This window comes from Humulus lupulus, chromosome 6 (genome assembly GCF_963169125.1).
Source record: "Humulus lupulus chromosome 6, drHumLupu1.1, whole genome shotgun sequence".
NCBI classification, from domain to species: Eukaryota; Viridiplantae; Streptophyta; class Magnoliopsida; order Rosales; family Cannabaceae; genus Humulus; species Humulus lupulus.
In genome coordinates this window covers 10,921,928-10,994,016 of record NC_084798.1, presented here as the reverse complement: position 1 = coordinate 10,994,016, position 72,089 = coordinate 10,921,928, and the positions used below count along the sequence as shown (strand labels likewise).

General features: G+C 38.5%; 1 protein-coding gene and 1 pseudogene across 1 annotated transcript; both read left to right on the top strand.

Annotated features, from left to right (window-relative positions):
- Nucleotides 1–19,020: 19,020 nt before the first annotated feature.
- Nucleotides 19,021–21,259, top strand: LOC133781641 (probable polyamine transporter At3g13620). The gene is made up of 2 exons (XM_062220693.1): nt 19,021–20,547; nt 21,023–21,259. The coding sequence occupies exons 1-2, from the start codon at nt 19,088–19,090 to the stop codon at nt 21,048–21,050; spliced, it is 1,488 nt and encodes a 495-aa protein (XP_062076677.1). The 5' UTR covers nt 19,021–19,087; the 3' UTR covers nt 21,051–21,259.
- Nucleotides 21,260–25,064: 3,805 nt separating this feature from the next.
- Nucleotides 25,065–65,733, top strand: LOC133784690 (uncharacterized; annotated as a pseudogene).
- Nucleotides 65,734–72,089: the final 6,356 nt, after the last annotated feature.

The following is a 72,089-nucleotide window of genomic DNA, read 5'->3' as shown; positions in this document are numbered from 1 at the left end:
CCAACTCATGGTTGATTCAGCCTACCCTTGCCTTTTCCTGCACCACGTAGCACCCGTGAGCCGAGGCCCAGCAAGAAAGCACGATAACATAGCAAGATCAACAACACTTATCAAATATTTCACAATGCTCAACCAGGAATTCAACATTTCATAACATTTATCCAATCAGTATTAACTCACAACAGAATAACAGTTTGTCATCCAAACAGCCAACAAATCACGTTCACAACACAATATTCACGCTCATAATCAACAGTTTATCACATCATCAAATGATACTCAGGGTCAGCGCCCTTAGTCGCACCCTCTATTTAATACACTGTCTTCGGCTCTCTCGGGCCGCCCCCAGTGTAATACTCACTGACTCCGGCCAGCTTAACCGAGCTCAGTGATAAATAAGCTGCCTCAGCTACCAGTGGCCGAGCCGCGCCCTGTGCGCAAATATTGATTTCGACACTCTTAGGCCTGTTATCGCATGTCCCATGGCATAATAATACCATCTCATGACATGATATACAAATGTAGGGAGCTCTTAGTCCCATCGTGTCCACATGGTTAATCACATTCACATAACAATGCATACAAACATAGGGAACACTTAGTCCCAACCTAGCCACATAATCAGGTGCAACTTTCTTACCTGTATCCTAAGCTTCCGATGCCCCAAAGCCGCGAGCACAGTCCTCTATCCCGAGCCTCACAAAAGACCTCAATCAAACTCAGCTTGAACTCCTCCCAATTTCAGCTCCCAACCTTTTTCCTCTTGATTATCCTTTGAGCAATCCTAGCTTAAATCTGGTTTTGGTTGCCTCAAACTCCTTTGAATCTCCTCCTAGGTCACAAGTTTAGCCCCTTCTTCATTTCCCCTTTCTTTCTAGCTCTTTCTTCCAAATTCAGCATAAACCAAAATATAACCAAGTGTAATACGTATTCCCTTCTCCTTCAGCTGATGTAATCCAAATCCTTGCCTAATGACCATTTTACCCTTCCATCTATTTCCCATTCCAACTAAACCTCAAGGCCCTTTTTGTCATTCCTACTTCCTTACAATTCTACCATTTCTCCATCTAAACCTGTTACTCTCTATGGTTACTAACAGTTACACAGGTTACCAAATTACTAGTTACCATTATCTCACAAGAACTAAATTACAAAATCCCCAAAATACCCCTAGACTCCTCCCGAGCCGGGTATAAAATCCCGTTGTGACTTTTGAGTTATCTAGCTCTCTAGGACCGTCTTGGCACGTGCATCACATCGACATCACCACACCCACGTGGTACAAATCACATAACATAATTATAACGTTTATGCCCTCAACGGGCTAAAATTATCACATAACATAATACACATAGTCACGCATCTCAAATACTCAAATAGTCATATAACATGCTTTAAATCATAATTATATCTTAATCATTAAATTCACACATACTTCCCATTATGCCCTCCAGGCACACTAATCAAGGCCCTTAAGCCTTATTAGCAAATTTGGGTTGTTACAGGATTGGTCCTGAGGCTAGGTTGTGGACTTGAGGGTTGGTGATGACTTTGGTCTATGATTGTGACTAGGTACGCGCTAGGGCTTTGGGAGGATCGTTCTTGAGGATTTCATTGAACAAAGCTAGCAAATTCAAAGGTAAGAAAACTGCACCCGGTTATATGTTTGTGATGGGACTAAGAGCTCCTGATATCTGTATAATGCCAATGATGGTATTATGCCATGGGACATGTGATAGCGGCCTAAGGGTGTCGTACACAATATTTGCGCACAGGTAGGCGAGGATAGCCTTATATTCACTGAGCTTAGTTTAAGCAGGCCGGAGTCAGTGGGATAACGGAGGGTGCGGCCCAAGGGTGCTAACCCTAGTTATCATCTGTGAATTGGTGTATGATATGAGTTAATATGTTTAGTATGTTGAATACTTGATTATTGTGAATGTTTATATGGATGAGGACATGCTTATGTGATATGAGATATTGGATTGTATGTTGGTTTTTTATGCACTGTTGTGTTTTCTTGTTGGGCCTTGGCTCACGGGTGCTTCGTGGTGCAGGTAAATGCAAAGGCAAGTTGGACCAATCCTGAGATGGAGAGCTGCGGGGTTGAATGTACATAGCCAGCTGTTCGGTCGCCATGGCCAAGGAGTGGATCAGGACAGGGATTGCCTAACCATCTATTTTGCCTTAATATGGCCTAGTATTGTATTTAGACCTTGTATCTTTTGTAAATGGTGTTAATTCTATTGTTTTTTGGATCCCGTGTAAACGAAAAATAGTTTATTTATAAGAAATGCAGTTTTTGAGACCAAAATCTTTTAACCCTAGTTCTGTTATAGTTCCAATAACACGATTTTAAATAAACGACTTGATTAGAAAGTCTAGCACTTTTATAAATACATAGTGTAACGGTCCTGGCTATCCAGGGCGTTACAAGCAAGATACAGAATATTCCCAGAGTATGCACAACATAAACCAAGATTAATAACATATATAAAATCTTTTTATGTTAGTAACATCAAAACAATTTATTTAGTAAATATTTATAAACAAATAATCTTTAATGTAAAAAAATAAAGTATAATACAAATATACAATATAATATAATAATCTAATCTATTTTTTTCATATACATATCAAGCATTAAAATTAAAAATATATATATACATACTCAAATCTGCTTTTTTTTTTTAATAAATACTAAAAACATATATTATAAAAATAACATAAAAATAAAAAATAAAAAATATATTTTACAGTGGGTCGGCAGTGGCTCGAGGTCGGCAACGGCTTGGGGTTGGCGGCAGCTCTAGGTCGGCAGCGGCTCAGGGTTGGCAGCGACTCTGGGAGACTCCACAGAAACAAAAAAAATATCAAAAAATATTCAATACATAACAAAAACTAAAAAAATCAAATACAAAGTTAAACTCAACTTACCTTAGGCAGAGGCTCGAGTTCGGGGGTGGGTCGGCCTTGGACAGTCGGGGTGGCCGATGGAGGCTCGGGGTGGGTGGCGATGGACGCTTGGGGGTAGTGGTGGGGAAGAAGAGAAGAGATTGGCACTACAACAAAAATGAGTTTTAGGGGCGACAATATCAGGGGCGACACTATGTCACCACTAATATAGGAAATATCAGGTGCGACAGGTTGGCAGTCGCCCCTGATATTTTTTTTATTTTTGACACATGTTCTAAATATTAGGGGCGACACATGTCGCCCCTAATATTCTGACACATCGCCCCTGATAAGCTCAATTTTGACACATATTCTAATATTAGGGGCGACACGTGTCGCCCCTAATATTGAAAAAATAACCTACTACTACCCCATTTCTGTCAAATTCCCAGCCGCGCCTCCACCTTCCCTCCTTTCTCCCTCAAAAATTTCAGCCTCCAAAAATCAACAAAAACCATCTCCCTCCTTCCATAGCTCTCTCTCCCTAAGCATCTCCATCTTGGCTCTCTCTCCCTAATGCTCGGACTCCATCTCGGCTCTCTCTCCCTGACGCCAACAGTCTACTCCCTCTCGGGTTTCTCTCCCTAACGCCGACGGTCCGCGACTCCCTCTCGGCTCTCTCTCCAAATGGTCGGCGACACCCTCTCGGGTCTCTCTCCCTCTTGGCTACGAGTTGCTCTCTCTGCCGAAACACAGGTAACCCGAAACCCACCCAAGTGTATATATATGTATATATAATATATAAATATGTTTAACCTAGATTACATATATGTGTATAATATATAAATATGTATAACCCAGAGTCTATTCTATATGTAGAACTCCCACAGTTGCTTCTCCAATCGCTGCTCATCTCCGACCACCACGAACCCCCCACAGTCGCTCCTCCACTCGCCGCTCATCACCGACCACCGCGAACTCTCCACAATCACTCCTCCAAAGAGAGCTCTGGTATATATTTTTGCCTTTGTTCTTTCGTGGTTCTCAGCATTCATAATATATAATATATAAATATGCCTCATGCTTATATATATATATATAATATATATAAATATGTAAACCTAGATGCCTATATATATAAATATGTATAACCTGTACTGTTTATATATATGTATAATATATAAATATGTGTGATGCTTTTCGGTAATATAATCTCTGGGTTTGAATATGTGGGGAGCAATGTTTTCAAAGTTTTTTAATGTGATTGATTGGAAATGTTATAGGATATATGTAGAGGAATTTGTTTGTTATAGTTTAGAATTGATTGTGTTTGATTAAATGCCCAGGAGAAATCCAATGGAGTGAATTTTCTCTGTTTCTTGTTTCTCTTCATATTTTTCATTCTCTTATTGTTTCTCCTCACTTTTTGCATCTGATAAATTATATATATATACACACATCCGGCTTGCTGGCTTTGGTCTAAAATGACAAACATATGATAGTTTCAAAGATTTTTTGGTGCCAAAATTATTGTTTCTATTGTATCTGATTGTGCTCCTGGAAGGTTTAGTCAATTTGATTTATTATTTCTTTGACATCTGGAGTGCTCTTTTCCAAATCATGCTATCTTGTATGTGTTTACTATCCTTGTAATATTGCTCTTGTTATGTATATGAAAGTCGATGTTGCATTTTAGCTTTAATTTGATTGATACTTTTACTCAGTCAAGATTTTGTGTATTTTATATTGAGCATAAATTACAGATGTCTATTAGTTTAATTTTGTACTTTTACTTAGTCAAGTTTTAATTTTGTTTAAATTTAATTTTTTGGGTTGATTTTGTGTAGGAATTGAAGGAGTATCTCTTGGAAATTTAGTCACTAGAGTATTTATAATTTTGTGGCATCAAGGTATTTATTTTTTAATTATGTTATTATTTTAATTAATATGTGAATGTGTGTACAAAGTAAGATGTGTTTAGTGATATATTTATATATGTGTATAAAATTGTAGCATGTGTTAGTATTTAAATTTGATTAATAATATGTATATTGTAAATGTTCTGGGAATTTTCTGAGTGTTTTTTGTAGGGTTTTAAACTTTTGGGATATGTTATAATAGAGATGTTATACTGCCGAAATTTTGGTAGAGTTAGAGGACTAAATAAATAATAATATAATAAATAAAACATTGAATACTTAGAATTAACAAAATAAATTAAAGAATAAATTAAAACATTAGATAAATAATTTAATTTAATATTAATAATTTAATAATTTTAAAATAAAGTGAAAAATTATAATTTAATATTAAAACATTTAGTAATTTAAAAATAAATTAAATAATTAGATAAATAATTTCAAAATAAATTAACAGTTAGATAAATAATTTCAAAATAAATTACAAAATTATAATTGAATTTAATATTAACAAATTTAGTAATTTAAAAATAAATTAAAAGTTAGATAAATAATTTCAAAATAAATTACAAAATTTTAATTTAATTTAACATTAACAAATTTAGTAATTAAAAAATTAGATAAATAATTTCAAAATAAATTAAAATTTTAGATAAATGAATTAAAAAATTATAATTTTATTTAATATTAACAAATTTGGTAATTTAAAATAATTTCGGTGAAGTTGAGTCAGTAAGAACTCTTAAATATGCTTCTCCGAATTATCCAGGACGGTATGTGTCCGCATGGATAGTTTGGATTTGTTGTATACCTATAATTTGATCTAGTACTCATTTTATTGTTTCGTTAATAGAGATTTCAATATGTGTCTCCTTATTTGTTCTCGTAAGTGGGCAAACTTAATTATAGTCTGCCCACTTATGAGAACTATAGGGAGGTGCTGCCAAAATTTTTACATAAACGAAACAATTTTAAGAGTGTAGATTAAATTATATGTATACTACAAATCTAAATGGGATAGGTTCTTTACACTTATAGAAGTGGAGTGAAAAGGTGGATTAGGGCACACACACACATAGTCAATAATTTGTAATTATTGTTTATTCTTGTATCGTAGATGCCGATCGATAAGAGTTGGACGACATTAAGGAATCGTAACTGTGTTGCTTATTGGAACGGTCTCCAAGCCTTCTTGAGAATGGCAAAAGAACACGTAGATTGTGACGGGAGAATTTTCTGCCTGTGTGTGAGGTGCCTGAATGTTAAACTACAAACTATAGATACAGTGGAGACTCATGTCTTTAACAAGGGTTTTCAACAGAATTATCAAAAGTGAGTTTACCACGGTGAGGTGGAAGTTAGTGTCGCCAATGAGGTAGTTGAGGAGAATGAAGATGTAGACGAGATGGTTGACGTAGTTGATGATTTCCTCTTACCGACAAATGCAAAGGAAGTAGATGGTGTGTCTGGCAATCGAATGGGACAATATTATAACGAGTTGTTCGACGAGATTGAAGCTGAGTTGTATCCGGGTTGTGATTGGATATCATCCTTAAACTTTTTGGCGAAGTTGATGCATTTGAAAGTTATGGGGAAATGGCCAAATAACTCTTTCGATGAATTGTTGAAGTTACTAAAATTTGCATTTCCGAAAGATAATAAAATTCCCCCAACACACTATGACGCGAAAAAGAAGCTGAGTAAGTTAGGGTTGGGATATCAATCAATCCATGTGTGTAAATATGATTGTTCCTTATTTTATAATGAGCATGCAAGCAAAGATTCATGTCATGTGTGTGGGAGTAGCCGATGGGTAAATGAAAAGAAGAATGGGAAAAAGGTTCCACACAATGTGATGCATTACTTTCCGTTGACTCCCAGATTAAAGCGAATGTACAGTTCAAGACATACAGCTAATGACATTTTATGGCATCATACTGGGAGATTAATAGAAGATGGGGTGATGCGTCATCCGGTTGACAGGTCTGCATGGAAAGACTTTGACGCCACCCATCCTAATTTTTCAAAAGATCCCAGAAATGTTGGTCTAGGCTTGGTTGCTGATGGGTTTAATCCTTTTGGAAACATGAGCTTATCATACAGCACGTGGCCTGTGATTTTGACGAATTACAATCTCCCCCCTTGGCTATGCATGAAGGAGGAGTATTTTATGCTAACTCTGCTTATTCTTGGGACAAAATCATCGGGTAAAGACATGGATGTATTTCTAAGACCCTTGGTTGATAAGTTAAAACAATTGTGGATTAAAGGGTTCGACACAAGAGATGGCACAAGGAATGAATTGTTCAAGATGCGTGCAACCCTTATGTGGACAATTAAAGATTTCCCTGCTCGTAGTAGCTTGTCTGGTTGGAGCGGGCAAGGGTATAAAGCATGTCCGACGTGCAATGAAGACACCACTTCCATTTGAGTGATTTTTAAGACATCGTATGTCGGTGATAGGCGATTCTTGAAGAGTAATCATAAGTATAGAAGGGACAAAGAATTTAATGGCAAAGTTGAGAAAATAAATCCTCCACAACAATTTACTTGTCAACAAGTTTTAGATCAAGTCAATGCTTTACCGCTACAAGTGTCTGGTAAACATGACAGATTTGGGGGTGAAGCGCAAGCGAGGTGTAGAGGAAAGTAATTGGAGGAAAAAAAGTATTATCTATGAACTTGATTACTGGAGTTCAAATCAATTAAAACAAAACCTTGATGTGATGCATGTTGAGAAGAATGTGTGCGACAGTCTCCTTGGGACTTTGTTAGATAATAATAAATCTAAGGACACCACTAACGCAAGACATGATTTAAAGAATATGGGGTTAGGAAATCGTTGTGGATTTACGAGGATGCCAATAAAAGGTTAATGAAACCGCATGCTCCATACGTGTTCACTTTTGAATAGAGGCGAGATTTTTGTCAATTTTTGAAAGGAGTGAAGTTGCCCGATGGTTTTTGTTCTAATCTAAAGAAAAAAGTCACAGACAATGACTCAAACATTGTTGGGTTGAAGTCCCATGATTATCATGTGATAATGCAACGATTACTTGCAGTAGGTGTTCGCAAGTTTTTACCAGAATCTATATCCACTATCATCACTGAATTGTGTAATTTCTTCAAACAATTGTGCTCTAGGACACTGAACATTTCTGATATGGATAGAGCTAAGGATGACTTGATTGTTATTTTATGCAAGATGGAGTTGATTTTCCCTCCAGCATTCTTTGACATAATGATCCATCTGGTTTTGCACTTGCCTGATGAAACAATATTGGGAGGACCTGTATTTATGAGGTGGATGTATCCTTTTAAAAGATACATGAAAAAATTAAAAAACTATGTCAGGAATAAAGCTCGTCCTGAAGGATCTATAGCAGAAGGATGTGTTGCAGATGAGGCTTTGACATTTTGTTCAATGTATTTCAAAGGTGTGGAAACAAAATTTAATCAGCTTGATCGTAATGAAGATGCACCGTATGTGAATCGACACCTCACGGTATTTGAATCTCAATGTTGTCCTCTTAGTAAGGGAATTCTCTTGTCCCTCGATGAAAATACTCGGAATAAAGCTGAGTGGTTCATATTTGATAATTCTCCAAAAACTGAAGTGTATTTAGAGTAAGTACAAAATTAATATTTATTTTATCCTTTGTTCAATCTACTCCTTAATTAACAATATTGACATTGTTAATTAATTAACAGGGAACACCTAACTGGGGTGCAACAAAGAGATCTAGCTACCAATCATAAATTGCACAACAAGAAAAAATGGCTTTTACTTCGGATTTTAAGCTGGATTTACTTCGGTTTTCGCTAAAATTCGCAACCGCAGTAGTTCGGAGCGAAGTAAAAAGTAGTTAAAAACCGAAGTGAAAAATAGGCTTTCTACTTCGGTTATTATGTAAAAACTGAAGTAGAAAGTGGGGTATGCTTCCTTGTTGGGCACTTTCTACTTCGGTTATTATGTAAAAAGCGAAGTAGAAAGTGGGGTTTCTACTTCGGTTTTTACATAATAACCGAAGTAGAATCCCCACTTTCTACTTCAGTTATTATGTAAAAACCGAAGTAGAAACCCCACTTTCTACTTCGCTTTTTACATAATAACCGAAGTAGAAACCCCCCACCCCATTTTTTTTAATAATTATTTCTAATTATTTTTAAATGACCCAATTCTATTTTTTCTTTTTTTTTGCCCTAATTATTTTAAATAGTCTAATTATATGAATTTATAGTTATATATATTTTTACAATTGGAATTGGTTTATTTTCATTTAATTTATAACAGAAATAAAAATCACAAAATTTATACACTTAGAATTAAAATTCTTATAAAATTAAATATTTATACATTCACATAATTGTTAAGTAGAATAACATAATCATTCATATATACATTCACATAATTGTAATTAAGTAAAATAACATAAACATTTATATACACATTCACATAAAACTAAAGGTATGTATAAACAAAATAGTCTTACTAATAAATTTAAGTCATCAATCGGCTTAACTATTCTTGTTGGATTTGCAAGATGTCCTCTCGATCCTTGGCGACAATTTGACTACTAGTAACTTTGTCATTTAGTTCATTCTACGAAACAAACCAATGATAGATTAAATTAGTAACTTGTAACAACACTTAAAAAAATTTCTTACTTTGCTTTAAAACACTTACATCTCTTTCTTCAATTTTTTTGTCCAAATTATCTTCGACAAGAGTCTTCTTCGTCTCTCGCGCTCTTATCCAAATTTCATATCCATCTACATCTTCCACTCCTAGTTCTTTTTTCTAGGACATCAAACATAATTGAAGTTTAATTATTAAATTTTCCTAAGTCTAACAAAATTTCGGCAGCATAACAACTGCATTTTAACATCTCCAAAAATTTTAAAATCTGTAAATAACACACAAAATATATCGACATAGTGTGCAAATTGAAAACGAAAAACAATTAATAAAATCTATAAAAAATTGGCAGAGTTTCCTTTGTTTTTGTAGCATATCCCAATTTTATAATTATATATAAATTCAACACAAACAAACACAAAATCAACATACATAATTCCATCCTTATATCACCACCAACAACAAATTTCTCAGAACCTACTTCACTAAAGTAAAGCATGCAAGATTTAACTCTAATTTTATAAATAAATATTGCAATAGTAATAAATAAAATTTAAAGATTACTCACCTCCAATATTACTCTTGAAGTCACCCAAAATCAATACCGAATTGGCAACTAAATCAACAACCCTACTAAAAAGCTTAAACAAAAATAAATAAAAATCAATTACATAATTAATTAAACTAGCTACATAATCATCAAACAACATATCAAGCTAGCTAGTTATAGAAAACAAAAAACAAATGTCACTAATAATCCAAACATTTCAAGTTCTAACATTGGCAACAACATTACTTATTGAAGCTATGTTTAGAAATTTAAATAGCAAGTCACAACAATTTTTAAATTTTACTAATATATATATAATTAATAACATTATATAAAATAAAATAATATATAACACAAATATACTAAAAAACAAGTATTAAATTCGGAATAATATAAAAAAATTAACACAAACAAAGTTTTAAGGTAACAAACATTCTTTGATGCTCAAAATAACCTCTAAATCAATATTAGCAACTCTAAAACCTATTTATAATAAACACATTATATCTATAAGAAAAAAATCTGAAAATATTATAGAAAATAAAAAAAAAATCATACAAACAAAGATTTAGTGATTCATACCTTTTTTGAAGCTCAAGAACTTATTTTAATGTAAGAAAACCAGCCAAAGTCCAATAACAATACCCATTTTCGAACCCTAAAAATACCCACACCCAAAGTCTTTATTTTCTTCCTCAAAAATAAAAATGGAACTAATATTTCTATTTTTAAGTAAGAAAAATGGTTTCAAATGGTAAAAAAAAACATAAAAAATGGTATATTTTGTGAAACCCTCGTGGGAGTACGACAACAATTGAGGTTTTCTGGGTTTGGCGTTTGGGATTTTTGCTTCAGAGAGACGAATGAGCCGTGGGAGCTATATATTAAGGGTATTAAAACTCTTTTACTTCGGTTCTTATACAAAAACCGAAGTAGAAAGGGTACTTTCTACTTCGGTTTTTGTATAAGAACCGAAGTAGAAAGTACCCTTTCTACTTCGGTTCTTATATAAGAACCGAAGTAAAAGCCTTTAGGGCCGCGTTTGGTTGCTCCACTTTTCACTTCGGTTTTTTCATAAAAACCGAAGTAAAAAGCCCCGATTTAGTGTGCAAACCAAACATGGCCCTTGTCTATTTTCTATTTTAACTTCGTTTTTTTAAGAAACCGAAGTAATAACTTTTTTTTTATGTACTACCATTCCCAAAAGCGAAGTAAAAATCCATTGAAAGGCTTTTACTTCAGTTTTTTTATATTCTATGTGTAAAAAACGAAGTAAAAGCCTATATTTCTAGTAGTGTTGATACATAAGAAAGAATTTCGTTCATGGTTTCATAAGAAGGTAACTTGTACTTAGCAAATTGCATACTACAAATTACATTCTCATTCTAATATATTTCTTTATTATTAGATATATGACTTGCACCAGCTTGGGTCATTAGAGCATGCTGATGAATTACTAGCTTTAGCATCTGGGTCAGATCTATTGGCTTACTCCTACCAAGCATGTATAGTGAACGGAGTTTGATTTGTTTCATACAATCGAGATCAGAATCGAATTACACAAAATAGTGGAGTGTGTGTTGCTGGAACAGAAGGTTTTAACTATTACGGGCAACTTGAAGAAATACTCCAGCTGTCTTTTAGTGGTTCTTATTCGGTGGTATTATTTCGATGTAAATGGTTCAATACAGATCCCGAAAAAAAAAAAAAAACCATCACTGTAAGTAATATTACTAGTATCAACGTTAGCGGTGAATGGTATAAAGATGAACCGTTCACACTAGCTAGTCAAGCAAAACAGGTATTCTACATCGATGATCTCGTTAGAGGACGAGATTGGAAAGTTGTCCAAGAAGTGAATCATCGGCAAGTTTGGGACTTTCCAAATGCTTCAAATATGATTGCTGATGTTGATGTTGTACATGATACCAACTCATCGAATTTTGTTTTGACTGTGGATCTCGGAGAGTTGGTTGTTCAACAATCTGATGTACCAGCAACTTAAGTCAACACGGCCCATCGACCTTCTTTAATTGTTCAAGAAGATGATGGATTTATTAATGACAATGAAGATGATATGACAGACAGCGTAGAAGAAGCAGAAGATGAGGATGAATTAATTGTCGACCTTAGTAATGATAATACTGATGATGTGTGCCCGATAGATGTTGATGTAATTAGTGAGGATAGTGACTATTCTACTTAGATTTGTATCTAGTGTTAAATGTATTATACATATTGAGAAATAAAAAGTTCGTTTACAAATAGGATGTTTCAAATTACCTAATCAATTGAAATAATACTCAATAAATTAATTATAAATAATAATTAAATATTAAAATAGATAGGTTAAATTACTATCGTGTTAGTAGATGTCAGCAGATGTAGCTAGAGCTCACAGTGGAGACGCTGGCGGTGATCCTCCAACGGATCCTACTAGGATCCCGACTACATGCGAATCAAGTAATTTTTTTGTTATTTTATTTACTCACATATGTTTATCATGTATATACTAATATTCTATGTACTATTAATAAAAAAAAATACAGGAATCCCAACTAAGAAAAAGGGTCGTGGCGCAGCTATTAGAAAAGATCTAGATGAGAGGCGGCGTAAAAATGGAAAACCACTAGAAGTAACGTTTTGCCCGCGAACATACAAGGTTGTTGGGGGCGAGCACGCTGCGTTTGTCCACCTCGTGGGAACCCAAATTAAAACGAAAGTTCCCGGATATTTCGATTCATGGGAATCAGTGCCTAAACAATACAAGGATGAGGTCCTTGGCATAATCCAGGTAAAAATAGTATTAAATATATTTTTTTAAAATTTGTCTTTAATATAGTACATATATTATTAATATGTTTAATTTTCAATTTAGTACTATTATCAAATAGCAGGCCGTGAGGATTTCTTAAAGTGTTTAGATGGTATCGATCGAGAGATAAAAAGACCGATACCGTAATAGGAAAACACTAAGACACGAACACTTTGAGAAACACTAAAATGGACCAGAGGATTGGGATAAGGTTATAAAAAACCCAACCAATGATGATAACAAAGAGGAGTGGAAGCAGATTTGTCAGTTATTTACAAGTCCACAATTTATTGCGCGCTCCGTAAAGAATAAGGAAAATCGGAAGAAACAAAAGTATTCTACAACGCAGGGTACAAAATCTCTGGCAGCCATCCGTTTCGAAAAAGTAAGTGAAAGATAAAATATTATCAAAATTATGTTCTTTTAAATTATATGTTCTCTAACATTTGGGTTATATTTTTTCGACGAGCCCGGACTTTATTGAGTAATGGAAGGAATATCATTGGAAGAAAGCAACAAATGATTTCGTGAACGATGATGCTCGCCAAGATTATGTAAGTTTGAATTATATTTTTTAATATTAATAGAGTTATATTTAATGTTAGTGTCCAACATTTTTTGAAAACAGAAAAAACTGAAGGCTGATTTTGAGTTACAAACTCAGCAAACATCCACTGATGCTTCTAATAATGATAGTCTGACATCATTTGATCAGGTGGAGGTACTACAAAAAGTATTAGGCCAAAGGCGTAGACATGAGCGAGGGGTGGGCCGCAAATTGAAGGGGTCGAGGTCGAGGTCGAGGTTGAGGTCATCATCTACCCAACACTCTCACTTCAGCGAGTCTCAAGTTCCTCCTCATCATTCAAGAGAATATATAGAAAAATTGGAGAATAATCTACAGAAATTGACTGATCAAGTTAATTTCTTATCTCAATGTCGCCTGTGCCTAATAGTGACAATATTTCTAAGGCTTCGTCTTCTCAACCTCCAGCTCCAACCCATCCTTCAATGTACTGGGCAACACCGTCTCAACATATGGTACCTCCATATATGTACGGAGCAACACCTTATCCGTGGCCGATTCCACCGTCCTCCCAACTATCGTATCCCTACATGTATATATGGAACTGGATCGTCCACATTACCTCCCCAATATCCTTGGCCGATACCGCCACCGCAGCAACCACAACTGCAGCCACTGCAACAACCACAACAAGAAGACAATAGGGAGGAGGAGGAGGCAGCTGATTTAGGAGACTAGGTTTATTTTATTATTAATTATTGTTAAATTATATGAACAATATGAATATTTATTATCTTAATGTATTATGAATATGTACAATTGTTATTTTAATAAACTAATTTGAATATTTAATATAATATTTTTATTTTTAATATATTTGTTTTCAATTATTTAAATTTTAAATAATAATTTTGATAAATAATTAATTAATAATTTTTTAATTATTTAATTTTTTTATAAATAAAATAGTATTACGGGCGACACTATCGCCCTTGATAATATGTCACGTGTAACATTTGGGGCGACATATCATAGTATCAGGGGCGACCATTCGAGTCGTCCCTAATGTTCCCTTTTAGAGACATTTTTTCAGGGGCGACTTTTTGGGTTATTAGGGGCGACGCTAAAACTCTTTTTTGTTGTTGTGTGGGTTGGTGGTGGCGTTGAAGGGAGGGTCGAGGTGGAGGGTTGGGGTGGTGGTGGTGCCGTTGAAGGGATTATGAAGATGAGAAAATTGAAAGATTGCAAAAATGGGGAAGAAGGCTTGGCGGTTGGGAGTATATCGTTATGACTTTTGTCGGCGCGTTTCGTTGCACCTGCAAAAGTCAATCAGAAAACCCTAATCCAAAACGGTATCGTTTAAATAAGTAAACCTTTTACCGACACAGTTTAGACTTTTGCCGGTGCAACAAAACGCGCTGTCAAAAGTCTGGCCACTTCCCTTCTTTAAAACGTGCATCGAGTTTAATATAACATGTTTGACTTTTGCCGACGCGTTAGGTGAAATGCACCGACAAAAGTGTCTACTAACTAATTCCCCAATTTTCATAAATCTTAGCCGGCGCAAATGAACGCTGGCAAAAGACCTAATTTTTGCCAACGCATTTCACTAATTGCACCGGTAAAGATTTCTTTTACCGACGCAATTCCCAATTGCGCTGGCAAAGACCTTTTTTCTTGTAGTGAAGAGACCTTGATCAATGCTTTGTTGAAGCAGATAGACACTATGGCTCCTGGTTTTACAATGGACTTACCATAAGAGAATCCTGACAATGACAATGGTGCAACTGATAGGGGCGAGGATGATGAAGACACATGTACCCATGGTTTGTTTAATTTCTTCTCTCCCTTGCTTCTCTACGAGAGACAAAGCTTTTAATATGATCTAAGATTATACAAATTAATACAAAATAATATAAAATCATTGAATTTTTAAATTGGGATATAATTAGAAAAGAACCATCATTTGGAAAAACAATGGTCATTAATTATTCTATTAATTTTGATTTTTTTTAAAATGGCATTTAGCTATCCATGGAATGAATAAAATGAATGATTCAAAAAATGAGAAGGAATGGAAAGGGAATCTTGGAATGAATCTTATATAATATTTTATTAAAATCTAATTAAATAAATGTGTAACCGTCATGTCATCAGGTAGTCATTCGAAAAGTTGAAAAAAATCAAATTTTAATTTTGAAAATATTAATTAATAACTATAATTATGGACCACTAGATCTTGATCCAAGGATTAAGAGTAACCATCCACGGGTAAAAAATGAAGTAACCATTAAAATTGTGCCCACATATATACATGTTTATATAGAACGTGCAAATGCAATTTAACAAAAAGCCCTAAGTTTGTAAATTTTTGATATTTTAAAAATTGAAATGGCTAATAATAAGTAGTTCCCGACCAAAACAGAGAAGATCAACATAATCACTTTTTTTGAAACAGTGAATCTAATCATCTTGATGGGGGTGAATACGAAGTCATGGTGATTAAAAGGCAATAAACAGCTGCTTAAATATACAATGGAAGTATAATCATGGCAGATAATTGTAAAAAAAATGATTTCACAAATTACCTATATATTTTAATGTAATTTTGATGAATAAATTTATCGAATATAAAACAAAACAAAAACCATAAATCCATTTCCATTTTCAATACTTTTCACTAACCTTTTATGTTTATTTTTCTAATAATATTTTTGTTCTTAGTTACCTCCTTATGGAATCGATCGGCAATCTATACTACAACTATCGCTTCGTGGAAGTCACATTTGGGCGTTAAACAATAATGATGGTAACTAGTTACTTATAATATAAGTAATTGATTTCTCCTAAGATGGTAACAAGTTATCCTAATGGTAACTGATTACTTAATATAGGTAATTTAGTTACTCCTATGATAGTGTTAATCGATTACTTATAATGCAGGTAACTGGTTACTCCTAAGATGGTAACATGGTACATTGATGGGAACATCCAAATTTTAGGAATTATATATATACACATATGTGTGTGTGTGAAGGATAATTTATCAAGTAACTAGTTACTTAACCAAACATTAAAAGAAATGATTTCACAAAAAAAAAAAAAAAAGGAAACAATACAAAAAGAAAATGCTGAAAAAAAATTATTTGATTTTTTTTACATATATTAAAAAAAGTTGTAAAATAAAGTACAATAATAATTAATAAAATAGTAAAATAATTATGTAATATTAAAATATATGTAAAAAGGGAAAAATGAAGGGTAAAAAAAAAAGAAAAAAGAAAATGGAAAGAGAAAAGAATAAGAAGAAGAAAGATGAAATAAAATAAAAAGATAAAAAGGAAAAAATGAAAGAAAAAAATGGATAAAGCTTCTTATTTATTTGTCTCCCCTTCAATTATAAATATTTTAATATTTCTTATCATTTATTATTACTGTACTTATTCTATTACTATACATAAAAAAAAAATCAAATCAATTTTTTGTTCTTTTTTTTTTTACATTATTTTAAAGTTCATGACTATTTTATTTTCCTTGTTTGGGTTAAGTAACTGATATTACCATCATGTTTTCATATATGATTTTGTTTTAAAATTTGGATGTTTCTATCAGGATAACTGGGTACCCATTCATGTGTCATATCAAAAAAAAATTCTTTTCAAATTTGAATGTTCACATTAGGGTAATTGGTTACCAATTCTCGTTTTTTATATCTATTTTTTTTCTTTCCAAATTTGGATGTTCCTATATATTAGGGTTACTAGTTACCCATTCAATTTTTTATATCTATTTTCCCCCCAAATTTAGATGTTCCCTCTAGGGTAACTGATTACCCATTCACATTTTCATTAGATTTTTTTTTCTTTTCAGATTTGAATGTTCCCATCAAAGTAACTGGTTACCCATTCACATTTTCATATCTATTTTTTTCTTTCTAGATTTTGTTTTCCATATCAGTGTTACTAGTTACTCATTCATGTTTTCATATCTATTTTTTTTCTTCCAGATTTGGATGTTACCACTAAGATAACTTGTTACCCATTCACATTTTTATATAATTTTTTTTTTAGATTTGAATGTTTTCATCAGGGTAACTGGTTACCTATTCATGTTTTCATATTTTTATTGTTTTTCTTGCCAAATTTCTTTGTTCCTATAAGGGTTACAGTAAAAAGAAAATCCTGAAAAAATTTATTATTATTATTTTACATATAATGGAAAAAATAATTACAATAATAAAAGATAATAAATAATAAAATAGTAAAATAATTATGTAATGTTAAAATATATGTATGTGAAAAAAAAAACTAAAAAATTATGAAGAAAAAAAAACAAAAAACAAATGATGAAGGAAAAAAATAAAAAATAAAACAGATAAATGAATAAAAATAAAAAGAAGAAGAAAAAGAAAAAGAAAAATAATGGAAAAATAGAAAGAAAAAAAAATGAAGGGAAAAATTGGTAGAAAATAATGAAAAAGGGAAAAAAAGAAGGAAAAAAAAGAGAAAAATGAAAGAAAAAATGGAAGGAGAAAAGAAAAAGTACAAAAAAGAAATAAAAAATAGAAAGAAAAATGAAAAGAAAATAAAGAAAACTGAAAAATATGAAGAAAAAAAACAAAACAAATGATGAAGAAAAAAATAGATAAATGAATAAACATGAAGAAAAAAATAATGAAAAAATAGAAACAAAAAAAAGATGGAAAATAATAAAATTGAAGGAAAAAAATAAAAATAAAAATAAAATTATATCTTCAAAATTAAATAAAACATAACAATTTTTTATTAGAAATATCACATAATTATATATTTTTTCAAATTTATAAAAAAATCTCATAAATATAAACTTTCAAATAAAAAATAAAAAAAAAGTTTGAAAAATTAAATGTTGATAAACAACTAGAGGTACATATTCATAAATTTAAGAACATCCAATTCATCAGTCAACATCATCATGAAAATAGTCATTATATTAAAATATTAATTCAAATCAAATCGGTTATAATTATTCTTATGAACCAATTCGTACAAATTCATAAAAATGATGGCACAATAAATAAGGTCTTAATTAGTTCAACAATTAAAAAGTATGAAGTACAATAGTAAATGAACTATTAAAATTTCCTTTCTCTATTGAAAAGCATTTTAAGAAACCTACTATATTCTTGATTTTGGATATACCAACTCTCATATATAAAACATCTCTACGCACGCAACCCACAAAATGTTGCTCCATGAAATTTCCTAAAAGGAATTATATATATAAGTGGTCTACTCTATACACAAAAGAAAATCAAGTACACCACAAAGTAAGTAGTGTACATATATATGTTATATGGCTCTTGTACGAGTATATATATGTATATGTATATGTACATATATGTGTATTGCGATTTGTTAATATATATATGGTTATGAAATAGTTCACTTATATAAGTGCACTAGTGAAATCAAAAAACTCTTCCTGGGCCGCTTTTATATAAATATATATATATATATTTATTGGAGAGTGACTAGCTAATAGAACGAACGACAAAATAGTTTCTATCAACTAGCAACTTCCTAGAAAGAAACCATTTAAGAACAAAAGAAGGAACAAGACAAAACTTGGGAACATTATTTGGATTAAAATAACAGCTCTCTACTATTGATTTTATATGCGTATAGAAAATAAGATTATATACACATGTAAACTTCGTAAACAATTACCAAAGTTGTAGCCCAAATACACAATCGAATCAACCATGCAAGACCCTCTTTTTTCTTCTCCAATCTCCCAAGACCTTCTTGAGAAACAAACCCAAAGCGAAGATCCTCATCAAAATGTTAACACAAAGAAAAAAAAGATAAGCAAAAGGCTTCCTCTACTTCCTCTCATCTTCCTCATCTACTTCCAAGTCTCCGGAGGGCCTTACGGCCAAGAGTCCGTCGTGGGGGCGGCGGGGCCACTATGTGCCATCGTCGGCTTCATCATGTTCCCTGCCCTCTGGTCCATACCGGAGGCACTCATCACAGCCGAGCTCGCCACCGCCTTTCCCACCAACGGTGGCTTCGTTGTGTGGTCACACACCGCGTTTGGTCCCTTCTGGGGATACCTAATGGGGTCATGGAAGTTCATGAGTGGAGTTGTAAACCTAGCTTTGTTCCCAGGTCTCTGCGTACAATACGTAGACGCCATAGCCCCATCTCTAAACCTCACTTCAACCCTAACTCGCTACTCGGTCGTCTTCTTCTCCACCACATTTCTCTCTTTAATAAACTTCACTGGCTTACATGTCGTTGGTCACATCTCCATACCACTAGCAGCTTTGTCTCTTTTACCATTCTTAGCATTGTCGTTTGTAGCAATCCCCCAGATCGATCCCGGTAGATGGATAGCCCTTTGGAACGAAAGTAACACACTTGGAAGGAAAAAAGAGTGGAAAAACTACTTTCACGCCCTTTTTTGGAACCTAAATTGTTGGGACAGTGTTAGTACTTTAGTTGGTGAGATCAAGAAACCTGAAGAAAACCTACCAAAAGCTCTTCTCTCATCCATGGGGCTAACTTCACTAGCTTACTTGATCCCTCTCCTCGCCGTCAGCGGCGCCATGAAGCCGGACCCCGACGACTGGAAAGACGGCTTCTACGCCGCCATAGGGGAGGAGCTATCCGGGCCATGGCTCAAACGTTTCATCAAATTTGGTGCAGTCTTATCTGGCCTCGGACTCTACCAAGCCCAGCTGAGTAGCTGCTCCTACCAGCTCCATGGCATGGCGGAACTAGGGCTTTTACCGCGGTTTTTCGGTGCTCGGTCGGGCACCTTCGACACACCTTGGGTTGGGATTATGGTGTCCACAGTCTTATCTCTCATCGTTGCGGCTTTTAGGTTTGAGAACATGAGGGTTTGTGTGAATTTCTTTTATAGTTTGGGGACGGTGATGGAGTTTGGTGCTTTTATTTACTTGAGGGTGAAGTTTCCCAAAGCTATTAGGCCTTTTAAGATTCCAATAGAGCTTAATGGGTTGATAGCGATGTGTTCGGTTCCATCTATTTTTCTTCTATTCGTGCTGTGTGCAGCTACTCCGGCAGTTTACTTTCTGAGTGTTGTGCTGACTTCGTTTGGTGTGTTGTGGTACTTTATGATGAATATGTTAAAATCCAATAAGTGGGTTGAGTTCAACAACGTTAAAAGCCCCAAAATAGTGGAGGAGTATTATCCAAGGTATATGTTTCACTTTTACTCAAACTTGATCATTAATTACTTAACAATATTGTAGGTACATACTATGAGTTTTGCAAAATTACCGATTATACTAATTGTTTTGTTAAATAATAATTCAGATTCAGTATTTTACAAGATGGAACAAAATAATATCTTACACACAATTTTAGTCAAAAAAATTTAAATATAATATTTCATTCTCATCTCATCGACGACTTTCCTTACTTCTCGGAACTCATCACACCACCAACGACTTAAAAATTGATCTTACAATTGAACTTTTTTAGACCAAAATTAGATATAAGGTACTATTTTGTTTCATTTTGCAAAATGCAGGGTCTGAATTATTATTTAACAAAACACATTGGCTGGTCGGTAACTTTTGCAAAACACAAGATCCAAAATTGTGTTTATCCAGTATTGCTATGTGTATATACTTACTAAATACTAATAACCCATCTTTGTTTTTTTGCAGCTACTATGAGGAAATTGAGAAGAAATAAGAGGGAACTTATACGTTGGAGTGCATGTGTTTATGTAGCGACTTATTATGTGTACAAGACGAATTTTATAGGTTGTCATATTTATATTTGTAGAATGTTGTATGGATGTACATATATAAGTTAAACCCTTATATATCGTATAATTGTTCTCATGTGTACTCCTGCGAACGTTATTTTGTGACAAAATAAAGTGTAATATCTTTTTTTAATCGGTATTTTTAATTTCAATGTATCCTGTAACCAAAAATTATATATAAATAGTGGAATTCCGCACAATAATTTAAACTCCTAATTATATATTTTCAAATATAAATCAAATTATTTTAAATTAAAGTAATACTAAGAACTCCCACATGTTACCAAAAATAATAAAATTACGAATACTAATGTACATAAGTGGAAGCCCAAGCTTAAGGTAGAATAAAATTGTGGGACGTCCAATGTAAATATATATTTTTATTTTGGTACATAGAAAAGTAATATTTTTAGAAAATACATATGAATAATGCTCTTTTTAAAAATAAAAATTAAAAATGGGGCTAATATAATCCTATTATGTTTGGGTTTTAAGCCTAGTCTACCTGACTGCAAGGAGAACATGAATGGTTAGAATAATAGTGTTACAATCTTGATGACTTGTCAAGATTCTATATTTACCCATAAGAATTTTCATTTGTACACTACAAAAAGTCTTATTTTTAATCATAACAAAAAAATTTATAAAAATAAAAAGAAACTTGTGATGAAAGTCACAAAAATCATAATTTCAGTGACAATAAATTTTATCACTATATGTAATAGACTTTAACTAAAGTTATGTCAGTGACAACTTGTAGCTATACATTATGTTTTAGTTGTAAATTTTTTGTTGTGATAAAAAGTAATATTTGATTTTAAAAAATATACGATTTTTGTAGTGATACTTAATCTTAATCAATAATATTTTCAAGTAGAATAAAATAATTTTAAACTGTACATATAATTTTTTTTGACAAAATTTGTACATATACTTTTTAAAAAGGTTATCTAACATTTTCTCTTTTAATTGTGTGTTGAGGAAATTAGCGACACATGCTTTGTATAATTTTTTTCGTTTAATTATTATGAGTGTAATTATCATTAATCCTTAGTTTTCAGACTTTTTTGTTTCTTCTAGTTTTTATGGTGATCATAATAATTAATTACACATAATTCGTTCAATTTCTGTAGGAGTTTTTTTTTTCGTTTGAAATTGTTTACTTAAGGAAAGTATATATAACGGTATATTTTATTACATTATGGAAATTTATATTATTTGAAAAATATGAGAATTATCTTCTCTTTTCGTTCGATTAACAATATATATATATATATACATAATATTAAATTATTATAAATTAAACGTGTTTCAGTGACCTCTTTCATTTCCTTTCAAAAAATCTGTACAGCCATGCACGCGTTAGTGCTATTTACAATTACCACTTTAATAATCTTGTATAGTACTCAAGAGATCTCGTGTTGTACATGATCACCACTTTTGTTTCCTTTTTAAAAATCTTCTATGGTCCTGTTTTTGAAGGCCTCTTTAATTTCGTTTCCTTTTTCTTTATTAAAAATGTTTATTATAAATAAAAAAAAGTATAATAAGTGTCTTGTATAATAAAGTATAACAAGCAATCTCTGCTAAAAAGGAGTTGAATGGTCTTGATAAAAGAAATGGTTGTTGCTAATGATTTTTTAATCAATGTGTCGACTATTTGCGGTGACACGTATCGACACTAATAACCATGTTAGAGAGAAATTTCCCACTTCTTTTTTAGGGTATTTTGAATATATTAGTGGTAACACATGTCACCGCTAATATGAAAAATATCGCCGCAAATAATATTTTTATTAAAAAAAATTACACGTCTCATATCAGTGGCGACCAAGTTTTGTCGCCGTTGATAATGCTATTATTAGTGGTGACTTTTTGTCCCCGTTAATAATGTCGCCGCTAAAAATTGTATTTCTTGTAGTGTGGCCAGAAAGTTTGGGAAAACCCAAAATCCCAGAAACTTCGACAAGTCCTTTGAGGGCCTTAGGCCGCGCGTGAGAGGCAGAGCTCTGAGGGTTGGGGGTTTCAGCGGGTGGTGCATGGCGATGGGCGGCAATGGCAAGGCGACCGTTTGGCCTTGGTAGAGACTAGCTAGAGAGAGAGGGAGGGGGGGGGGGGGGGGGGGGGGGGGGGGGAGAGATAGTGATTTGAGCGATTTTTGTGTTTTTTTATATTACTAAGTGATTTGAGGGATTGGAGGGAATTTTTTATTTTTTAAAATTCAAACTTTTAGGACACACATAAGTTTTTAAGGCTTGCACCGCGTGTCCTAAAAAAATATTTAAGGACTCGCAATGAGTGTCCAAAAAATTTTAGAAGGTGTTTGTTAAAAAAAAATTCAAACTTTTAGGACACACATAATTTGTAGGGCTCGCAGAAAATTCTTTTAAGGACTCACAACGCGAGCCCTAAAAAGTTCAGGAGCTATTTTTAGGACTCGCATTTAGGTGATTGTCTTAAAAAAAATATCATAAAAGGGTGTTTTTGTAGTAGTGTCATTTTTATATCCCCTTAATTACATTTAAATTTAAAATTCAAAAGTAGAAAAATGATAGTAGGCTATGACCTGGGATGTTCATTGTCGCGACCTCAACATAAAAATCAACTCTAAACTTGCAATATCCACCGTCGCGGCCTCAGAGCCTGGGTCCTAGAATATGTCTGCCACGACCTCATGTAATTTTCAATTTTTTTCAATTTTTTTCAATTCCTAGGCCTTTGCCTAGATTTTTGTCTGCTCCAGTCTCAAGTCTCGGGTTAATTTGGGGACTTCCAACAACACTTCAAATTTTTATTAAACTTCATTTTCTTGAGTCTTCTTGTCTCCTATCAATTATCTAACCACAATTTTCAAAAAATTTGTAAATTTACTCTCATAAAATGTATTGTAAAATAAAGTTAAAAGCACATAAAACACTAAGAATCAACATTATCTAAATCAAAAGAACTAAAATTATATAGTCCAAAATGCCTTTATCACTAATAAATAATTAAATTATTAAAATCTAATTCATAAAAATAAATAGTTATAAATAAAAAAAAAATTACATCAAATTGAATTCTAGCGCATAAAAATTGTTTCCCTAGAGACACTAATGACCAACAAGCTGTTGAGAAAAAGAAAAGAATAAAGGAGAGGAGAGGAAAGGAAAAGAGAGCTTGTAGTTTTTATATATTATCCTTTTCTGATATGAACAACTTCGCTTTAGTTCTTTATTTATTCTGTTCCGTTTTCTTTGTAAGGGATCTTATTGTACTTTATTATTAAATATTACTCTTTCAGGAAAGAAAGTCTCTCAATATCTTGTCCTAACTCCTGTCTAGTTTAGTTAGTGAACCCTTTTTTTATTTAATGAACCCTTTTTTTCTTGTAAAAAAAAATTATAATACAACAACTAATTAATAAGGGCAACGTGATCTAGATCTTCTCGAATTTGTTTTTGCAGAAATTTAAGTTTTTTTAACAAAAAAAAAAAGCACAAGCCATGATGAAGAATGGCAGACATATGACGAGAAAAAATAAACTACAAAACAAACAAAATATATATATATTTTCTTTTTCCATTTCTATAAATTGTTAACAATCAATCGACATAAATTAATTCAGACACACCTAAATTAAGTAGCAAATCTGCTCCTGAAAAATCAAATAAGATGTTGGAACTATAAAAGAATAAACTATATCGGTTCCAAGATGAATTAATAAAAAAATGCATGTGACACCCCACCAAAGAAACTCCCATAGAATATATGTTCCCCGACTTTTAAATATAAAACTACAATCAAGACATTATATATTCTTTACTTACGTAATGCATTGGACCAATAAGCACAACATTTACCACTATTTAATAGATATATTTCATACTAGAAGTGACCTATATATATATAAATATACATTAATACAATGATCAATATCTGGATCAAAAGAGAGAATAATGGCTCCAAGATCAGCTGAGACGTCTGATGAGAAGACTTTGTTCAATAAGGTGATGGAGGGTGCATGGAACGAGATCATAGATGATTACACCACAGACCCAAATTCTGATCTGACCACTACTAAGATCACTACCTCGGGCGACACCGCTTTGCATGTGGCGATTGCCAACGGCTTGGAAAGGGAAGCTACCAAACTGATCAAGGCCATATCAACTAAAAGCGACAGTGGTCAACTCGAGCGATTAAGACAAGCACTCGAGGCTGAGAATTACGTTGGGAACACACCATTACACGTTGCAGCATCACTGGAGACCACAACTATGTGCAAAGAAATTATAGATGAAGTGCGCAATTTGGAGAAAGGTTCTCATAACTCGGAAGTGGTGTCGTTAATATTGTTGAAGAAAAGAAACAAAGCCAAGGAGACTCCTCTGTTCGTGGCGGCGAAGATGGGCAACAATGAGATTTATTCCTTCTTGCTTTCGGTCTTTCGGCACCCTCAGGACAGCCGGGACTGTCAAAGTGCCTTACACAACAACACCACTCTGCATTGTGCCATCACCGCGAGAACTTCCCGTGAATTTACATATAATCTCATCTATTTAGTAATTAACTTAATTTGTATGGATAGCAGTATGTGATCGTAACAATACTCACAATTATATAATATGCTAGAAACATCTCGTTTTCTTTTTTTAATAATAATAATAAAAATAAAAATAAAAATTTATTATAGTTCAAAGATGGAATATTATAAAGTGAAGTTTATTATTTCAATTCCACATAAGATAAGATTACGATGTTTGTTTTCTTTTAGCTTTGACTCCCATTTTATGGTGATATATATATATATATATATATAAATATGTTTTAATTTTATACCGAATAAACACACAATAATATAAAAAATATCAATAAAAATAATGTAGGCCTAATTCAAAAAAGAAATATATATGACCCTTTTTAAAATGAAATATAATATTTTCAAACAAAAGTCTTTAAATTGAGTTATTTGTCTTATAAACTCTTAGTTTTTTAGGGCCTTAGGCATGGACCTAGTTCCTCTATGTCTATGCCTAAGGCTGACCCTAATCTCCTAACCATTTTGAAACTATATATTAGTTATTTAAAAACACAATATAATTTGGAAATTTTTAGGGCGGATGCATTTTTGTTTTTAGTGGAGAAATTATAATATAATTTTATTATATGAGGTTTTACATTGTAATTATAGCAGGTATTCTATTATTTTTTTTTAATTTCTGAATAATTTATAATATTAAAATTAGATTCACACAATCAGTTACACACGTAAAACAAATTATTTGAACATTGATTATGTTCTTTAAATCATGTACCCTGTCCTATAAAAGAATTGGATTATAATTTCTACTGATATCAAAAACAGAAAACGACTCTATCGTTGCGGCAAAAATGACTCACCTAAAAAGCTCCATTAGTTTAACATAAGTTGAAAGGTCGATCTAGGGTGACTAGTTTTTAATTAATAAAATAAAGTTTTCTATATATATTCTTTTGGGACAGGTTTGGCATTTCAAATAATTTGTTTGTTCAAAGATCTGTCTAACAGTAAGAGGCGTGGATATACTCCCTCCACGTTTTAGCTTTCAAGCTCTCAGCCTTCTATAGCTCTACCAAGCTAGGACGATTGGAAGAAATCATCTACCAAAGTATATAAATAATATTGCTTAATAAAAACTACTTTACAATTTATCTCCTACCCTTCATTTTAGTAGAAACAATGTGCAATGCACATTTACCCAATTTTACAGTTGTAAATATTTTTATTTAAATATGTATTTATTTTTATTATATTTTTAATTATCATATAAATATTAAATAAATAAAAAATATCATACAAATAAATAATTAAAAGATGTTTAATATAATGTATTGTATTAAAAAAAAATTAAAGCAAAATATTGTCTATAATTTTAATAAAAATTTGTTCACTTTTTTAAAATATATATATAATAGAATGAATTATAGTTTTATAATATATATATATAAATATTTATATCAATAATCTCTACATATATGACATCTAAATACAATATTGACATAAATATTTATATTTACATGACTACATGACATATGTATATAAATTACAATAATATTTAAAAAGAAATTAATAATAGATATAAAATAAAAATATAAAAAGTTATAGTGTAGAGTAGTATACATGCGTCAACTATTTTGATTAATTAATTAATTTTTGAATAAGTTTATGTTTGTTCTAGTTTTTGAATTTGGTACTAAAAACAAGAGATTATATATTATATGTTTAATATAATATTAATATTATACGTAGATTTTAAAGTTAAGTTTGTTGCTAGTTGATAGTAGATTAGATTATATTATATGTTTAATATGATATTATTCTAATACGTGAAGTTTAAATTTAAATTTAATTAAATTTTATTTTAGTTGTAAAACATATGGTTTCATTATTTTTAAATAATTATCATTTTAAAATATCTCAAAAATATATTATTTTAATTTTTTTAATTATTTATTTATTTTATTTTATTTAAGTTTAAGTCATGTTTATAATCTACCGTTAAATATAAGAATATTCTGGTAAATATAAGAATATTTCGTTAAAATTAAAGGGAAAAAAATAAAAAAATATGTTAAAGCTAAGAATTTCCGTTATCTACACACTTTTTATATAAAAGATATATACTAGATACAAGCAACGTGCAATGCATGTTTGCTTGGTTTTATTTATAGAATTTATTAAATTTGTATCATATTGTTATATAAATTTCAAATAAATAAATAATATTATATATAAAAGAATGACATAAACATATTAAATAAAAAATTAAACCATGTTTATGATTTTTAAAATATATATAATATAATAAATTTTTTAAACAATGATAATTTTTTTAATAAAAATTAAGATTATGTATTATATATTATTATTATAAAAATGATATTTTATAATATTTAAATTTATATTAATGTAAGTATTAAATATCTTGTTTTGTATTAAATATTATTATAATAATAAAATTTTATAATATTTGAATTTGTTACATCCAGATTTCGAGCCATGAGAATTGTGATATCGAAAGCTGGATTTGTCAGGTGTGAGCTCACAATACTTAGAATACGTGTTCGTAACCTAGGCGCTGAACCTATAAAGCATATGGCAACCTCGTAGATGGGTAGCCTCGAAGTCCGTACAGGCTCGAAAGACAGACATCGGAGTACGTCTATTCTCGGGTGGCCTCGGATCAAAAGTTCCAAGCCTAACATAATTATGAGCTCGATACTATGTGGTCTAGGAAAAAGTAATACTTGAAAGTCACTCAGAGACTTGAGCTGATACAATGCTGACGATGTTGATTGCTGACTTCGAACATCTTAGTGAGTCGCATGAAGAGATGCAGTCTACATTTATTGTTGTAACTTCCCTATAATAAAGGGATATTTATTATTCAGTTATACGCCCCCTGGTCTTCAGGGGACGTTTCCTTGTATATAGGAGTTACAGGCCTTTAAAGCCATTAAATTTATTGAAAAAAGAATAACTTCCCAAAGACGTGTGGGATTCTATTCTGAAATCCCCTCTATAAATAGAGAGGTGACATACCTTTGTAAAGGACCGAAATTTTGTGATCTTGAGAGAAACTCTGGAGAATTCATTCTTGAAGAATTTCCAGAAATATCTTAAGGTTCAAATAACAAAGACTCGTGGACTAGGCAGAGTTAACTGCTGAACCACGTAAAAAATCCTATTTGTCTCATTACATTTTTCTGGTCATAACTAACTGTTGTTTACGTGCTCTATATTCACTGTTGACGGAAAACAGTGTCAACAGTTTGGTGCTTTCATTGAGATCCTTAAGCATTCAGTCCCTGAACAAGTTATGGCCGCAAACAATCAAAATATTCCTGAAGAAAACTATCCGAGGCGCCCTGGGAAACAGCCAATGGTGAACCCAGATACTGAAGAAAGAAGCGAGTCCTCCGATTCTCGGGGACCACTAGCATCTCTAAGGGATGAGGATATGTACTACAATCCAGAGAGGTACGTTCCCATTGTGGAACTCGAAAATCGGCAGCTGAAACAGCAGTTGGCTGAAGCCAACAAGCGAAATGAGGAGTTGGCTAGGATAGCCGCGGAGGCTCAGGGGGCTCAGCCCCTCCTCCGAGGGACGTGCATGTCCCTCCCCGCAGGCCGCGGGGACGTCCGCGAAAAAATGCCGCCAAAAAAGGGCCAAGGAAACCTCCAGCGCCAGCGGAGCCATCCGCTCCCACAAGACCCCGAAGAAGTACCCGTACCAAGGCTCCGGTTTATCCAACTGTGGGAGTACCAACGGCAACTGAGAAAAACCGAGCCCCTGCAAAGGCTCGGACTCAAATCCCTGGAAACACACAGAATGCAACCAACCCATCTCGGGCAAACTCCGGACCATCTCGGCCGTGAAAACGGGTGGCAACCACCATCGCCCATACAATTCCCTCCATCGCCTATAAGATACCCTTCACCTCCTCGTAGGAACGCTCAGCCAGTTCAAGATAATGAGGAAAGACACGCAGGAAGGAGGCAAGGGAACAGAGAAGCTTACTGGGAGCGGAGAGGTGCCCCATCTGAAAGAAGTCAAACATCCCGATCTTGCACTGCAGAGACGAGGCGACGAGAAGGAAACCCATCTCGAAATAATCATGCGACAAGTCTTACTAGTGACGATTCTGGAGATACCAAATCAGTCAGTATGCATGATCGAGGTCGAAAGAATACTGGGAGCCGCAAGAATCGCTCTGACCTGCGAGAACACCTGAACCAGAATCGGGGTATTGTCAACTTGACAAAAACGGACCTGAGGGATCGCCTAAATAGGCGTAAAGACCCCCTGCTAGGACATGAACCTGGAATAGTGATCGACGACAGCCAATTTCGAGCCAGACCCCTCACGGACCCAGTCCAGGAAAGAATTGATCAGTTGGAAAAGGCTTTCAGGCTTTTGAAAAATGAGCAAGCTCAGGGTCGATATGAAGATTCTGACGAGGAGCTTGAACCGCTCGCTCCCCATATTTCCAATACACCATTTCCTCAAGGATTTCGGATCCCTCAAGTTCCAACTTTTGAGGGAAAATCCGACCCATACAGCCATTTGAGTACATTCAACACCATAATGAGAGCAAGTAATGTGGGTTACGAGCTCAAATGCATGTTATTTCCAGCATTACTGACGGGACCAGCCAAAAGCTGGTTCGAGAAATATATAAGACACTCAATCACTTCTTGGGATCAACTATCTAAGGACTTCAAGAAGCAGTTCAGAGCCATGATGGGGGTCAGGCCTGAGGCATCGACCCTGACTAATGTCCGACAGCAGCCAGGAAAAACGTTAAAAAGCTACCTTACGAGGTTTCACTTAGAAGTTGCGCGGGCTCGAAATGTGGATGACAGTGGTCATCTTATGGCTGTCCAAGCAGGGGTAATGCCAGGGAGTGCTCTCTGGGATGACATGCAAAGAAAACCGATGAGGTCCCTGACCGAGTTTAACAAACGAGACCGAGTTTAACAAACGAGCACAGAGGTTTGTCAATGTAGAGGAAGCGAGGTCGACACTTAATGTGGCCTCCTAGCCCGTAACTACAACAATAAACGTGAACTCTGCCTCATCCTCGGCAAACCCACCAGCTTCAAAGCTTGCCGCGGAAAACCCTTCCAAAAGAAAAAAGAACAAAGGGAGTAACCCCGAAGCCGAGGGAGGAAAGAAAAAAAAGGGGGAGAGATATTTCTCCGTGTACAGAGTGTACACCGAGCTCAACGAGTCTTGGGAGAAAATATACCTGGCGAATGAAAACTAGGTCCCCTTCAAACGCCCAGAACCAATGAGAAATCAGAAGTCCAAGAGGGACTCCAGCAAATATTGTCGATTTCACAGAGACACCGGGCATACTACTGATGAATGTCGACAATTGAAAGACGAGATCGAAGGATTAATCTCAAGAGGTTATTTCAGACAATATGTCAAAAACCAGAATAATAATCAGGCGTCCACGAGCCAGAGGGCAGTCGCACCACAGCATGCACAAAACAATAATTCCCGAGCTAGGGAAGAAGACAGGCCCCCTCCGATAGATGGAGAAGACGTGATAACTATCTCGGGAGGGCCTCATCCCGCGGGCATGGGCAGAAATGCCCAATAAAGATATGTGAACGAGCTAAAGACTGGAGACAGGTCTCCTTATGAACCCGAGCCAAGAGCTCCAAAAAATCAAAAGATTGAATCCCAGCCAATAACCTTTACTGAGGACGACGCGTCCCATGTTCAGTTTCCTCACCATGATCCACTAGTCATCACCCTCCAGCTGGCAAATAAGAGAGTTCACCGAGTTCTCATAGACAATGGGAGCTCAGTTAACATTCTCTATAAGGCAACCCTGGAAAAGATGGGAATCTCCCTTCGCGACCTGAAAGCATGTGCTACTACACTATACGACTTTTCAGGAGAAGGAACTGCCTGCATGGGATCCATTGAACTCCCCATGACCTTGGAAGACTACCCAGTCTCAACAACCAAGATGATGGAGTTCTTAGTGGTAGATCTACCTTCAGCCTACAACATGCTGCTCGGGAGACCCGCCCTGGTTGGGCTGGGGGCAGTCTCATCTGTAAGGCATCTAGCCATTAAATTCCTGAACCCTAGTGGCGTCGAGACGTTGAAGGGAGATCAGTTAGCTGGAAGGGAATGCTACAGCATTTCCTTAAGAGGAAAGAAACAGACGAGCGCATAAGCACTCGTCATTGTTCAAAACAAAAACGGAACGGTCTTAGAGATTGACGAAGAAATCGATCCAAGGGTTGAGGAGAAGGTTGACCTCAAACCCTTAGAAGAGCTCGAAGAGATTCAGCTCGAAGAGTCCAATCCCTCGAAGAAGGTAAAGATTGGAAAATACCTCCAGGAAGAAACAAAATAGCAACTAATTTGTTTCTTGAAGAGAAACCAGGATGTCTTCGCGTGGTCCCATTCGGACATGGTATGAATAAGTTCGAACATAGCGAGCCACGCACTGAATATCGATAAAAGCTTCCCACCGAAGCAACAAAAGCAGAGACAACTGGATGAAGACAGAAAAAAGGCGCTGAAGGAGGAGGTCGACAGGTTAAAGGCAGACTGATTCATTAGGGATGCTTTTTACCCTGACTGGGTAGCCAATTTGGTGTTGGTCCTGAAGCCAAATGGGACGTGGCGAACCTGCATTAACTATTCGGACCTCAACAAAGCTTGCCCAAAAGACTGTTTTCCTCTACCAAGGATTAACTAGCTCATGGATGCCACGACAGGGCATGGACTGATGTCATTCATGGATGCCTATTCTGGATATAACTAGATTTCCATGCATGCCCCTGACCAGGAACATACGAGCTTTATAACAGACAAGGGGCTATACTGTTATAATGTCATGCCATTCGGGCTCAAAAATGCTGGAGCAACGTACCAGCAGCTCGTAAACATGATGTTTTCAAAGCAAATAGGGAACAACATGGAAGTTTATGTTGATGACATGCTAGTCAAGTCTCAACTTAACGATAACCATGTTGACGACCTCGAAGAATGTTTTGCCGTGCTCCGGAAGTATAACATGAAGCTTAATCCACAGAAATGTTCCTTTGGGGTGTCATCCGGAAAATTTCTGGGCTTTCTCGTAAATGCTCGTGGGATAGAAGCTAACCCAGACAAGATCCAAGCCCTAATCGACATGCCCTCACCTCGAAGGCACAAAGATGTCCAAAGTTTGACCGGCAGGATGGCGGCGCTGAGTAGGTTTATCTCGAAATCTACAGACCGTGGTCTTCCATTCTTCAATCTATTGAGGGGAGGTAAGAAATTCGAATGGACGGAAGAATGCGAGCTGGCCTTCCAAGAACTTAAGAAGCACCTCGAAGACCCCCCATCTTTTCAAAGCCTGTCACGGGCGAAGTACTATACTTGTATCTTGCTACTTCCGAACATGCAATAAGTGCAGTGCTCGTACGAGAAGAAGACAAGGTATAGAGGCCTGTATATTACATCAGCAAAAGATTACTGGGGGCAGAGTCGAGATACCCCTTGGTGGAAAAGCTGGCTCTCAGCTTAATTCATTCGTCTCGAAAACTTCGACCCTACTTCCAGGCGCACCCCGTCCATGTATTGACTGATCAACCACTTAGGCAGGTCTTATCCAAACCGGAGGCTTCAGGTCAACTTCTTAAATGGGCAGTGGAACTCGGGCAGTTCGAGATCACCTACCACCCGAGAACAACCATTAGGGCACAGGCATTGGCGGACTTTATAGTAGAATGTACTGGCATGACCAACAATGAAGTTATAACCCCGGCCCACGAGCTGTGGAAACTTTATGTCGACGGGTCATCTAATGAAAATGGATCGGGGGCAGGGATCATTTTGATTACTCCCGCAGGAAGCAGATTTCATTCTGCCTTAAGATTCGACTTCAGTGCATCGAATAACGAGGCCGAATACGAGGCTTTACTGGCGAGACTTCATATGGCCAAAGAACTCAAAGCTAAAGCTATACATTGCTATAGCGACTCCCAGCTTGTGGTTAACCAAATTTTGGGAGAATACCAGGCTCGTGGCACAAAAATGGCAGCTTACTTAGAAAAGGAAAAGTCTGCATTAGAACATTTCGAGTTTTACGCGATCGAACAAGTTCCTCAAGAGAAAAATTCAAATGCAGATGCCTTGGCTTAGCTCGCCACTTCCACCGAGAATGATGAGCTGAATGTTGTGCCAATAGAACACCTCTCGGCACCTAGCATCAGCGAGCCAGAGGAAGAAGACGTGTGTATGATTGATTTCGAACCTACCTGGATGACCCCGATAGTCGAGTATCTCGAAACTGGAGTCCTCCCAAAAAATCAGAACCAGGCTAGAAAGTTGATGTATCAACTTCCCCGTTATACCATTCTGGATGGAAAGCTGTATAAAAGGGGATATTCCATGCCATTACTTCGATGCGTAACTCCACCCGACGCTCAGAAGATCATAGCAGAAATTCATGAATGGTTCTGCGGAGACCATACCGGGGTACATAGCCTGTCCAAGAAAATCATACGCCAAGGTTATTTCTGGCCTACCATTAAATCGGATTCTTTCGAGTATGTAAAGAAATGCGATAAGTGCCAGCGGTTCGCCACGATCCCTCGAGCTCCACCATCCGAGCTGACCATGATGACCTCCCCATGGCCATTTGTGGTGCGGGGGATCTACCTCATAGGTTCCCTCCCAACTGGCAAGGGCGGTGTAAAGTACGTTGTAGTTGCTGTAGATTACTTCAAAAAGTGGAAAGAGGTTGAACCATTAGCAACAATAACTTCTAAGAAAGTCCTTGATTTTGTGGTAAAGAACATTGTGTGCTGATATGGGATGGCGAGAAAAATTGTATCCGACAACGGGACCCAGTTCGACAGCAATTTGTTCACCAGTTTTTGCGAGAAAAATGGAATAATAAAGAGTTTTTCGTCAGTAGCTCATCCCCAGGCGAATGGCCAGGTTGAAGCTGTAAACAAAACTCTCAAGAGTTCTTTAAAGAAAAAGTTGGAGGAGGCAAAAGGACGATGGCCCGAAGAACTGCCCCAAGTCTTATGGGGATATAGGACTACATCTCGAACTTCAACAGGACATACCCCATTCTCCCTAGCATACGGTTGGGAAGCTATGTTGCCTATTGAGGTCGAAATACCTACAATCCGAACTCACGCCTATGACCAAACCTCGAACCACACTCAGCTCGAAGAAACCTTAAATTTTATCGAAGAGCGAAGAAATGAAGCTCAGCTGAGAAACGCTGCCTACCAGCAGCGAGCTACCAAATACTTCAACAAGAGAGTTCGGGATCGAAAGTTCGGTGTGGGAGATTTGGTGCTAAGGCAGGTATTTTTAGCAACGCGAGATCCAGCAGCTGGTGTGCTCGGGCCAAATTGGGAAGGACCCTACCAAGTAAAGTCAGTCATTTGACTCAGTGTTTACAAATTAGAGAGATTGGATGGGAGCCTGGTACCGCGAGCATGGAATGGCGAACACCTAAGACCTTACTATCAATAGTATGGAAAGGTGTTGCCTGTAACCAAGCACGTTTATTTGTACTATTTTGTCTACTTTCAGATCCTATCAAATAAATATTTATTTCGTTCAATATGTTACGTTCTTTTTTTTTATTTTTGCAATCTCTCTTAATTTAATAACCTATGGTCACACTCATAGGATATTAAGGGGGTATCATTGGTATATATACCAGCAGCTTGAAAAATAAAATAACATTTACGAAAAACATGCAAGTGTTTGGAGATAACCAAATGCGCCAGTTGGGATGGTTTGGTAAAACCAAGCTATCAAAAACATACAAGTATTCGGATATAACCAAATACGCGAGCTGAGAAAGTTTGGACATAACCAAATTTTCAAAAGATAACAATGTTTGGATGCAACCAAATATGCAAACCAGATTAAAAATTAAGTGTATGGATTACTAACCTAACACGACCTTAACAGGTTTGGAACAAACTAGCTAAAATGAATTGGCAATAGTTTCGAACAAGCCTAGGTCAAGGCTGGAATATCTTAGAAAACAATAGTTTCAGTCTCATAACTTCGGAGAGATAACCGAGGATAAAAAAAAAAGTAACTAAAAAGTAAGATATAACTAAACCATTGACATTACATACCATATAAGTACTACAAGTGCATGGTTAAAGTAATATCCGACCTTGACAAATAACGAGATCGGAAGAGGATAATTCGAGCAAACTGTGCATGAATGCATTGAACCTCGAGCCTAAATCCAAATTATGTTTGTGCGAATAAACAAACATACGCAATTCTTTAATATAAAATGTGCAAAATATTTCGAATCAAGAAGTGTAAAGCATATATATTAAAATATATATATATATATGAAATTGTATCAGCCCTACGGGCATAAGTTAAAACAATTACAAAAAAAAACAATAAAGGGACGCAGCCCTGAGATGGAATTTAAGAAGGAGCAATCTCCTTAGCCTTTTCAGCACCAGCCACACTAGACTCCTGAGCAGCCTCCCGAGCAGCCTCCTCCGCCTCAAGCCGAGCATTCCACCTGTCTAAGAGCTTCGCCTCGAGAGGACCTAGGAAGCTGGTATCGAGGTCCTCATTGTTGGTCCACATTCTGTACATGGCCAGATCAGCCGCTTGGTCCTTCTTCTCTTTATACTTAGCTAAAGTGGCGACCTTGTCTTCTTCGAGCTTGGTATTAGCCTCCGTGAGCCGAGCGTTCTCCTTCTCAAGCTCTACGACCCTAGCGTTTTCCTTCTCAAGCTCCGCGACCTTAGCATTCAGCTTCTCGAGTTCGGAAATCTTGGCCTTAAGCTCCTCGGCTCCCGCCTCAAGCTTTTCTTTTGTTGCCTTTAGTTCATCACTCAGTTTGAGCTGAAGATCCTTCGCCTCCTGAGCATAGGATTTGCTTGAATGGATCTCGTTATTCAACTTATAGTTGAGCTGAGCAGAGATAGCAAGAACCTGGCATGTAAAGAAATCAGCATTAGCATACGGACTGTCTATAAATATAGCTAATAGCGAGAAAAGAAAATTACCGAGGCGGTAAGCTCGACACTCTTCTCGTAGAGAGTGTTGCTGTCTCAGGCGTTGTTCAAAATTTGCCATTGAGAAGCGTCAAAGCTGCTAAAGCTCTGGCCCACTCGGGATAAGACGTCCGAGCCCAGCGTGGCCCCATGGGACCTGGCAGTATTGTCGACTACATACTCCTCGACGTGAGTAGAAACCGACAACTTGCGGGTAAAGGAAGCAGAGGGTTTTTTAGGAGGTGGACTGAGCGTCGGGTGGACCAGGAAGGGAAGTTGAGGCTAGACCACAGGGGATGCCCCGACCTGTGGAGTCGGGGATGCCCCGACCTGTAAAGTCGAGATTAGGCCTATGATTGTTGTTGGAATGTATTACAATGCATTGTAATTATTGATATGTATGCTATATGAGATACGTGATTGTCTGTTATGACTGGGAAGTTCGGTTTATAAACTAAAGGATTATTAGGATGTTAAATAGTGATCAACTTACTAGTCGAGGGCATTTTGGACTATGAAAGATCACTACAAGAAAATAAGAGTTTTATGACTTTATTTGGGTGATGTTTGGTTTGTGGTAATAGAATAGAATAAAGTGGAAATGAATCAATTTTCATTCAATTCTTTTGTTTGGTTGCATTTTAGAGTATAAGAATGTCATTTTAATTTAATGATTTTTTCACGATTTTGAAGGAATGACTATTCCATTTAAAAATTGGAGGAAAGATCATTCCAATACAATATTGATTTTGTATTATTCATATTAATTGTTATTCTATTCTATTCCTATTCGTTTTCTCTTTTTTTTTTTATTCTCTCCAACCAAACGACACCATAGTGTTGTTGGCCGTGGAATGTAGGCAGCTTGAACTTTACAACTGGTTGCTAGATCACAAGAATGATAATACTGATCACCATTGTAGTGCTAAAGAGGATGTTGTGCGCGTTCCAACCAATGCCTTTCGCAAAGGGTACAGCTGGCTAGCAGAAGGCTATAATTGATGTTCCACGTGTTTACTTTCCATCCGGGGGAATTTAGCACAATTTCCTAGACAAATAGCTCGAGTTGATGAGTTCAAAGAAACATACTGCCTAGAACCATTTGTGGAGTATAGCATCAAAAGGCACGAGCTGACATTACGCTAGCTCGTGGTATGCTAGAGGTCTGACGTACCCATAGATCTTTATAAAGTTGACCACGCAATATAAACGTGCGTAAACATAAATTACGTGTCTGTTTACTCCTGAATTCCTGGATACGCAATATAAACGTGCATGATCAGACATCACACGCTTGATTTAGGCCATGCGATCCATGATCCCAAGATCACAAAATTTTGGTCCTTTACAAAGGTATAACACTTCTCTATTTATAGAGGAGACTTCATAATACAATCCCACACGTCTCTGGGAAGTTATTCTTTTTTCAATAAATTTAATGGCTTTAAAAGCCTGTAACTCCTATATACAAGGAAACGTCCCCTAAAGATCAGGGGGCGTATAACTGAATAATAAATATCCCTTTATTATAGGGAAGTTATAACAATAAATGTAGACTACGTCTCTTCAAGTGACTCACTAAGATGTTCGAAATCAGCAATCAACATCGTCAGCATTGTATCAGCCCAGGTCTCTAAGTGACTTTCGAGTATTACTTTCTCCTAGACCACGTAGTATCGAGCTCATACTTATGTCAGGCTCGAAACTTTTGATCCGAGGCCACCCGAGAATAGACGTACTCCGATGTCTGTCTTTCGAGCCTGTAAGGACTTCGAGGCTACCCATCTTCGAGGTTGCCACCTGCTTTGTAGGTTCGGCGCCTAGGTTGCGAACACGTATTCTAGATATTGTGAGCTCACACCTGACGAATCCAGCTTTCGAGATCACAATTCTCAAGGCTCGAAATCTGGGTGTAACAACATTAAAAATACAAAATAATTGCACATCTTAAATATGGTATTGAGAAGTGAGATTTGTTAATGCACATCTTCAAATTGAAAGATTCAAAGACTATCTATATCCTATCATTTAGTAAATAATTAATTATTATATAAAAATATATTTTTTATCATTAATTTCGGCTACAAAAATATAGGGCTAATTATTGTGTTTTTTTCTAATATTATAAATATGGTATTGAGAATTGGAAATTTTAATTCATTTGCATAATTAGGGCCTACACTAATAATTAGTTTGAACAATTAAATATTTAATATATGTTAAATATTAAATGCACTTCTTCATATTCAAAGACAATAACTAATTATCTAAACCCTAATTTTGAAAATTATAATTAGATATGTAAAATTTATTAATATACAAACCCTAATTTCGGCTATGCCAATTGTGGTTTACAATTAATATTGAATTTTTTTAAGATTAAAAATACAAAATAATTGCACATCTTAATGTTCTTGAGAAGTGGGAATTGTTAATGCACCTCTTCAAATTGAAAGATTAAAATAATTAATTATATAAAAAATATTTTTTATCATTAATTTCAGCTAAAAAAATATGTAGTTTTAATTGTTTTTTTTTCAAATATTATAAATATGGTATTGAGAATTGGAAAATTTAATTCATTTGCATAATTAGGGTTTAAAGTCATTTTTTTATAATTATTTTCGGCTACAAAAAAATAGGGGGGCTCTCAGTGTTCTCGACCCGTGAACAGTTTTCGGCGCGATTTTTTTTATGACCTTGTATGTTGTAGTTGTTTAGAGCATCCTGCAAATTTTCAGAAAATTCCGAATAGTTTACATTACCGAAAAGTAGGTTCAAACATGTTACTTTCCACGTGCATAAAAAAAATTAGTCACGCGTGCAATGTTTGAATTTAGTTTTCGGTACTGTAAACTATTTGGAATTTTCTAAAAATTGGCAGATGCTCTAAATAGCTACAATATACACGCTCATAAAAAAATCGCACCGAAAAATGTTCACAGGTCGATAACACTGGGAGCCCTACCGGTAGGGCTTAAAGTAAACCCCTTAGGAGAATTCCCCTAAATATATCTACGCTAGAGACTTATTTATTCCTTTTATTATTAATTTACACAAATCCACTAACTATTTGTATGTTTGTTTTATAGGTTTTAGAGGAAGCTAGCTTCGGAAGAAGTTTGTTTGAAAGGCTGAGTTCAGAAAATCATCCAAGGCACCTCCTCAGTATGCAATACAGGATGCATCCATCTATAAGCTCTTTCCCAAATTCTCTATTCTATCGTAACCAGATACTTGATGCTGCTATTGTTAAGATGAAAAGCTATGGAAGGAGTTATCTTCCAGGTCCAATGTTTGGTCCATATTCTTTTATAAATATAATTGGTGGAAGAGAGCATAAGGATGATGATGGGCGTAGTCGAAAAAATTTGGTTGAGGTAGCTGTTATCATGAGAATACTACAAAAATTGTACCAAGGTATATAAGTTTCAAGGTGATAAGAAAAATATGTAATGAATTTGATATTCACTTGCTATTTGAAGCATGAAATTTATTACAATGAATAACTCATTTTTCTTTGCTTTGTGTGTTTTTCAGCCTGGGTTGAGTCAAAATATGAGCTTAGTGTTGGTATTGTGTCTCCATATGCTGCTCAAGTGGTTGAAATTCAAACCCAACTTAGGTTTAGGTACAATGAAAATAATGGCTTTCAAGTAAAGGTGAAGACAATTGATGGCTTTCAGGGTGGGGAAGAGGACATAATAATAATGTCTACTGTACGCTGCAGTGGTTCTCATCATTCACTGGATTTCATATCCAAACCACAAAGAATTAATGTTGCTCTAACAAGGGCTAGGTATGTATGACAAACACTACATAGGCAAACTATGTGAAGTAAATTCTTCAATGGTTTTCATTAAGATTATAACTTCATAACAGCAAATAACCATCGACCCTGTTCATGTTTTCAGGCACTGCCTCTGGATTTTGGGTGAGGAAAGAACTCTGGTTAAGAGTCTTATTGTTTGGACACCTATTGTCATTGATGCAAAAAATAGAAAATGCTTCTTTAATGCTGACAGAGATGATGATTTGGCCAAGGCTATAACAGAGGTCAAGAAAGAGTCCGGTCAATTTGATGATATGATCCATAATGATGGTATACTTTTCAAGCATTCAAAGTGGAAGGTACTACGTTTTCACATGCATTTATTGCTACTCTGTCTCTTTTTGAGTTAATATAGTTTAACATAGTATTTACTCTATTTGGCTTCTACATCTATACTAAAGGAGCTTCTTTTGTACATCTCCAAATGTTGTAGGTTTTTTTCAATGAAAACTTTCTAAAGTCGTTCAAAAACCTTGAAGTATTTGAAGCGAAGAAACCAATTATTAAACTTTTACTTAAGCTTTCTGATGGTTGGAGACCAAGGGGGCCTAGCGTCTCAGTCTGTGAAAACTCTTTGCAAATTATGAGTTATAAGGTTGAAGGTTTTTATGTTGTCAGCACTGTTGACATAGAAAAAGAGCATTCAGAATATATACAAGTTTTGAAGATCTGGGATTTGTTGCCTTATCAAGAAATTCCAAGGTTAAAAAACCAGCTTGATATTGTTTTTGACAAGTACACAGAAGAATTCATCAACAATTGCAATGAAAGGTGCTTGGAAGGGTATGTTAACTCCTTTAGTTTGTGTTTAAGTAGTAATCTTTTTCTATTCTTTGATTTGGTTTGATTTTTCTGGATTTTGTCCCTAGAAAATTGGAAATCCCAAAGAGTTGGCCACTCTCTTCGAACATTGGTTGGTTTGAGGATCTCCATATGATGCCAATGAAATTCTACTCCCTATCAAATTGTGTAGTGAATCACATGCTATCTGATCGAGATGGTAGAGAACTGGATCTCCCTTTTGAAGTACCAGACCAAGAAAGAGAGATCATCCTTTTCCCTACAAGTACATTTGTATTGGGAAGGTCAGGTACTGGGAAAACTATTGTTTTATCCATGAAGTTGTTCCAAAAAGAATATATGCATCGCCTGAAAATGGAAGGACTTTATGGAGCCAAGAGAAATGGGATTGAAACTGTTGATAAGAAGAATGTTGTTTTACGCCAGCTTTTTGTGACAGCAACTCCTAAGATTTGTGATAATGTCAAGCAATACATTTCATACTGGAGAAGGTGCGTGAAAACATTCATAAACATGCCTTTGATCCTTAATGACATCAATTCATGTTTGTTAAAATAGTGTTGTAACCAAAGTGATCAAGAAAGAGAATGAAAAATGGAAATGGAAATGAACAATAGAAATGTGTGAAAATGAATGTGTTGTATTGAAAAATGAAAACCACACCCCAATAATACGAGAGGATAAGTTTATATAGTGTACATAATACAAGAAACACTAACAGAACTGTTTACCGAGTTTTTCGGAAACTACAATAGTAAAAGATAAGAGAGATTAAGGAGAAAGGGTTTAGAAGTTGTAAGCTAGATTTTTACGTGGTTGGGGCGTTAATGAGCCTTAGTCCACGAGTCAGTTGTATTAGAGCTTAGAGAGCTTTTTACAATAGAGTTTTCTGCAAGTTTCAGCAGAGTAACTGTATACACGCAAAAAAGAGATCCTTTCTCTAGTGCTCTGTTACATGTATTTATAGGTTCACATGTGCACTGGGCTTTGGCCGGGCTGACTTGGGCCCAATAAAGGTATAAATACTAATGGCTCCTCTATCGGAAGCCCAATACAAAGGATTAAAATATAAAAGAAAAATATTAATCTGAGCCCACTGGGCCAACCCAAACCATATCTATCATGCGACAAATTAGAGCTTTGTCTGGGCATTTCGAGTTACGAGGCAGATTCAGGGGACAAAATCAGTCATATCAGTGGTGGCGCAGGTCTGAACCAACGGCGTACAATCCTGAGGTGGCCTTTTCTGCAGGTGAAACGTGGGGACAACTCCCACGCTTCCTGTGACGAAGTCAGGGTCACAGATGCTTTATCCTGCCAACCTTGGAGAACCAACCCGGGTTCGGTTACCCATGTCCCTCTCCGTTCGTCGAGGTCCCGTACCATTTTCCAAGGGCCCGGACCATTTACCAGGAGCCCGGACCATTTACTAGGCTTCTGGATCATCCACGTTGATCCCGACTGTTATCCGGAAGCCAAACATACCATCTCCCAGATGACCGTCCCGAACAATACTCCCCGGACGCCTTTCGGGGCTCATCCAGAATCGGGCCGTCGATATCTAATATACTTCTTGCCAAACGGGCCTGGGCTGGGCCCAACTCATTTGGCCAGCCCGTGGGCCTGAAGTGTGGACCCGGGCGCCTGGCAGGAAACAGGGATAACATTTACTCCCCAAGCCTTCATCCAGGCTTGCGTGGTGGAGGCTTGCCTTAGTCCCAGATCCTCTCAGCCTTCTTCCTGGTTCCTTCTCAGAGCAACTGGTCCGCGGCAAGGGGCACCGCGTGCCGGATGACTGTGGAGCCCAGACCATTTACCAATGCCCGGGTTCGTTTACCACTGCCCCGGTTCATGACAATGGGTACACGTGTCTCCTAGCAACTGTTGCATCGATGGCACTTGATCCTGAAAGGTCAACAACCACCTCAAGGGTCGCTAGGCTGGGCTACTATGTCAGCTCGGATCACGAAGCGTCCCATCCGCACGGGCGCTTTCCATTATTACTTCTGCAACAAGGAGGACCGTAGGATGGGGCGACCTTTGAAAGGCCCCTCTCTCAGGGACGTCGAATTGGAGTGGCGCGGATCGCGCCTCGAGGGTATCGTGATCCAGCACTCGAGTGGATCCATTAATGCCCCTGCATGATCCTGGGTCGTCCGATGGGGTGACCGATCCTAACCGTTAGATCAAAAATCAACTCCTGGGCTCTTATAAATACCCCCAGGCTTTCATTTGAAACCTTTACACTCTCGAGCCAGTCAAAGAACTCGAAGGATTTGTTTATGACCGAGCTTGCCGATGATATCTTCCACCGTCTACTCCGCCTGTGCTGTCGCCTTTTTCCAATGATTCTAATGTCTGCACCCTTGCTCGAGCAAACGCCACCATCCTGCCCTTTTGACGAGCTACTGAATCGTCTCCACTAGTTCAAGACTGAGATTCTGCCGTCCTTGCCACCGGACAACCACCATTTTTCACGACCAGCAACTTACAGTAAGTTTCCCTGCCTTTCGCCTTTGCACTATTATATGTATACAAACGTAGATTTCCTGTCATTTTGCTTATCTGCTTAGGCTGCTAGACCTTGCCTGCGTTTAGAATTAGTGTTAGGGAAAAACAGCCTGGTCCGGGCCGCTCTGGGCCCTTTCCTGGTCTGGGCCGCTCTAGGCCCTTTTCGGGACCGGGTGATTCCCTGACAAGCGTCGATGGGCCGTTTTAGGAGTGTAGCCTATTGTTTATTCCCGATTAGGATCTTGCAGATCCCTGGTGATCCCGGACCTGATCCGGAGGGGACTCTTCCAAGAAATTCATAGGAAAGCCCCCGTACCTTAACCAGCCTTCTTGGGTTTTGGTACTGACTGCTTGGTTTGCTTCTCTATTTTGCTCCCAGATCACCAGCCATGACATCGAGCGTCACCCTTCATTCAGAGGAGGAATTTAACAAGCCCCTTTCACTCTTCTCGGAGCCAAGACTACCAAAGGCAACAGGTGGGAGATGGACGTGGTGCCAAACTTGTTCCGGAACTATCGGATGATGTACGCCCTAGAGAAGCACTTGGGCGTGGAGTCGACTCTCGGACTGTTCCATAACCGCCTGGCCAAGAAAGAGGAGAGGGCCCACACCTTCATGAACGGGTTCGGGGCCTGGAGCGTAAGCCACATCAGTGCGGGGGCTACACCCACGCTTCACGATTACTTTGTGCGGTTCCTGATGTTCATTGGGATCGTGCCCTTCCAGCTTCTGCCCCAAGCATACAGATTGCTTGCAGGATGGCACGTCTTTTGCTTCACGAGGGAGATCCCAGAGCTGACCCCCGTAGAAATCTTGTACTTCTACAAGATGGAGCCGCAGGTCAATGTCAAGGACAAGACCCTGGACGGCTTCTACAGGCTTAAACCGCGGGGCAACTACCCTGCTCCTACCAGCGCCTGGAAGCATCCCTCAGACGTCCAACACTACTGGTTCATGATGTCCAGGTTCCTCATAGAGAAGAACCCCACACTGATGCTGGACTTCCAGCGATTGGGTAAGTGGTTTCTCGTCCCTTCTTCTTGTCTTTGTCCTCTTTTCTTCCTCTTTTTCTTTTATTCTTACCACATCATCTCGGGTGGCAGGACCCTTTGCCCAAACTCCCCTCACCCAATTCATCTTGGATCAGAAGAAGCTTTACTCCGAGCTAAGCGCGGAGGATCTGGACGTGGGGGTCTATGTCAACACTGACAACCTCTAAGTGATCGGAATGCTCGCGGCCCACCAAACGATCCATGCCTCGAGCCTCCGGGGGATACAATGCAAGAAATACCCCGCGTTGAGGGAGGAGCTGGCCTTGGAACACATCAGGGCCATAGAGGCTGTGGTGTTGGCGGATGCAGCCAAGCAAAAGAGGGACCAAGCTCAGCCGAGGGAGGCAGCCACCTCTGAGGAGATGGAAGCCCTCTTCGACGAGGGACAACCGAATACGGGGACCCCCAAGGCTAGCATATCAGGGCGAGGTAACTCACCTATGATTTTGACGTATGCTCCCCAACTTGGGGACTTAGCTAGGGATAGGCTAGCACACCGAGGCCCAGTGTTCGGGGCTGACGGGGAAATGAGACCTTCGTCTCCTATTCCCGTAGGCTCAGAAGTCCTCATGTACTTGTCTGGGTTTCTCCAATACGGGAACTTTCTACACCGAGATGACATGGGGGACCAAGTCTATTCTTTCGCGTCAGATGAATTGAGTCAGGCCCGGGGCCTAAATAAGGGTTCGTCCCGGGTCACTCTTAGTCTTGACTTCCTTGTTTGCTTGTTTATTGTACTAACTCTTTTATTTGTGTTTATTTCAGAACACTCTGATATGTATGACCCTATGGACAAGATAAAGCAGCTTCTCGAGACCCAGGCTGCCAAGGCGAGGGCCGCGACCAGGAAGGTCGCAAAGAAAGTGTCTAAGGAGACGCCAGGGCTAGAGCTTCAACCTAGCAAGGAGACTCTAGGGCCCTTCAACCCAGCAAGGCCGCCTAGCAGCGGTTCCGATCACGGTCGTTGACCCGGCCACTGTCCCCGTCCTTCCCGCTCACCCCCTGGTGATTAACCTGGAGCTGGAACCAGAGGCAAGCCAGAGCTCCAGGAAAATAACCGCGGACTTGGGCGCGGAGGAGGCAGAACCAAGAAACAAGAGGGCCCGGACGAGGCAGGCTAGTTTGGCTAGGGAGTCATTTGGGGAGAGTCACCTTGTCGCTAAAGACCTTCCGGCAGCACCGACTATTCCCGTCCACCCGGCTTTACCTGAGGAGGGGGAGGCCGTCTTGCGGGACGAGCAGTCTAAACTCATATCCCAGACCTGGGAGAGTGGCTGGAAAAGGAGGGAGGAGGTTTACAAGGCCCTGAAGATTCGTCGTCAGGTTGAATTTGCTGATCGCCCGGCAGACTTCAGTGCCCCTCAGCCAATCGTGGATCGGCTGGTTGCCGAGATAGGTTTCCGCCTCAAGCTGGGGCAGGACACGACCCCGTTCGCGGTGGATCTGCTGGATCAAGTGGGGAACACCATGTCCAATCTTCAACTGAAGCGATATGCCACCATTGCCAACCAGGACATGCTGTTCATTTCCCAAGCTCTTTGCCACTAAGCCACCGTTGTAAGTTTGCTTTGCATATTCTCTTTCTCATTTTCTTTGCTTAGTAAGGACTCTTCTAACTTTTCTTTGTTCCAAGATGCTCTAATATCCCATCGGAATGCCGACCTGGTGAGCCTTGGTCCTTTTTATTATATCTCCGAACAACGTTTTTCCGGGGTAGGACCAGGCCTGAGCCTTGATCCTTTTTATTATATCCCCGGACAACATTTGTCCGAGGTAGGACCAAGCCTGAGCCTTAGTCCTTTTTATTATATCCCTGGACAACGTTTGTCCGGGGTGGGACCAGGCCTAAGCCTTGGTCCTTTTTACTATATCACCGAACAACGTTGTCCGGGGCGGGACCAGGCCTGAGCCTTGGTCCTTTTTATTATATCCCCAGACAACGTTTTGTCCGGGGCGGGACCATGCCTGAGCCTTGGTCCTTTTTATCATACCCTCGGACAATGTTTGTCCGAGGCGGGACCAGGCCTGAGCCTTGGTCTTTTTTATCATACCCCCGGACAACGTTTGTCCAAGGCGGGACCAGGCCTGAGCCTTGTGTCCAACGGGGTTTGTACCCCCCCAGACCTTGTTGGTCTGGGTCGGGACTAGGCCTGAGCCTTGTGCCCCACGTGGTATTTGTTCATACCGGAGATACCCCCCAAGTGAGCAAAGACTGGTCTTGGGTCACTTGATTAGGGAAGCAGATTGGAATTTTAATTGTCTGATAATATTTCTTTATGAAGTTTTATACACACCATTTTTATTATTCAAGGAATCGCCCTGAGGCATACATTATTTACAACGAAAATAGAAAACTGGAACATGCTCTCCTGACTACTGATAGTACTTACGGAGATGCTCCGCGTTCCAGGCTCTTGAGACTTCCAAGGCCATCGAGCCATTTTAAACAATATGTTCCAGGGCACACTTTGTGCTGGATTTCGTACGGCCCTTCCCAATTTGGGCCCAGAACCCCTACTCCCAGATCTTGGGTTACAGGGAAGACTCTTCGCAGGACTAGATTGCCAGTTTTGAACCTCCGGCTTTTTACTTTCAAGTTAAAATGTCGAGCGATCTTGCCTTGGTACATCTTTAGCTGAACTAGTGACTCTTCCCGGATCTGCTCGATGAGATCCAGGGATTCCTGGAGTAAGGCGTGGTTCTGGGCGGGATCGTACGTGTCCCTTCTGTGGGATGGGATGGCCGTTTCAAGGGGGATGATGGCTTCGCACTCGTACACCATGGAGTAAGGAGTGTGCCTAGTAGACGTCCTTTCGTTGATCCGGCAAGCCCTTAACACACGGGGCAACTCTTCAGGCCACTTGCTCTTGCAGGCTTGGAGCTTTTTCTTTAATGTTCCTTCCAAGATTTTGTTGACGGCCTCTGCTTGCCCTTTCGCTTGAGGCCTGGTGACTGCGGAGAAGCTTTTGACGATACCTTTTCTTTCACAGAAATCCGTGAAGTGGATGCTGTCGAACTACTTTCCGTTGTCGGATACAATCTTGTAGGGGAGCCCGTATCGACACACAATGTTGTTGATGAAGAAATCCAGGGCCTTCTTCGAGGTGATTGTAGGGTTTTGCTTCAGCCCACTTGGTATAGTAGTCGACGGCCATGATGGCGTACTTCACCCCTCCCTTCCCGATTGGGAGAAATCTAATAGATCGATTCCCCACACCGCAAAAGGCCAGGGGCTTGTCATCAGAGTTATTTCTGTTGGAGGGGCTCGCGGGACCTTCGCGTACCTTTGGCACTGCTCGCACTTGCAGATGTAATCAATACAGTCTTTCTTCATGGTTGGCTAGAAATATCCTTGGCACAAGATCTTTTTGGACAGACTGAGTCCGGCTGTATGGTCTCCGAAGAAGCCTCCGTGCACTTCATGTATGATTGTGCTCAGTTCGTTCCCAGATACGCATCTGAGGTATGGCATGGATAACCCTCTGCAGTAAAGCTTTCCGTCCATCATGACGTATCTATGGACCTGGTACTGATGCTTCCTGGCTGCGGCCCTGTCCACAGGCAACCCGCCGGTTGTCAGATAGTGGATAAGGGGTCCCATCCAGGATGTGGAGTGGTCAATGGTGTTGATCGCAGAGACTTGAATGCTTGGGATGGGTAGATGGTTGATGAGGACCATTCCAGACAGCTCCGCCTTGGCATCGATTCTTGACAACCAGTTGGGAATCGCTATAGATCTCCAGGTTCGCAGCCCCCACTTCCCGGGCTAGATACAACCCGGCCAGCATGGCCTCGTGCTTAGCCTCGTTGTTCGATGCCTTGAAGTGGAAGCGCAGGGCATTTTGCAACTGGTGCCCTTGCGGTGACACTAGGATGATTCTGACCCTTGCTCCATTTTCATTCGAGACTCCATCCACGATCACCTTCCACACGGGTGCCGTGGGCTCTACGGGATCGTCCCCTTCGGTGATCCTGGAGCATTCCACGATGAAGTCAACTAGGGCTTGCCCCTTGACTGAGACTCTAGGAACATAAGCTATATCAAATTGACTCAGTTCCATAGCCCACTTCAAGAGTCTTCCTGATGACTCGGGTTTTTGCAACACTTGCCGCAAGGGGTGGTTGGTCAGAACTTTTATGGCGTGGGCCTGGAAGTAAGGTCGGAGTTTCCGGGACGCCACCAGCAGACAAAATGTCAACTTTTCAATCAACGGATACCTTGACTCCACCCCCAATAATCTCTTGCTCACGTAGTACACCGGGAGTTGGGTTTTCTAGTCCTCCCGCACTAGTGCGGTGCTGATCGCGTGTTCGGTCACGGCCAAATAGAGGTATAAAGGCTCCCCGTCCACCGGTTTTGCCAATATCGGTGCTTGGGCTAGGTGCTCTTTCAACTTTTGAAAAGCTTCTTCACACTCGACTGACCATTCGAAACGTTGGCTTCCCCGAAGAACATTGAAGAATGGCATGCACTTGCCCGTGGCCTTTGAGACGAAACGGCTTAAGGCGGCTACCCGCCCAATTAGACTCTGGACGTCTTTATGCTTCCGGAGAGAGGGCATTTCAACCAGTACCTTGATCTTGTCCGGATTGGCTTCTATTCCTCAGAAACTCACTATGAAACCCAGGAACTCCCAAAAGCCACACTGAAAGTGCATTTTTTGGGATTCAGTTTCATCCCATACTTTCGGATGACCGCGAAGGCTTCGGCCAGGTCGTCAGAATGTTTCCCGGAGGTTCTGGATTTGACCAGCATGTCGTCAATGTAGACTTCCATGTTCCGTCCCAGCTGGACCTGAAACATTCGGTTGACGAGCCTCTGATAGGTGGCTCCGGCGTTTTTGAGCCCGAAAGGCATGACGATGTAGTAGTATACCCTTTGTCGGTTTGGAAACTGGTATGCTCCTGGTCTGCTACATGCATAGAGATCTGATTGTAGCCGGAGTAAGCATCCATGAAACTCAAGATCTAGTACCCGGACGTCGCATCCACCATCTGATCGATCCGGGGAAGCGGGAAACAATCTTTAGGGCAAGCCTTGTTGAGATCCATGAAATTGATGCATGTCCTCCAGGTCCCGTCAGCTTTGGTACCAGAACTGGGTTGGCTAGCCATACGGGGTATATAGCTTAGCGGATGAAGTTGATCGATGACAGCTTTTCGACCTCCAGCTTGAGGGCCTCGGCCCTCTCCGTTCCCAAGGGCCTTCGTTTTTACCGGACCGGGGTCGCATCTTTGTCGATGTTCAAGGCATGGCAGATGATGTTATGGTCGATCCCCGTCATATCCGAATGAGACCAGGCTAGGATATCCTGGTTCTCCTTTACCTGGGCGACGATGGTGGCCCGGACCTCTGCTGGCAGATTTTTCCCGACTTGGATTACCCTGGTCGAGTCGGTGTCACTAATGCACACCTCCTCAATCTCGTCCATGGGCTCCAGGACGCGATCGTCTCCTATCCTCAGGTCTAGCTCGTCCTCCTCCCGAACAATTCTTCTAGCTGGAGGAGGTAGAACCGGGCCGACAATTCCCTCAAAGGGTTCCTCTCGGACCATGTAGATTGGTCGGCCGGACACGTGGTAACATTTTCGGGCGCTCTTCTTATCTCCCCGGACTGTTCTTACCCCTCCGTTATCGCAAGGGAACTTCATGCAAAGATGACGGATGGAGGTGATAGCCCCGAACTCGACCAATGCGGGCCGACCGAAAATGACATTGTAAGCAGTGGGGTAGTCCACTACTACGAACGTGCAGAACTTGAATGAGCGTTGCAGCTCGCTCCCCAACATCATGGGAAACTGGATTTTTCCCATGGGGAGTGTCGCGTCCCCGTTGAAGCCGTAGATCTGGGTTGGGCATGACGCCAGATCCGCTTCAGTCAAGCCAATCGTGGCAAAGGCGGGCTTGAACAGAATATTGACGGAGCTTCCGTCATCCACCAGCACCCGGGACACCAGTTTATTGGCGATCTGGGAGTCTATGACCAGAGGGTCGTGATGCGAGAAGTGAACGTTATGGGCGTCGTCTTCCGTGAAGGTGATAGGGAGGTTCATCAGCCTCGGGCACTGAGTCGGGGCCTGGACTAGAGTACACACCTCCTGATCATGGTCGAGCTCGCTAATGTAGCATTTTTTATCATTCTTGGGTGGCCCTCCTAGATGAGGCCCGCCCGATATGGTGGCCACATGGCCATCCACTCGGGGGGGGGGGGGGGGGGGCGGGGTGCTGTCCCGGACAGATAAGGCATTCCTGGTCTGGGTGCTTGCACAGAGGGGACCCTCTAAGGGGCCTATGCTGCCAGACCCTTTGCATATCCTCCCTGAGGGGGATATGCTCCAGGAGCACTCGTGACCGTGGATTGTCCGGGGACTGCTAACAGGCCCGGAACTCCCACGGACATCCTAACCCACTGGTCGAGATGCCCCAACTTGATCAAATTCTCGATCTCATCTTTGAGCTGTCGGCACTCTTCAGTCGTGTGACCCACATCCTTTTGGTAAACGCACTGTTTGCTGGTATCTCTCGGATTCCTTCCTCCTTTAAACTTGGGGGTAGGCTTCCGGTAAGGAACCACCTTTTCCGTGGCCAGGAAGATGTTCTCCCTGGTGTCCACCAAGTTGGTGTACTCCGAATACTGGGGCCCGTAGCCCCTCTTTCCTTTCTTAGTCGGCTTAGACCAGTTTTGGCCCTTGCCGTATCTCTTCCCCCGGGAGGGGTTTACACTTGCCTCAGTTCCCCCTGCTTGGGACGGTTGGGCTCCGACGGGGGAAGCGTTGTACCCAACCGGTGCGGCTCCATATCCAGAAAAAGGGGCGAACTGGACCGGGGCATATCCTGAAGAGGCAGGACCGTACACCGTGGGCATGGTGAAGGTCATCGCGGGCGCGGCCGCTGATCCTAGGGCAAGCGATGGAGCGAGGTATTGCTTTGTCAGAAACAACACCCCGTATCCCGGAAACGTTTGGCCATTGGGCTGAGGTGCCGGCTGCCATCCGAACACCTGAATTTGGACCTCTTCCCAGTTGATGAATCCTTGGGCTCTCCTTATGAACTCCTCTAGGGTAGCCACCTTGCTACGCTGCATATCGTCCGAGAGGGGGGACCCGTCCCTTACAAAGAAGGTTGTCCTCTTCTCTCTTCCTTCTTTTCTCCACCTCCTTGGGAGTGTCTTTGAAGGATGGCTAGGCTAGAGGTGCCAAGGATAACTCAAGGATGTAGGCTATCTTGAGTGTTGTCAAAAGGAATTTCACCTTGTCTTGCCACCTAGTGAAATTGGATCCATCAAACCTATCTAACCTCACTAGGTCTTGGTTCATGATCTTGATTGTCTCCCCTTCCATTGAAACAAAAAAGGAATAAGCTTTTGAATGTTAGTGCAAATATGTATTTGTCTCAATGGAAATTACAACTCTATGCAATATACTATAAATAAATAGTGATTGATTAAAAAGAGTTACAACTCTATAACTGAAAACACAAATAAACTAAAGAACAAGAAGAAGAGAAGAAGAATAGAATAGTGAAAATACAACTCAAAGCAAAATATTACAAGTAAAGTAAAAGTGTTTGAAATAAAGAAACGAAGATTACAACTCAAAACAAGAAATACAAATAAACAAAAGAGAAGAATATGAAGATGAAGAGAAATAGAGTCAAAAGAAAGAACAAACAAACTAAATAGAAGCAACTCTCACTCACACTACCAAAGTGAAGTGTATTGGGGATCACCAACTTGAACAAGGTTTGAAACCTTTCTCCAAAATCTTATTTCCCCCTAACTCAAGCACTAAGGGATCTCTCACAGATTATAGGAAATGCTTTCTGGAATTATCAAGCCTCAAGGTGTTTCTAGCCAAGTGCTCTAATGGATAGAAAATCATATGTCTTACAAGTGAGCTATAGGCTCCTATTTATAGAGTTTAGAGACACCCTTTGAATTTCAAATTCCACCAACCTCCATGGCTGTTACCAATGTTTAATTGGATTAATATTGAATTAAAATGGAGATTTGGGAGTTATTTGGGTTTTTTGAGTCGTTCAACAAAGATTGAAAAAACCGAAAAATTGGTCAGTTTTTGGCCTATGGCCGCGGCCAGAGACATTAGTGGCCGCAGCCACTGGTCTCTGTCCCACAGGCCGCGGCCACCAACATTCAGTGGCCGCGGCCACCGACCAATTTCAGCACTTAAAAATGTGTTGTTTTTCCAAATGGTTCCAAACCCTCCCAAATGATTTTGTAACTCCCAAAACACATTATTGGGGTTAAAATCATATCTCTAACAGCCATATCACAAATGGCTTTATGAAATTCATCTCAATATTGTGTAACAACAAATTTACACAATAAAGGGTAATATTTGGAAGTATCAAATTTGTAACACCAAATATGTTACATTATTTGGATATATCTCATATATCTAAATATTGTAACTCTCTATTACATGTTACAATATGTGACACTCTTTGTCACATTTATTTAATCTAAAGCATTATATTATAATATAATATAATATTGCATTATATTATAAAATAATATAACAGTAACGACCTCTCTCGTCCAGCTTGCCCTGAGGCATACCGGCGCCTAGTACCCTGTGGCCGCGTCCCTTGCGGATTGGTCGGGTGGTCTTGTCCTAGGTTGGGGCTCACCTTCTCTTTCCTAGGGAGCAGTCGAGGACGGGTCCCGGCTCTCTGGACGGGAGGGTTTTTCCTCTGGGTGTTTGCCCCGACTCTCTTTTTCTCTCAGTCCGGGTTTTCTAGGCCATGCTTAATAGCCTGTCCCGGAGGAGGGGTCGGCACCGCGTCCTCAGGGGCGCCGGTTCTGGCCTGCGGAGCGGGCGGTTGTGCTCCAAGAGGCAGGCCAGCCGGGGGATTGGTCGCTGGACCCTGGGCGGCTATGAAAGCCTGCAAGGCTTGGAGGGACTCTTGCATCCGCCGAGAAGCCTCTACCTGCTCAACAATCCTGGCTCCTTGGTCCAGGACCTGCTGCCTCAGTTTAGTCACCTCCGGATCCTCCTGGTTGGGGTCCACTCTTTCTGGGATCTCGGGATCCTCAGCTTCGTAGTGGTATTTTCCTTCACTCTCTTCCTCTTCCTCGTAGTAGTCCTCCTGTACTCCACCTTCGTAGTTCTGCGACTCGTCAGGCTGGGACATCTGATGGGATGTGTCCTCGGGTGGACTTTGAGGAAGAGGTTGGGCAGGCAGTGGCTTTCCATTGCCCTGTTTTGGGTTAGTAGGGTCGAAAGTGGTGTGTCTTGTGTTCACCATTGTTGTAGAGGTTTGATGTCAACACTAGCTTTCTCAGGCTCTCAATGAAAGCACCAAAATGTTTACTGAGTTTTTTGGAAACTGCAATAGTAAAAGATAAGAGAGATTAAGGAGAAAGGGTTTAGCAGTTGTAAGCCAGATTTTTACGTGGTTGGGGCGTTAATGAGCCTTAGTCCATGAGTCAGTTGTATTAGAGCTTAGAGAGCTTTTTACAATGGAGTTTTCTGCAAGTTTCAGCAGAGTAACTATATACACGCAAAAAAGAGATCCCTTCTCTAGTGCTCTGTTACATGTATTTATAGGTTCACAGGTGCACTGGGCTTGGGCCAGGCTGACCCGGGCTCAATAAAGGTATAAATATTGTTGGCTTTTCTATCGAAATCCCAATACGAAGGATTAAAACATAAAAGAAAAATATTAATCTGAGCCCACTGGGCCAACCCAAACCATATCTATCATGCGACAAATTGGAGCTTTGGTCTGGGAATTTCGAGTTCCGAGGCAGATTCAGGGGACAAGATCGGTCAGATTAGTGGCGGCGCAGGTCTGAACCAACGGCATATAATCCCGAGGTGGCCTTTTCTGTAGGTGAAACGTGGGGACAACTCCCACGCTTCCTGTGATGAAGTCAGGGTCACAGATGCTTTATCCTACCAACCTTGGAGAACCGACCCGGGTTCATTTACCCATGTGCCTCTCCGTTCGTCGAGGTCCTGTACCATTTACCATGGGCCCGGACCATTTACCAGGAGCCCAGACCGTTTACCAGGCTTCGGGATCAATCCACGTCGATCCCGACTGTTATCCGAAAGCCAAACATACCATCTCCCGGATGACCGTCCCAGACAATACTCCCCAGACGCCTTTCAGGCCTCACCCAGAATCGGGTCGTCGATATCTATTATACTTCTTGCCAAACGGGTCTGGGCTGGGCCCAAACTCATTTGGCTAGCCCGTGGGCTTGAAGCGCGGACCCGGGCGCCTGGAAGGAAACGGGGATAACAAGAACAATTAAAGAAAGATAAGTCAGCTGTTTAAGAAAGCTGTTACAATAGTCTGTTAATCAAGTAACTAAAACTAACTCTTCTAAATAATCATTGACTGAGTTGACTTGGTCTTCACTAACATCCCCCCTCAAGTGACACGGTGGAACAACAAGTTTCAGCTTGGAGAACAAGTTGTGTGAGAGATGTGAAGAGGCTTCGTGAGCAAATCAGCAATCTTAAATTCAAAAGGAGCATAACGAACTTCCAGAGCTTTGGCAAGGATCTAGTCACGAACGAAGTGAAGATTGATTTCGATGTGTTTCGTGCGGGCATGGACCACTGGATTGGAGGCTAGAGAGCTTGCACCTAAGTTGTCACACCAAAGTATGGGGCACTGAGAAGGTGTTAGGTGCAACTCACTGAGTAAGGACTGTAGCCACATAATCTCAGATGTTGCTAACACCATAAATCTATACTCAGATTCTGTTGATGATCTAGCTACTACATGCTGCTTTTTAGAACACCAACTGACTAGATTTCCTCCAACGAATATGCAATATCCCGAAGTGGAGCGCCCATCATCAATCGAACTGGCCCAATCAGCATCTGTGAAGCCATTGATGAAGAGATTGGTAGATGGCTTAAAGTATAACCCAAAGTGGGTAGTTCCAGCTAAGTATCTTAGAACTCTCTTGCAGGCATTTCTCTTGCAGGCATTCCAGTGATCAGTGGTGGGGGCCTTCAAAAATTGACTCAGCTTGTTAATGGAGAAGGCAATATCCGACCTTGTCAATGTCAGATATTGGAGTGCACCAATGACACTTCTCTAAAGAGAAGGGTCTGCTAGAGGAACACCGTGATCAAGGGACAACTGTGAGTTGGGACACATGGTTGTTGAGATCGGCTTTGCAGTAGACATGTTGGTTTTATCAAGGAGATCTCTGGTGTATTTTCTCTGTGTAAGGTAAAGGCCAAAATCATTTCGAAACACCTCAAACCCCAATAAGTAATTGACTTGCCCAAGTACTTTAAGAGAAAATTGAAGGTGGAGATCAGTGATCAATCGATGCACCATAGCTATATCTTCTCCTGTGATGAGAATATCATCAACATAGACAAGGAGAAGAATGAGTTTACCTTTCTTCCTTGTGTAGAACAAAGAGGTATCAGACTTTGAATTGGTGAAGCCCCATTGTAGCAAGGAACTCTTCAGCAAACTTTTCACTTGTCAAACCAAGCCTTCAGGGCTTGTTTTAAGCCATGTAAGGCTTTATTTAACTTGCAAACATGCTGAGTAAATTGAGAGTTTTGAAATCCCTGAGGTTGATACATGTAAATTGTTTCTTGAAGCTCACCATTAAGGAAAGCATTATTAACATCAATATGTTGTACCTCCCAATTGTAAAGCAACAACAATGGTGAAGATAACATGGATTGTGGAAGGTTTCACCACAGGGCTATATATCTTAAAGAAGTCTATCCCTAGAATCTGCTGGAAACCTTTTGCTACTAAGCATTCTTTGTAGCGTTCCACAGTACCATCTGGTCCATACTTTATCCAAAAGATCCACTTGTTGTTGACTATAAACATATGAGGAGATGGAGGTACAAGAGTCCATGTATTGTTGTTCATTAATGCAGTGTACTCCTCCTTCATTGCTTGTGTCCAAAGAGGGTTTGTTAAAGCCTGCTTTACTGCTTTTGGTTCCAAAGATAAACTCTTGTGCATAGTTACTAGTGCTTTAGGTTTGAAGATGCCAGATTTGGATCTAGTAATCATGGTGTGTTGGTTGTGGGGGTACGGGTAGGCTAAGAAAAAGGTTTGGAATAGGTAAAAGGGACTGAGATGTGTCTATTACTAGGTTTCGAGGTAAAGTGTTTGAGTGGTGAGGCAAGTTGTTGTCTGTTTCTGAGGTTGGGTTATTTGTGGGGTGTGATGCAGTAGCAAGGACATGAGGTTCAAATGTGTTTGGGATTGAGGAGGGAATATGGTCAGTGGGTGAGCTTGGTTGAGTTGGTTGAGTGATAGGGATAGGTAAGGCAGCTGGAATAGGTACATTGGGAAGAGGAAAAGCAATGTGTATGTTTTGAGTAGCTGTTATGAGGAGAGGCCAAGTTTGACTTAAACAATGACATATATGGAAACTCCAGCTCATTGAAAGTGACACTTCTAGCAATGTAGACCCTCCCATTAGGATGAAAACATCTATAACCTTTGTGTGCTAGGCTATAACCCAAGAACAGACATTTATAAGTTTGAAAAGCAACTTTGTGAGAATTATAAGGCTCGAGTAGTGGAAAACATGAACACCCAAAGACTTTTAAGAAGTTGTAATCAGGAGATTGATTAAAGAGCTTTGAAAAGGTGATATATTTTGTAAAGTTGGAGTTGGAAGCCTATTTATTAAATAAGCTGCAGAAACAAAGGATTCCCACCAAAACTTTAATGGCATTTGGGCTTGATAGCAAGTAAAGACAGTCCCATATCAACTACATGTCTATGTTTATGTTCAACTCTTCCTTGTTGTTGATGTGTATGGGGACAAGGGTGTCTAAAAACAATGCCTAAGTTTTGAAGAATTGGTTAAACTTTCTGTACTCCCCACCCTAATCAGTTTGCATTTTTTTATTTTTGTATTGAATAATCGCTCAACATATGTATTGAACCGAGAAAACACAGTGGAAACTTCAAATTTGCATTTCATGGGATATATCCAGACAAATTTAGTGAAATCATCTATAAAACTCACATAATACTTGTAACCATCCATATAAGTATAAAAAGATGGACACCAAACATTTGAATGGACAAGTTGAAAACAAGAAGTTGTTTTTGGATGCATAGCAGTGCCAAACTTGACTCTCGTTTGTTTTCTTAGTATGAAATGCTTGCAGAAATTAAACTTTCCAGTCTTGGCACCTTTAAGTAAACCTTGCTTCACTAGGCCTTGCAAAGCCTTCTCTCCGACATGCCCTAATCACATGTGCCAAAGGCGTGAATAATTAGATGTCTTCTCTTCAGAACTGCTAGAGACAACTGCTCTTTCTATAACTGTACTCTCTTCTAGAGAGTATAAATTCATCTTTCGTGTACCCTTCATCGCAACAAATGCAGCTTGAAGAAATTTCAAGATTCCATTTTCAAAAGTTACCTAGTAATCATCAAAATCAAGAACACCTAAAGAAATAAAGGTTTTTCTTTAGATCGGGAATGTACCTGACATTCGTAAGTCGTCTAAGTGTATCATCATGCTTCTTCAGCCGTAATGTTTCGATCCCTTTTATCTGACAGGAATTGTCATTGCCCATATGCACAACTCCTCCATCAAGCTCCTCAAAATTTGAGAACCAATGTCTGTTCTGACACACATGATAGGAACATCTGAAATCAAGGATCCATCTGTCTGAGTATGTGTCTGATGACGAAACTATAAATGCAGATTATCATCATCACCAGCCTTCTATGCAACATTTGTATTTGACTTGTCCTTATTTGGACAATCTTTCTTCTAGTGCCATTTCTGGTGGCAATAGGCACACTCGTCCTTCACAATACGTCTTTTGGATGAATCTCCTCTGGACTTTGATCTGGATCGACCCCTATTATCTGATATACCTGAATTCTTATTGTTTGCCCAACCTCTAGCTACAGTTAGTGTTTCTGGTGCTAAGCCTCTGTGATCATGTTGATCCTTCTTCCGGTACTCATTATTCACCAAAGCACTAGAAAAATCTATGAATTTAACCTCATCTTTTCCATATAACAGAGTTATGGTTAAATGATCATAGGTCTCAGGTAATGAATTTAGCAACAACAAAGATTTATCTTCATGATCAATAATTTCAACATCTAGATTTTGCAAATCAGCCAAAATTTTATTGAAATTATCCAAGTGCTCAATCATAGAGGTACATTTCTTATATTGTAAATAGAAAAGATTCTTCTTCAGGTAAAGTAAGTTTTCTACACTTTTCTTCATGTACTTGTCATCGAGCTTCTTCCAGAGAACTTTGACTACATTCTCTTTCATGACAGAGTACTTCTGATCTTTTCTGAAACACAGTTAGATTGTGCCACAAGATTTTTAGTTGACAAAATTCCAGTGTTCATTAGTATAATCTTCTTTCTTAGTCTCGAAGGTAATATTAGATCCTTATTTGAACAATAGATCTAACACTTCAAATTCCCACATACCAAAGTTAGTGGTGCCGTTGAATTTCTCCACCTTAAACTTTGTGTTGGATAACATGGTTATTCAAATAGAACCACTTGTTTCGCCAGAATTTCTAATGTCACATTGTTCATCTTTAGAACTTCTAATATCAAGTTGTGCACTTTCTTTTGACTCTCCGATGTTAGCAATTAGTGCAAACAAATAAGTGAGTTTTGCACTAATAACTTAAAATACGGTTTTTCCAAATTTTTGTACCTTATTTGAAAAAACGAAGTCTGTAGTTGAATACAAATTGGTCCAATTAGCTAGGAATAAGTGCAATTCTATTGAAAAACATACTAACTTGGCCCAAAGTTCACTTTTGACTGAGTTGACTCACTAGTCAACGGTCAAACAGGCTTAGCGAATCAGTCAACTCACAAAGCAACTTGGTCAATGACTTTAACGGCTCAATTACATAGTCTGCTAAATCAGTCAACAACTTCGTGGCTTTGTGAAATGTCTCGATAAAATAAAATACACAGAATTACGTGGTTCGACAATTTGCCCACGTCCAAAGGAGGCAACATATACTATTGAGCTAAGTAGGAAGTATACACAATAAAAATACATATTTGCTCACCAATAATATCTCTAAGTTATTTCCCAAATTGCTTTCCCAAACTCATAGAAATCTCTCATTCACTGAGTATTTTATCTCTAGAGTTTCCTATGCTGTCTCTGAATTTCCCAAGCATTATCTCTTATTTTTCTCTAATTGAGCTTATTTTTTCTCAATGAACTCCATCATATTTATAGATGGAGGGAGGCTCCATCTCCCTCTTGTACAATGTATGCAATGCAAGAATAAGAGTCAACAGATGCCTAACATTAGGATGTCTAAAAAATTAGGCTAGGTGCTTGACTTATCTTTGGTACAAACTGTCTTTGGAAAATGACGTAGCCACGAAAGGATATGGACGTATCCTTAACATAAGGGACCGAACTCCATTTACTACTGATCCTCCACAAACTAGAGATGAAGAAATGATTGAGATAAGAGAGCGTGTTCGACAATTAGAGGAGCATATCCGGACTCATTGTATCACCCCGGGATCTCAATGTGCCCCACCACCACCTGATGATCCCGATGTTGGAGCACCAAGTCAGTAGGACTTATGTATGGATTTTATTACTATGGACTATTACAATTTCATGTTTAGGACAACTCTTTATTTTGATTAAGCAAACATACTCTTATGTTTTTATTTATATGTTTAATATATAAGCGTTTTAATTTTATTCTATTGTTTTATATTTAATTCAAATTAAATCAATAAATAAATATATAAGTGAATAAACATTGCACATATAAAAAAAAATCTCGGCTCAATCTATACCGAGGACTGTCCTCGATATAGCCCATCCATATGAAAAAATTGGACAGGTTGTACCGAGGACATATTCAATTAGAAGTTTACCTCTACCGACGCGGCTGTACCAAGGACCTACTATCGAGAATATGTTCTCGATAGAAGCTGTACTGAGAAAATTTGCGCTTCTACCGACGACATATGTTATCGGTATAAGCCTTGTTTTTTGTAGTGTAGGGGCATAGAAGTCATTTGCATGGGTACAAACTGAATGATTAGATAGAATAATTCCAAGGATAATTTTGCAAACATCTCTTGTATATTATTCAACCGTTGAAAATTTGTGATATATATTCATTTCGGTATGGGCTAAATATTTCAAGTTTTCACTTGACTGTGCTATATTTTACTTTAAATATACTTAAAAATATAAGCATAAAAATTGTTATGAGATACTTAAATTTCATTTAACTTTTGAACATTTCCACAAATTCTTTTGCAGTGGTAGTCATTCAGTTGAAAGCGGTCTGATTCATGAAAATAATAATGATAATGAAGATTCAAGATTCAACAACAACCCAAACTCCTTTCATGGCATTCCCCTTAATTCATATCCTCTTATCATAACACTCCATAAGTTCTTGATGATGCTTGACGGAACTCTGAAAACATCTTATTTCCAAAGATTCCTTGGTATCGATGAAGTTTCTCAAAGTCAAATACCCAATTCAAGATCACATATATACTATTCCTTCTTAAGCACCAAAGAAGTTGATTATACGAGATTTTGTTCACAATACTGGCCTTGTTTTGATTCCCAATTAACGAAAAATCTCGACTCTTCTTGTGTCTTTACTCAGATAGTTTCTCATATCAAAGGCGGCCCACAAGCCCTGGAAACAAAATATGGTAAACTCACAAGGAAGAAATATGTTAGGTTGTCAAAGGGATGTGGATCTAGTCATTTAAGGAGGAAAGAAAGAGAGATTATATATGATATATTTCAGGTATATGAAATACTCAAGTTGGAAAGTGGTGAATTTGATATGGCTGGCTTTGTAAATGATCTTCATCTTCGACTCAGACAAGAAGGATATGGTGGTGATCAAATGAATTTTGTCTATGTAGATGATGTGCAAGATCTCACCGTGAGTCAAGTTGCTTTGTTTAAGTATGTATGCAGTAACTTGGAAGAGGGTTTTGTTTTTTCTGGAGATGTTGTAAGACCAATTGCTGGGGGCATTGATTGTAGGATTCAAGATCTACGTTCTATTTTTTATAACAAGTTTGTTCTGAATCCCATGATGAACATGAAAGGAAAAGTGGGACATATCACCAATATGTTCAGTTTGAGTCAAAACTTTCGTAGCCATGCTCGCATTCTAAAACTATCACAAAGTATTATTGAAACTGATATATCATTTCTTTCCGCTGTCAATTGATATTATTGAACCTGAATCCTCTATGGTCCCTGGTGAAGCTCCAATTATAGTTCAATACAAGAAGAATGAAAACGCAATCATAAAACTTTTTGGGAGATGTGACAACAACTCGAGCAGAAATGCCATTAGTTTTGGTGCGGAGCAGGTAATTTTGGTCAGAGATGAAACATCACGAAAAAGCATAAAGGACATTGTTGGAAAGCAAGCCCTTATCGTAACAATACTTGAGTGCAAAGACTTGGAGTTTCAGGTAACTACAATATTTATTAATATGTTCTTGCATTATTTATGAAAGTTAATATATATTATGGCATGTTGTAGGATATGCTGCTGTATAACTTTTTTGGATCTTCCCCATTGAGAAAGCAGTGGAGGCTTATATATAAATATATGGATGAGCAAGATCTATTTGACTCCATGTCACCACAGTTTCGTCTTTTCAACGAAAGAAAAGATAGGATTTTGTTGGCTGAGCTAAAACAATTATATGTTGCCATTGCATGTACAAAGAAGAGATTGTGGATTTGTGATACCATTGAATTCTCCAAACCTATGTTTGAGTATTGGATGAAGAAGTGCCTTGTACAAGTTCGACAACTAGATGATTCACTTGCTCTATCAATGCAAGTCTCAAGCAGTCCACATGAGTGGAAATCGAGGGGTGTAAAGGTAGGTTTGGTTCTTGATCATTTCTTTTTTCAAGAATGATCATTATCTAAGGATCACATCATCATCATCATCATAGTCATCATCATCATCATCATTTGATCCATCAACTCTATTCTTGGTGTATGTGTTTTTTTCTTGATTGAGCAATTCAAGTTGTTTTATCACTCATGCACAGAGCCATTTTTCAATAATTTAAATTAAACTATTCAATTTGCTTCTGAACAACTATATTATGCGCATAACTATGAAATGGCTACAATTTGCTTTGAAAAAGCTCATGACACATTTTGAGAAATGAAGTCTAAAGATGCTGGCCTTCAAGCTATGGCTGACCATATGCTTACTTCCAATCCTGAAGTAACAAGCTCTTTCTTAAGAAAAGCTGCCAAGATATTAAAAACTATGGGGAAATTTGATTATGCAATGAGTTGTTATAGAAATTTAGGAGACAACGAGGAAATAGGTATATAAATTCCCATGCTCTTGCTTAGTGAATATTCATAGTCTGAATGAATTCATCTCATGCCCCTTCTCATAAATTACTTGAAATTTAAGTACTTTATCTAAATTAATCACCTATTATTTGTTGTTGTAGGTTTGATTTATTTGGAAAATTTTGGTGAGTTTGAGTCTGGGTTGCAGAGAGCTGGGGAGTGCTTCTCCCTGGCAGGTGATTATCAGAAAGCTGCTAATGCCTATGCTAAAGGCAATTTATTCTCAGATTGTCTAAATGTTTGTGCCAAAGGACTCTTATTTGACACAGGTTTGGCATATATACAATCTTGGAAACTACAAGCTAAATAAGACTCTAATGTGAGTAGTAATAAAGGCACAAAAATAGAAAAAATTGGACAAGAATTCCTGGAGAGGTGTGCTCTACATTATTACAAGCTTGAAAACATAAAATCTATGATGAGGTTTATTGAAGCTTTTTATTCCATGGATTCAATACGTCAATTCTTTCGGTTGTTGGGTTGTTTTGATGAGCTTATGTCACTGGAAGAAAAATTAGGAAATTTTGTGGAAGCTGCAGACATTGCAAAGCTCAGAGGAGATATACTAGTTGTGATAGATTTACTTGAGAAGGCTGGGAAATTTAAGGAAGCAGCAACACTTATTCTTGCTTATGTTCCTTCCAACTCACTCTGGTCATCTGGTAAAATAGTCTGGCCCTTAAAGTGTTTTAAACAAAATGATAATCTTCTAACAAAAGCCATATCATTTGCCAAGAATGAGACGAAAGACTTCTATGATTTTGTTTGCACAGAAGCTGAAATTATTACAAATAAGAAGAGTGACCTGACAGTGATGAAAAATGAAATGATTTCTTCTCAGAGGCACAAGAGTGTTAGAGGTGAAATCCTATGTGTTTGGAGAGTTGTTGATGCTCATCTTGATCAAATCTTACAGAATATTTAAGGGAAGAAGATGTACCACGTGACCAATTGATGGATTCAGAAGAATGCATGATGTCTCAAATCCATGTTTCAGTGGAGTCACTAGTTTATTTCTGGAATATCTGGAAGGATAAAATTCTTCGAATTTTTGAATATCTTGAAGGTCTACAAACTCAAGATGTCAATGAATTCACGAGCTATGGAGAGTTCTGTTTGGAATATTTAGGTGTTTTGAAACAATGCCACAATTCCCTCACAAACTATGTCTTGCTCTACTCTGATGCAAACTGGGCTAGAAATGTGGAGCATATACATGTCCGGAGTATTGGAAATAAGTTAGTGCTTTCTATTGACATTGACCAGTTTATACATGCTGCCCAAGTCTATTGGTCTTCACAAGTACTCTCTGTTGGTTTTAAGGTTCTGCACAAGCTAGAATCCATTATCCATACCTTTGCGACTGATGCATATGATTCCCTTTCAAGGAAATGCATGATTTTTACTCTTATCTATGAGGTCGCACAATTTCTTTTAGGGTCCAAAAATCTGAATAGAACATGTCAAAATTCAGATGATCTCGAGAAATTGATAAGACTAGCAACTGATTTTTCAGGATACATATTCCCTTTAGATTGGCAGAAATCATTGGGTGAGGACTTTGTTTCTTTCAGAGGAACAAACATTTATAATAAGTTTCTAAAACAAATGATTGTTGAACATTGCAACTCGAGGAATGATCTGACTCACAGTCAAGTTGGAAACATAGTTGTGTTTGTTCTCGGCTCTAGCAAGCTTAATGATGAACTATTTGAGAAGATTATGAAAAGGATGAACCAGAACCTGCCATGGAAGGCATTCTTTAAGTGTCTGCAAAGGTCTAGAGGGTCATACTTTCCAAGCTCATCTCTTATTTGTAGGTTTCATGGTGTTTTGGTGGATGCATACAATGCAAGTTGCATGAGAGAATATGACCCAATATCTCTTGGTTTTTTCTTTTATCTTGTTGAGCGCTTTGTGATTTGGTTATCTATATCATTCAAAGGCTACTTCATTACAACAAAGTCAGCATTTGTTGAATGGCTTGTCTATGAAGAGATTCATACTACAACCACGCCATGTTTCAACACTTCAGTTGGTTTTCTGCAATATGATCTACCATTTGTGACCCATGTTATCAAGGAATGCCTTAACAACGAGCAGGATATGATTGATTGGATCAACAAATCTCCCTCAAGAGATAACAAATCCTATTCATTACTCGTGTCTAGGATGGTTTTGATACTTTGTGTGCTTCGAGAAAATTTTGGAATGGGTTCAAGTCTACTTTTTGATTTGTTGGGAATGCCTAGGATCACTAAACACCTGCCTTTAAAATTTTGTGATAATCTCAAGTCATATTTAGTTGGTTGTGATGTTACTATGCTCGTTGAAGCATTTGAGCATATTGGAAATTCTCTGGTCGTTGTAAGTTTTGGGATCTCAAAGCCTTGGTTTGAGGATTTTAATGTTGTGGATATGAGTGTGAATCGTAGCAAGAATGACATATTAAGAACATTGTTTCAAAAAAAGAGTTAAAGCTTTTACAAGGGATTCCACAGCAGGGACAAGTTCTAAGTGTGAGACAAATCCACCAATGAGTTTAGGCTTTTGGGAAATATTTGAAGCCATTAACTCTAAAGGAAAGGGAAGCAGAGATCAAGAGAATAAGCTTACATCAAATGCTCAAACAATTAAGGTAACCTATACATTACTTGTTTTTGTTTCACATATGAGCATGTAAAGATATTGTGATGCGTTGCTATTAGGTTTTTTATTTTATTTTTCTTATTTCCTTCTATCATCTTTTTCTAGGTGGTTTTGGAAAAATACATTCGCCTACTCGAGCAAAATATCTCATCATCTCGTGATATGGCTGACATGGTATATGAACTTAAACAACTTTGTGCAGCATTGGATGCGAGGTTAGTTTTGGTTTATACTATACTTTTTGTGTTCGTGATTATTTTTCTTTTCTCTAATATGTATTTTATTTTGGCGGCTATTTCTTTCCACTTCTGTTACCTTGTCAGGGATATACGTCTAGTGAAACAACTTGCTAAGAGGGTGCAATTAAGAAAACCAAGAATGGAAGGTTTCTTGAATCAGTTGTTTCACAAGCATACCACAGCTCAGGACGGTAAAGCAAAAGTAAAGGAAGATTGCCACATCCTCTGATCGATGCATGTTGAACTCGAGTATATTTGAATGTTGTAATATATATATATATATGTGTGTGTGTGTGACTAAAGAATAATGTTTGGATGGGATTCTCTTTCCAAGACAGTTCGAGGGTATTGTTGATCATTTTGCAGTCTCAGTTTGTGCTTTCTTAGAATTCAGAATCCAAGTAATGGAACATATACTTAAAGAGCTGATATTAGTATAGATTTTGTGTATACACTTTTTTTTAATCACAATGATCAAGTGTGAGTAAAGCTATAGAACAGTATTATTCTTCGGAGAAGCTAGAGTTCTGAATCAGGGAAAAATACTCGCATTTTTATGGGATTTTCACATCCTCTCTGCTATTTCACACCATTAACAAAAGACATATACTTGTACAAAATAAATAGACAAAAAGACAATTCTACTAGCATGTTGATTAAACTATATAACAAAATAAACAGTAGCTTTGTCTTGGAGCTTCTACACTTTGCACTTTATTTGTAATATCCGCTTTCTTAAGAAAAATTTATAAAGATAAATTGGATTGACCAAGGGTATCATGGTCATTATGTAAACTATGTGATTTCATATATGTATGTTTAAATATTTTATATGTGATTAATACCCATTCTTTGTGAGAATGAGCATATATATAAATTGACGCGCTGATGGTATATTTTTGTGATTTATATATTTTATGCAATTTATTGACCTTCGTTCTGGTTATCATCAGTTGAGGGTCAAGGAATGAGATATACCGAAGACTGCTTTTCGTACCAGGTATAGGCATTATGAGTTTTTAGTCATGTCATTTGGATTGACTAATGCCCATGCTGCTTTTATGGATCTGATGAACAGAGTGTTCAAGGATTATCTGGACCAGTTTGTGATCGTCTTTATCGATGATATTCTGGTGTATTCTCAGACTGAGTCAGAGCATGAGCAGCATCTGAGGTTGGTTCTACAGAGACTGAGGGAACACAGACTGTTTGCTAAATTTAAGAAATGTGAGTTCTGGTTATCTCGGGTATCCTTTCTTGGGCATATTGTCAGAGATTGGCCAAGGCCAAAGAATGCATCTGAGATTAGAAGTTTCCTTGGATTGGCAGGTTATTATAGGCGTTTCGTGGAAGGGTTCTCAAAGATTGCTACTGTGTTGACTGAGCTGACACGCAAGAGCCAGAAATTTGTGTGGTCAGATAAGTGTGAGAGCAGCTTCCAGGAACTGAAGCAGAGATTGATTACAGCTCTGATTCTGAGCCTTCCGACAGATCAAGAGAAGTTTGTGATTTATTGCGATGCTTCGCATCAGGGTTTGGGCTGTGTTTTGATGCAGTCAGAGAAGGTAATTGCTTATGCTTCTCGTCAGTTGAAGGAGTATGAAAAGAGATATCCCACTCACGATTGGCGGCTGTGGTCTTTGCTTTAAAAATATGGAGGCATTATCTCTATGGAGAGAAGTGTGAGATCTATACAGACCATAAGAGCCTGAAATACTTCTTCACTCAGAAAGACTTGAATATGAGGCAAAGGCGTTGGTTGGAGTTAGTGAAAGATTATGACTGTGAGATTCTGTATCATCCAGGAAAGGCCAACGTGGTAGCTGATGCTTTAAGCAGGAAGGGTCCGGGACAGATTCATGGTATCAGACTGATAGCCAGGGAATTAGCAGATGATATGACCAGAGCTGATATAGAGTTGTTGGTGGGCCAGTTGGCTAATATTACGCTGCAGTCTACACTGTTGGAGAGAATTAAGGAGGGTCAGCTGAGTGATCCACAGCTGATCAAGATTAGAGAGGATGTTCTGGCTGGACCATCCAGAGATTATACAGTGTCTGAGTTAGGCTTGTTGAGATACAAGGGGCGGATACGTGTTCTGCTAGACACTGCTTTGAGGCGAGAGATTCTGGATGAATCTCATACTACACCATACTCTTTGCATCCAGGCACCACGAAGATGTATCAGGATGTGAAATCGTTGTATTGGTGGCCAAGGATGAAGAGAGATGTAGTAGAGTATGTGGCTAAGTGCTTGACATGTCAACAGGTCAAGGCTGAGCATCAGAGGCCGTGTAATGACCCAACTACTCTAGACTTTGGACCATTAATGAATACTATACATAGACACTAATTTTTAATAAAACTTACAAGTGAAATAATCATAACTTCATTAAAAACTTGTAAAACATATGTTAAACTACATAAAATTTAAAGTAGGATATGGGATCCCATTGTTTTTAAAATAAAAACATAACATAATTTTAAATAAATGGATTACATAATAAAGTGTGGAAAATACATATAAAATTTAAAGAGACTTCATCCTTGAATCGAACACTCGGTCCATCGATTCCATCCCGCCTCAATACACATCCCCAAGCTTCCAAGAACCTTCCCCGCCACCAAAGCTATTTTCCTGCACATATAAACATAAAGGAGTGAGCCTAATGCGCAGCAAGGAAAACCTAACACGTAAACCATATACATAAAATTCATAACGCAACATATAATAAAACATATCATAAACATATGTCACACATACTATAATGGCCATTACTACTTGAGGCTCGTAAACTAAACAAGTCATATACCCATTAGATTTGTGGGGCTTGCTAGCTAAGCAAGTCATATGTCCATAAATTTATTGGGGCTTGTTAGTTATACAAGTCATATGCCCAAGTCTACAACATACATAACATAACACATAAATCATAAGTTAACATAACACATAAATCATAAGATAACATATAATATCCTATCCTATTTTCCTTACCAAAAATATCGGGATATGTGAACAGGTTTGGGACCTTGGGACACTCCTAAAAACCATCAAAGGAAGGTGAGTATACTTAAAGAAAAGGGATGAAAATAATGAAAGAACTATTCCATCGAAAGATACTGACCAAGGACCTTATGCTCAAGATCTTAGATTTCCTAACCAAGAATGGGAGGACATCACAATGGATTTTATGGTGTGCTTACCCAGGACTGTTGGTCAGCATGATTCTATTTGGGTGATAGTGGATCGCTACACCAAATCAGCTCACTTTCTGCCAATGAGGACTACATATACAGTTGACCAGTATGCTAATCTCTATGTGAGAGAGATCGTGCGCCTCTATGGAGCACTGAGGTCGATCATGTCAGATCGGGGCCTTACTTTTACTTCCAAGTTTTGGGGGAGTTTGCAGAAAGCCATGGGGACATAGTTTAAGTTTAGTACTGCTTATCATCCTCAGACAAATGGGCAATCTGAGATGACGATCCAGATATTGGAGGACATGCTGCGAGCATGTGTGCTGGACTTTGGTGGATCTTGGAGTAAGTATCTACCTTTGATAGAGTTCTCCTATAACAACAGTTATCAGTCTACCATTGGAGTTGCACCTTATGAGATGCTGTATGGTAGGAAGTGCAGATCTTCCATTCGTTGGGATGAGACAGGTGAAAGGAGATACTTGGGTCCTGAGGCAGTTTAGAGGACCAGTGAAGCCATTGAGAAGTTTAGAGCTAGAATGCTTACTTCTCAGAGTAGACAGAAGAGCTATGCAGATCCCAAACGCAGGAACGTGGAGTTCCAGGTAGGAGACTATGTCTTCCTTAGAGTCTCGCCATGGAAAGGGGTGAGAAGGTTTGGGAAGAAGGGCAAGATGAGCCCTAGATTTGTATGTCATTTGAGATCCTGGAGAGGATTGGTCGGGTGGCTTATAGGTTGGCTTTACCACCGGCGTTGTCGGCCGTGCATAACGTATTTCATGTTTCAGCTCTTAGGAGGTATGTATCTAATGTGAGCCATATTTTGAGTTATGAAGATCTGGAGCTTGAGCCAAATCTCTCCTTTGAGGAGCAGCCAGTTCAGATACTTGACAGAAAAGATAAGGTCCTCAGGAATAAGACGATACCTTTGGTTAAGGTATTGTGGAGGAACAGCAAGGTCGAGGAAGTGACTTAGGAGCTAGAGTCAGATATGCAGAGTCAGTATCCCGAGCTGTTCAGGTAAATTTCGAGGACGAAATTTCAGTAAGGAAGGGATAGTTGTAATGCCCCAAAATCCCTAATGCGGTTTAGTGGCTGGATTAGTAGTTCGGGAGAGACATAACTGTTTAATTATGCCATTAAAACAATATGTGCATGTTTATGTGAATTATATTATAATATGATGTTATATGCATGCATGTGGGTCCACATTTGAATATTATGATGTTTTGATAATTTGGCCCATTGAGGGAAAATTTGTGTATTTGGGTGCATATTGTGATTTCTGAATGAGATTCCATTATTATGGAGATATATTCGAGTTATTCGGCATGAGACAGTCCTATTTAATGGATTAGCGGTTTTGTCATAACGGGGTCAATTATTGGGTAATAAGAATGTTTATTTGATGATAAATTGGGAGTTATTGAGATCAGGACGAAATTCTGGGAGTTTTGACTATAATGCCCCCAGGGGTGTTTTTGGGACCCCGAGCACTAGGTTTTATTTGAGGTCACTTAATCTTGAAGTAGCTTGTCAGATAGAACGTACGTTAGAAAACCTCTCGTTCTCTTCCCGTAGTTCATTTTTACCGTTCGAAGCATTTTCAAGGAAATCTCGAGTTCTAGGAGTCGGAATCAAGCGAGGATCGAGGCATAGCGATCCTAGGAAAGATTAGAAGCTTCTTGACCAAAGGATTTGATGAGAAACAACCCAATCGAAGGTAATCTAAGTTTTACGTTTTGAGCTTTTAGAGTTTCTAAGCTTAGAATTGGCTTTGTGAATTGTTGAGTTTTTGGTTTGATTGAACCTTGGTTTTGATGGTTTTGGAGCATTGGGAAGCTTGGGAACTTTGATTTGATGATTTTGTAATGTTTAGGCATGATTTTGGAGGCTTTGGGATGTTGGAGAACGAGTTTGGGCGTGTTCTGGGTTGGGCGTCGCGACCCTATTCTTGGGGTGTCGCGACCCTAGCTCGAAGAAGCAGGTGGGAGGATTTGTTCTTGCTGGGCGCCGCGACCCTTGATGTTGAGCACCACAGCCCTTGCTTCAGTGGTGGCTGGGGGCCACGGCCCAAGGTGTCAGGGCCACAGCCCTTAAGCAGGGTTGAGCCTGTTTGAGTGTTTTGGCCCCGGGAACATGGTTTTAGGCCTCGGGATCGTTCCTACTACCCGAATTAGTGGGGATTGATGTCCCAGAGGCTAGATCTTGGTTTGGGAACCCTTGATTATCATTTTATTGATGGTATCCTTTAATTGGTTATGATTAGGTGACCTCTAAAGGACTTAAGGTCAGATCATTCTCATGGGTCGTTCTTTTATTCATTCTAGCTCGAATCAAAGGTAAGAAAACTGCATCCCATATGTGACATGCATGGTTATTCATGAGGCATGTTGAATGTGTAAATGTGAACATGGATTGATTATTGAATGCTTAGCAAATCTTGCTCACTTGTGCATGGCACTGACTAATTAGTCAGAATTGGCAAAGGTGTCAGTATCAACTGTGAAGCTGTGACTCATTAGTCAAGTTCGGCAGTGGTATTGGGCACTGGTCACACGGTGCTAACTCATGAGCCAGGAACGGCCTTAGTGTGTTCAACACAAGCCATTAAAGATTAGATCTAATCGACATCTGCATTAAATGACTCAGAAGAGCGTTAATGCCGGACCGACCTCAAGTTCGATGAATACTATAAGCGCTTGTGTGACTTACCCATCAGTCACTCATCTGTTAAGTTAGAGACTT

What these genes read in the sequence shown, in the direction of transcription:
- LOC133781641 (XM_062220693.1), top strand. Translation starts at nt 19,088, where the DNA reads ATGCAAGACCCTCTTTTTTCTTCTCCAATCTCCCAAGACCTTCTTGAG. An exon ending in GTGGAGGAGTATTATCCAAG is followed by an intron (nt 20,548 to 21,022) that starts GTATATGTTTCA and finishes GTTTTTTTGCAG; the next exon opens with CTACTATGAGGAAATTGAGA.